The following is a 70,651-nucleotide window of genomic DNA, read 5'->3' on the forward strand; positions in this document are numbered from 1 at the left end:
GATCGCACGTCTCGTACAATCGATGTTAATTCAATTCTTGAGTTCGATAGTTCTTGAGTTCATCATGCATAATTAATTAAACAAAACACCAAGACCATGCTTGCAATCAAATAATACATGCATACATGAATTTCGCGAAATTTAAATCCAAATAATCAGAGCAAAGACTGGCTCTGATGATACAACTGAAGGGCTGGCAGCGGAAGCGTGCGTAACAAAACGGATCACGTGAATTGATCTATTTAGCAGATTATTTAGACAAAATCTATTCGCGTAATTATCACATGTATCATGCTCATAACTTGAATTAAAACATGCTTTAGCACATTAAATTCCTAAAACATGCTTACTACGGAATTAGCCAATTTACCTCGTTGATTCAATCAAGAATCGATGATGGCTTGCTCCGTCTCCACGTGAAGATCTTCAATACAAGACCTCGGATCTTCTGACTGGTGTCCCGGACTATACGCTGATATTTGTGTGGGCAAATCTCACCAACGTACTAGGACTCAAATAATGGAAGACAGAACTCAGCTCACGGAGGAGAGCACAATTTTCGAAAAAGGAGGGGGACGAAAATTTTATGAATAAATTGTTGTGTTTTCTGTCTCCTTTATTCTCCTATTTATATAAGTCACATATTGGGCCCAGTCAGGGATCTAAGGAAGAATCTGGAACAGGCCTCACCCAATTAGCTTTTACTAATTAAATTGAACCCACAATTTAATATAAGCTTATATTGGAATATTACGAGCAGCCACTACAGAAGTAATATTGCACTGCCTTCCAATCCGAAATTACAAGTATTCCGGGTTTCCTTAATTGTATTTGATTTATTTCCTGCGCTTAAGATGGAACATCCATTAATTAATTATGTCTGCTATAGACTTAATTAATTAACATATTTCGAATTCCAAGAGTGGGACTTAGCAGAAACTCTTATTTATTATTCATAGAGTAATCAAACTCCAATTAGCTAGGTTCCGAATAATAAAATCTCGTTTCGAGCTCCTCTTGTGGATGTTATCAAACGAGACTCTCCTCGCGCACGTTTCAACATAATAGCAATCCTAGCACCTCTAGATAATGATCACCACTACCCAATATACCTGGATCGTTGGGTTACGAAAAACCCGCACCTTTGGTAAGTCAAAGTAGTGGATACTCAATATCGTATGCTCAATGCTAACGTACATTGATTAAGAAATTAATTATCAAGACCTCGTCTTTCAGTAGATAGCATAAAGACTCGTCTTGCTGTTAGATCCATTCAGTGCTATACCACACCAATGTAATCTTATTTCAATAAGGTTTAGAAATAATCGGACTGACATTGCAACCTTTCGCCATAGGTAGTCTAGGCCTATCTAGGTTGTGAAATTCTTATTTTTCTTTGTTTAGAACTGACCGTGTTACCTTAAATTGGACGACGCCCACAAACCGGTCTACTAAAACAAAGACTTAGACTTTGTTACGTTTGCTCATACATTTAAATATGCAATAAACAACCATTAAATGTAAAACATAACAACATTATGACAAAAATAATCTGTTGCATTTATTGGAAAATAACCATTAGAGTTTTACAGTATCCAATCACTCGAAAGGTGATTTCTAGTATACAAACCCTAACAGCGGAAACGTTGCGGTGGCTCGCAATTGAAATTTCACGACGCAGTCGCGCCGGCAGAGGTGACGTCGACGCAAGCAGCGTCGGAGACGTTGAGTTGGGGCGAGCTCGTGAGTCGAGTGGGAGTCCTTCGTGGGCAGTTCCCAGACTCGACAGTCAACGGAAGCGAGAGAGTTGGCGACGGACAGCATGCTTCCGGCATGCAACTGTTCGTCTTCGGACAGCAGTGCCGGACAACAGTTGTGTCGTCGACGGCAGCGAACAGCAGCGAGAGTAGCGACGCAGCTGCACGATTGCAGCGGCGATCTGCAAACGCGATGGGCAAGCAGAGTTCCGAGCAGCAGCGGCTGGAGCCACGCCGACGCAGTAGCGTCGGAGACGTCAGGCCCAGCAAGCTTGTGATTCGAGTGGGAGCCCTTAGCGGGCAGTTTCCCGGACTCGAGTTCGACGACCCATATTAGGGTTTCGTCCTATGCGCGACACTCGCATCTCTCGTCCCGTGACTTCGCTTTCCAAATTTTGATTAGGGTTTCCAAATCCTTGGATTCAATTTTAATTAGTGTGCACATACCTATTGTTGAGTATGTCGTATCAAAAGAAACAATATCACCATACAAATGATAGTTTTCACTTGGCAGTAGGATCACACCTACACGAACAGAGCAAAATCGCTAGATTTTGAAACTAAATAGGCAATTTAGGAACTGGAAGCGGATGCTCAGCCGTTGGATTCATGAGGCGATCGCGGGGACCGCGAAAGCATCCGTGGTTCATCCATGGCTTCCTCTGCCACCTCCGTCCGCCTACCGCTGCTTCACCGAAGCGATGATCAAAGAAATTGAATCAATTGATTACCTAGCTAGGTTGCAGGAGAAAGGCTGCCACCCGGTACTTGAGGTAATTCCGATCTGGACGGCGGTATTGAGGCAATTGAACTGGTCGTCGATGAAGGGGCAGGAGGAGAAGTCGTAGAGCGGGGTAGGAGGCGTCGTACACCCATTTACCGCGGAAAATGTTTGCAATTGGCGGCACCGGTAAGGGCGCGGCTGGGTGGTGTTGAGCTCGGCGGCGGAGGCTGGGGATAGGAGGAAGATAGGGGAGAGGAAAATGAGTGTGAATAGAAGCCCCATTTTTTCTGAAATTGGAGTTGGAAATTTGAAGGAGACGGTTGGAGTTGAATATGGTTTCCAAGAATGCCCTTGTTAATTACTTTTTATTTAAAACATGTAAAAATAGCTAAGCCATAAGATTAATTTGGAGTATTAAGATGTGTTGACTGTGATTTGTTCTCTAGTTTATACACTTAAAATTAGTTTAAACATTGATCACTCCTATATATATATTATATATATGCTTATATATATATATATATATAGGGATGTATTCATTTCCTTTTCCTATATTTCCTCCTCTTTATTCCTTCTTAATATCAGCCATTAAATTAGAGAAATGGAACGGTCAAGATCAACATTGGGTAATTAATCCCGGTTGCATTATTTGTCCTATTTTGTGCATTATGAGGGTACAATAGTAATCTAATAATGGCTGGAAACCGCTACGAATAATGCACCACATGGTCACGAGTAATGCATATAAATTGCCTATATAATGCACAATATGTGAACTGCAATGCATACGAACAAGATGTGCTGTGTTATGATGTTTGACACACGTTTCTTGTTTCCCCTAAGGATTTAATAAGCTTAGGGGCTAGGGTATAGTACGTAGACATGTATGTAATCTTCACATGGTAACGAGTAATGGATATAATTGACTATATAAGCACAATTGTGAACTGCAATGCATACGAACAAGATGTGTTGTGTTATGATGTTTGACACACGTTTCTTGTTTCCCCTAAGGGTTTAAATAAGGCTTAGGGGCTAGGGTATAGTACGTACGCATTAATAACAATTATAAAACGATACGAATAATTCACCAAATTGTCACGAGTAATGGATGTTATTAACTATATAATGCACAATATGTGAACTGCAATGCATACGAATAAGATGTACCATGTTATGATGTTTGACACACGTTTCTTGTTTCCCCTAAGGGTTTAATAAGCTTAGGGGCTAGGGTATAGTACGTAGACATTACTAAATGCACGTATGTAATCTTCAATCCGTTGATTAACCCATATACACAATACCTCTAATTAATGCATAATATACTGAGATAATGACAATTAACAGCTACATAATGCACTACCTAAACCAAATAATGCACATACGTATATTCCAATAACAACAATTTGTTAGTAATGTCTACGTACTATACCCTAGCCCCTAAGCTTATTAAACCCTTAGGGGAAACAAGAAACGTGTGTCAAACATCATAACATGGTACATCTTATTCGTATGCATTGCAGTTCACATATTGTGCATTATATAGTTAATAACATCCATTACTCGTGACAATTTGATGAATTATTCGTATCGTTTTATAATTTGTTATTAATGCGTATGTACTATACCCTAGCCTCTAAGCTTATTAAACCCTTAGGGGAAACAAGAAACGTGTGTCAAACATCATAACACAGCACATCTTGTTCGTATGCATTGCAGTTCACAAATTGTGCATTATATAGTCAATTATAATCCATTACTCGTTACCATGTGAAGATACATACATGTCTACGTACTATACCCTAGCCCCTAAGCTTATTAAACCCTTAGGGGAAACAAGAAACGTGTGTCAAACATCATAACACAGCACATCTTGTTCGTATGCATTGCAGTTCACTATTGTGCATTATAGATGCAATTATATGCATTACTCGTGACCATGTGGTGCATTATTCGCAGATACCAAAATGTGGCAGTTACTTTTCCGTCAAATGTCAATAATAACCCTGTAATGCATACAACCACCTTCTATAATGCAACACGGAACCAGTTTTATAGAATCAATCTGATCCGTTGATGCCTTAGATCTAACGCGTAATATTAAGAAGGAAAAAGGATCTAAGATGTGAAAAGGAGAATAATGCTCCCATATATATATATATATATATATATATATATATAATGCTTTAAAAAAATTTCTGTGCAGTTGTTTACACCATCGAATTTCAAAAGCGTGGATTACCTCATGCACATATTTTGCTTTTCCTAAGCAAAGAGGATAAACAACCTGATTCTCGACGTATTGATGAGATCATTTCTGCTGAAATACCCGATGCCCAAGATGATCCATACTATTATGCGAATGTCAGAGAATTTATGGTTCATCGTCCTTGTGGTATTGTTAGAAAATCATCTCCGTGTATGGCTAACGGAAGATGTACGAAATACTTCCCTAAGAGGTATATTGCAGAAACCAATTTTGATGATGATGGTTATCCTATTTACAGGCGTAGAGATAATGGCCGTGTTATCTTGAAGGATGGTGTGCCCTTAGATAATAGATATGTTGTTCCACACAATCGTTTTCTTCTTATGAAGTATAGCGGTCATGTCAACGTTGAGTGGTGCAATCAGTCGCAATCTATTAAGTATTTGTTTAAGTATATAAACAAGGGTTATGATCGCATGACGACATCTTTTTTTGAAACTGGTTCTGATGGTGTGGAAAAAATTGTGGATGAGGTTAGTTTGTTTTATGATTGTAGATACATATCGTCCTGTGAAGCCTCTTGGAGAATATTTGGATATGACATTCAACATAAGGATCCGGCTATTGAAAGATTGAGTTTTCATCTACCAAATGAACAATATGTGGTTTTTGAAGATTCTGAGCCATTGGAACGTGTCGTGAATCGCAACACAGTGCGTGAAAGCCAATTTTTGGGTTGGATGGAAGCAAATAAAAAATTTGTGAAAGAGATCTCACTTATGCAGAATTCCCCATGAAGTTTGTATGGAACACTAATAATTGGACACTTAGAAAACAAAGATATTCTATCGGACGATTGTTTTATGTTCCTCCTGGTTCTGGTGATATGTATTACTTGAGATGTTTACTGAATGTCGTTCGTGGTGCTACATCTTATGAAGACATTAAGTGTGTTAATGGTATTCAGTATGCTACATTTCGAGATGCTTGCTATGCATTGGGGTTGTTGGACGATGATAGAGAATACATTGATGGCATTACCGAGGCTTCTTTTTGGGCTTTGGCCCATTCAATACGATTGTTGTTTGTGAGTTTGTTACTATCAGAAACCCTTGCACGGCTAGATATTGTGTGGACAAGCTGTTGGAAATATTTATGCGAAGGAGTTGTTCATAAACAACGCAAAATCGTACATCATCCAAGTATTTTATTTTTTTATAAGTGTAGCTTTTATATGCGTTCATTATAATGTTTTTGTTTTTTTACACTACATGGACTTTTAAAATTATTGTAGATTTGTTGTTGGGGGACGATGAGATTCAAAATTTAGGATTGCTTGAGATTGAGAAATTGTTAGTTAATGGTGGAAGAACTTTGCATGGAATTTCATTCTATGCCATATCCAAGGAGACAATCGTTGGAAATTTCTAATAATAGATTAATTATTGATGAACTATGTTATGATCGGGAAGCCTTGGCAAGAGAGCATTTAATCTTTGTCTCAAAGTTCACTGATGAACAACACCAAGTGTATGATACGATAATGTCTGCTGTCGATTCTAATCATGGTGGATTATTTTTTGTTTACGGGTATGGAGGCACAGGAAAAACTTTCATTTGGAAGACATTGTCAACGGTTATTCGTTCAAAAGGTGATATTGTTTTGAACGTGGCTTCCAATTGTATTGCTTAGCTATTGTTACCTGGTGGGAGAACAGCTCATTCTCTGTTTAAGATTCCTATCAATCCTAATGAAGATTCAATCTGCAATATAAAACAAGGTAGTGCATTAGCTGAGTTGATTGTGAGAGCAAAACTTATTATATGGGACGAAGCTCCTATGGTTCACAAACACTGTGTGGAAGCTGTTGATCGGAGTTTGCGTGACCTTATGTCAGTATGCAATGAGTTGAGCATGGAGATGTCATTTGGTGTGAAAACTGTTGTTTTGGGGGGTGATTTTAGACAGATTTTACCAGTTGTGCCTAAAGGTAGCCGACAAGATATTGTGAATGCTACTATTAACTCACCATATCTTTGGAGTAGTTGCAAAGTTTTGAGGTTGACTAAAAATATGCGAGTTCTTGGTATTAAATCTGGTGAGGAAGCATCGAAATTGAAGGCATTTTCTGAGTGGATTGCATCTATTAGAGATGGAGTTATTGGTGGTCCTAATGATGATGAAGTCAGTGTTGATCTTCCTACTGATATTGTATTGCCCGATAGTGGTGATCCTCTACAGAACATTGTTACATCTATTTATCCTTCGTATATGAACAATCAAGATTTGAGCTGCCATTTGAATGATCGAGCTATACTTGCTCGAACGTTAGATGTGGTTGACTAGGTTAATCAATATATGATTTCTTTGGATCAATCGGACGGCCGTGTTTATTTGAGCTCATATAGCATATCTAAGTCTGATCAAAGTTCTAATGGTTTTGCGGAGATACATTCAGTAGAATTTTTGAATAATCTTAAGTGCTCTGGTACACCAAATCATGAGTTGTTGTTGAAGATTGGTATTCCTGTTATGTTGTTAAGAAATATAGATCATGTTAACGGATTGTGCAATGGGACACGATTGATCATTACGCGTTTAGGTGATCATGTTTTAGAAGCTAAAGTCTTGAGTGTTGATAATCAAGGCCATAAAGTGTTGATTCCTCGGATGTCATTAACACCTTCTGATCCTAGGTTGCCTTTCAAGTTTCAACGTCGACAATTTCCTTTGTCGGTGTCATATGCTATGACAATTAACGAGAGCTAAGGTCAATCTCTTGCGCATGTGAGATTATTCTTAAAAAACCTATCTTTAGCCACGACCAATTGTATGTTACTGTGTCTAGAGTCACAAGTCGTGAGGGATTGAAAATATTGGTTTGTAACGATGAAGTTTCTGGGTCTATGTATTCTACCGTTAATGTTGTTTACAAAGAAGTTTTTCAAAACTTATGAATGAATGTTTCTGGGAAGATGGAATACAAGTAAGAAGCCATATCATATTTTGGTACTTACTTTTGTTTTATTGCTAAGTGTTGTTATTGATTAAGTCTTTGTTTCTTTCATCTTCAGGGTCAGGAGAAATGAGCCGGCAGTAAAAGGACCCATAACATTTGATGCAAACAACACTATCATAATTTCTCCTGTGAACTTCCAGTAAAATCCGATTCATTAGTTTATTTGATCCCTCCACTCTCTGCAACATTCCTCTTGTAGGTTACTAATCCGAAGTATGATGGATGTTGTTTCTGTATCCACATTAATATTTTAGATTGTTTTGTTATAGTGTTTCACTGTTGAACTATATGCTTTATCACATGCTGACTATGTGTGTTTGTACTTTTTCAGCTGGAAGCCAAATTGTTTTTAATTTGATTGTACTACTAGTCAGGGAAAAAATTAGAAGCACCTAAATTTAAGTATTTGGATTCAAAAAATTGCTATAAGTTGGTGTATGATAGTACATCATAGATCATACATGTACATCATTATTTTTGTGTACTTAGTTTTCAGTTTTCACAATGTTATTCGAAAAAATGTTCCATTTTATATTTATTACGTATTATCTCAGAAAAATCTCAATTCTACGTAAAATTTGATTTAGGTTGATATTAACAGTCGATGAAACAATGGGCTAGCTTGCCGACTTCTTAGGTTGATTTGCCAAAAATAAAAAATAAATGTAGCTACCTGTTAAACTATAATTTACCAAAGAATTTGATGAGTTGATTCATTGTTCCGTCACCAAATTATGGACAATAAATTTGATATGGTTTGCAGTGCTCAAAATTGGAGGTATGCAGCAAAGCAGTTCGTGAAGGCTTATCCAGATGATGTTTTAGTACATTGTGAGCTCAATTTTTTGCAGTAATTTGCTAGCTTCTTTATTCAGTGCTTGCTTAATTTGTTGCTTGCTTTGCTTTAAGCCAAGATTTATGTTACTAGGTAATTAATCAAGGCTCCTAAACTATTTGTATAATCCAATCTTATGATTTCTGTCCTTTTACTTAATCTAATGAAGTTACAGAAAGTGATTTGCTTGATTTTTGTTAATTACTGGATGATTTTTGAACAGATTATGCATATATTTTAAACCCCTATTATTCCTTAAAAATCAACCATTTTTCTTTTATCATAAGATGATACTATCTTACAACAAGAATGAAGAATCCACATTTTCTTGATCTTATGAAACTTATGAGTTGCATTGGGTGAAGTCAGAAGCTGTAATTCTTAACCTAATCTCGATGAACATGATCAATCTCGACGAAGGGGAGTTGTTGCAGGGCTCGAACCTGTGAACTTCATTACCTTTGCAATGCCTCATCTTGGTTCGAGGGGGCATAAACAGGTGATCTAGCTAGCTTTGGTAGCATACACTTTATCTTAACTGTTAGTTCTGTTTGATGTGGTAAATCTCTATAAAATGTAATGCTACTTAGATTTTTTGATATTGATGAGTGGGGTCTGTTGTTTGTGATTCTTTTCTGTTAGTAAGGGTGATTCTTTGTGCAGGTTCCTGTTTTCTGTGGTGTCTACACCATGGAGAGACTAGCAACCCGTGCTTCGTTTCTACTTGGTAGAACGGGTAGGCATTTGTTCTTGAGTGATTCGGATGATGGAAAATCTCCAATTCTGCTCAGAATGAGCAGTGATTCTGAAGACCTAAAGTTTATGAGTCTTTATCTGTCTTTTTTTAGGTCCTTCAAACTGTATGACTGAAAAACTTTGATGCTTGCTGCAGATCCGCGTTGGCGTTGCAGTCATTTAAGAGGCGTGCAGCCTATGCAAATGCACGTTTTGACAGTATCCTCCCGATGTTACTAATTTAAGTTGGGTGTCTTCTCCAGTTATAGAAATATAAAAACATCTTAGTTTGTGTAATGGCCTTGACACCGAACCTAGATATTGTGGGGTGGAGTTCATCATCACTGCGTCGTCTGAGTGAGCTCCCAAAGGTACAGATCACCACTACTGCCGATCTATGCTTTTCTGAAGGATCAAACATCTCACTGTGTGTTTTTTGTAGTGCCGGAGTCTTGAGAGAAACGCTAAATACCCCCATATCGTCAACGAGGAGAAAGCAAACTTCGTCATCAGCCCTCAAGGAGAAGTTCCACTGGAAATCAAAGCTGCTAGAGGCAGGACAAAGGATATGGAAGGTGTGTGTATTCTTGAAAATTATTGAATTTGTGCCAATACACACTCCATGATTCATTTGGCTCTACTGAATTTCTTTGTTTGCTACACACTGTTTGTTTCCTCGTGTCTCTCATCATAATATATGCGACATGGCATGGGACGACAGTCGTCTATGTCAATGAACTTAATGAATCATGCTAACTACGTTGGAAGTTGTTGACATTCACCTTCTTTTTACATTGTAGAGACGATGATCAGAGGGCTGACTAGGCTGAACTGGGAACGAGTCGATGTCAGCTTCACCGGAAGTATGCAATGGCTTCTTGCACACAGCACAATTCAGGCAAGCTTATTGAGGCCTTCTAAGATGCACAATACTAGTAAACTATTTAGGGGGGCTTTTAACTATTGAGTTGTTTTTCTACAAACTACTTTGTGTTCTCAATTCCTCTGTGATCATAATGATAGGTTAAAACTCAAGGTATCAATTCTGAGGGCGCGGATGTCATACAGCATATGATCGATAACTTTGTATTGTGAGAGATTGTATCGAGCCATGTTTGTGTGCAGATGATTGTCGGGCAACGAAGTGCAGCTTAGTTTTGTTAGATTCTGGTCTATCATATCCCAAGCTTTTTAAAAATTAAATGAAAGATTACAAAATTTTAATTTTTCTCAATTTTTCATATAGTCAAAATCGAAATCGATATTGTAAAATCAAATACTGACGATGCAATAAAACAAGTACTGTCATTTTGGTTAAACCTAAAATAAATAAATAAAATTAACAAAAAATCCAAATGATAGGCCCTCTCTTTCTCTCAACTACTTGATCTCCACCTCGTCGACCATTCTATTTAGTTCTTGACTGAGGAGCATCGATTTAAATAAAAAAAATGTTGTGTTGTTGTTACGTCGGTTCAATTTTGATCATTATGAGACAATTGCAAAAGTTTACTTATTTAGAAATCTAAATTGATTCAAAATTCCTTTTTGTGTTCTAACAATATACTATACAGATGGATCTGAGAAGCCATGTTTTTATACATTTGATAGACCAGGCTGGTCCACTGGTGCACCTCCCATTAATGCTGCAGAATTGTTACTTTTCCCACTTACAAAAGTAGTATCATTTGATCATATACATGTTAGATTAAATTTAAGATTAATAAAGTTTTTATCTTTGATAGGCTAGGATGGTCCACCTCCCCTTATTTTGGTGTACCCTTGCAAATTATTAAATTTCATTTTATACACAAAATATAAGGGAATAGTATCATTAAATACTGTGAGAAAAAATTATCGTTTTTAATTTTCTATTAGAAATATGTGGAATAAATGTATCAAATTGATATAAACCCTAGACCTCTTTGTGGCTAATTTCCGATGTGATTCATGTTACACCTCTTGATTGACTTCTATCTGGTTTAACCCTAGTGCTAGAATCGCTACATCGATTCACACCAGCAACCACCACAAGCCCCGTCTCCGTCTCCTATCCTTCATAGTCTTCATACAGACCTGAGCAATTTCAGAGTGGGCAGTTGCGTCAAAAACAAGAGTTGGAAAGAATTTGAGATTATAGGTAAAGGATCAAAAAGTGTTGATGGATTCTCTTATACTACTATTGAAGGATATGCGGGTGGCGGCGGATTTGCATACAAATGGTGGTCGTGGTGTCATTGGTGTAAAGAGAAAGAAATCATACTCCATCATTTTAATTTTCTAACAATTATATTTATATAAAAGATTTATAGTACAAGTGAAGAAAAGGCATTGCAGAAGTGAAAAAAGAGGTTGCATAATTACAAATTGTCAGGCTTGAACAAATTCTCCTTACAAAGTTGCACAAGAAGTGCAATTAGTATCCACCATAACCATTTGTCGCCCAATATGTTATCAGTACCTATTACAACCAACTACCTATCAACAAAAACGTAACAATTTAGCAGGCAAAAAAAAGAAGAGAAAAAAGAAAACAACTTCACCACTTGCCTGGAGGCGAGGCCGAGTGAAATCAAAGAGCAATTATATGTACTCGGATAGAGAGAGCCTCTTTTCGTTCCCAGAACCATCATCATGTTATGTAGTACCCATTGATATCTTCCACAAGATAATCGTATGGTGCCCCTCTTGTATATTCAAGCCCTTCACCTGGATTTGCTCCCATTGCGTTCGAACCAGAGTAAATTCTCCCACTTCCCTCCTTCAAATTGCTCTTTCCCCTTCCTTTGACGACTCGCTGCTTCTCATTTGGGAACTCAGCACTCAGCCTGCCCATCTGCTTTTGCAGATCAGCAACAGAATCATTGCCTAACTTCCCTTTAGGACTCTTCTTGCCATCAACACGCTTTACTTCAAGTCTGTATAATGCGCACACATCATACTTGTTGATCTCGTATTCATAAAGGTGCCACTCAAAATTCTCCATCGGCTGAGGATCCATGTAGTAGGATCTCTTCAACCCTCCAAATTCATTCATCACTTGTTTTCGGGACTCATGCCAACCCCTCCCATTATAATCTGGAAGTGATCGCTGCTTCCTGTTACCACTCTCAAAGGCTCTGCGCGGTTTATCAAAAAACAGCCACTCCCTGATTGTTTCGCCATCCAGAACAGTGAGATCAAAGAGCTCTGCCCAACAGAACAAGTAAAACAGTAATAAGCATAACATGAAAAGGATATACGATCAGGATTCAGGAGCCACATAAGAGAAAGAAAACAACCCACTTACCAGGTGCATTCCAAGGTGATTTTGTTGTAGCAGCACCCTCACACTCAGGAATGCCAACATCTTTTCCTTGCGCCTTTGCACCAAGTGCAGCAAAAAGTAAATTATCCTTTAAGCCAATGCCTCTCGGTCGAACAACAGGAGGCCTACCAAAATAGCCTTCACTAGGTGCAAGCCCAGCATGATAGATACTGCAATAGTCATCAGACTTTTGACACCATTCCAACCCCAATGCTGGTCTAGTGCAGTCCCAAAGGGCACATTTTGGCCCCAAGAAAGCAGACGGTGGGGGGCTGATATTTGGTTGATACCCAGAAATCTGAGGCATAACATCCTCACCGATGAACCCCGTGCCATCAAAGCCTATAAAATACGGCTGTTCAAAATCTTGATGGAAATCATATGAATGATAATCTAGCTGTGAAGGCACATTCATATTGTTCATTTCCATGTTAACTCCCATGGCAGCATTTTTGCATTGCTCCACCAACTGGAAGCCTTGTTCTTGAAGACCCTTGGTAATATTAAAATTCTGCAAGAAAAGGACGAGCAAAATGGATGAGAGGGACAGCCAGATTTAGGTGGCAAGGAAGATTTAGGAATAGACAGACATCCACATACTGAGGCCGCAAGGAAGATTTAGGAATAGACAGACATTATTTGTGAATAATAATGAGTAGAATTTTTACATATGCTCATTGAACAAATAGTAGTAAAAGGACTAGCATTTAGTTTTAAAATAATCCAAGAGCAACACTATTTGGTTTAGTAACAACTGTTTTTATCATTCAGGGCATACACAAAAACAAACTTTTTAATTTATATCATGGAGCAAGTGTGAAAAATGGCTGGCAGCCTATCTAAAGTTCCGGATTAGAAAATATCATGATAACCATTATTAGAAGACATCTAAGAACAAAAATAATAGCCATATACTAACCTCTTGAGAAGTATATCCATTAACAGCCTTCTGTGCATCAGGGTCTGGTTTTGGTGCAGCTAACGCACTAGTTGCGTCATCTTCCTCCTCACAAAGCTGCAGCAGCCGACAAATATCAGATGAAAAACCAAGGCTCCCTCCCTGTACAGTGATCATCCGTCAATTGACTCAATTCAAACCCAAAGTCTCAATAGTTGTAGGGGTGATCAATGCACGTCTTTGATCATTTGCATGATAAACTAAAACCAAGACAAAAATAGTTCTGCAAATACACCATATTTGGAAGATGAAAGGCACAAGAAAGAGTCTACTCAATACCTCCTAACGCAAACCACCGTACGCTGATCAGCGGGCTGGAAGTTAAGTGAAAATAATTACATGGTGACCAAATGCACACATAAAAGCAGAAAACTGGACAATCAGTCAATCAACAAAGGGATAATGCCATGTGCCATCCCAAGAACTAGAAATAAATAAATGCATAACTCATTGTCCTCAAGCTGGCATCATCCGGACTCAACTGTTAAAATCCAGGTTATACATCACAGAAATCAAGAAGAGAGGATCTTATGAAATGTCGATGCAGATATAAGCATAAATCTAGGCCCCCTTGCCAGGGAATACCTGCTGCAGAGAAGAAGCTGGGGACGGCTCGTTAAGCTCAGACTTCCACTCACGAAGCATCTGGTGAACTTGCTCTTCAAGCACAGCCACATCAATTGACCGGCTCTCCTTCCTAGCTGATTGGAGATCACTAAAGACCCCCTGGAGATCATCCACGCGATTCTTCGCCCTGTCCTTGAAGAGCTGGTGTGATGTGGACTTGCATGCCGCGCTCTTCGAACCCTTCCCCATCAAATTAATACCAGAGAATTTCTGCAGCAGCCACTAACGGATCAGAGCAACAACTATAAAGACCCATCCAAGTAAGTAAAAGCAAAAAATCCCCAAACCCTCTCAGCAAACCAAATCCTGCCCCTTCAAAAAAATCCCCAACATATTTCCAAAGGAAAAGGAAAAGGAAAAAACACGCAAAAGTGATGAACGATTTAAAGAGAACACAAAGCTAAATCTACAAATTAATTTCAATTCTAACAAGTAACAACGAACAATTCACAAGCAAACCAGACAATTCTACCTAAACAACAGAGACATACCAAATTACAAATCAGATCACAAAAATTAGGATATGAAGCACTTGCCTTGCCTATGTGCGATGAAAGAGAGAGAAAGTACCGGTTGGAAGTGGCGAGATAGAGAAGAGTGGGCACTGTCGTGACGACTGTGTCAATGGATGGTAAAAGTAGAGGGTGTTTTTATTTTCCTCTTTTTATCACCAATTTTCTCTTTTATATATTGGGTACAGTCGTACAGAGAATTGATGCTCTGCGCAAATGGTGAAAGCAATGCAACTTTCCGAATCTACCCCTTCATATATGTTTCTATCTACCATTACTGCCCTTCGCTCTATATTTTTATCGATAATAAAGAATTTATCCCTTTAGAAAAAGATGAATATTTAATGAGTTGTTTGTGTGTCATTAACATGATAAAGGTATTTCTCTTTAAATCATAAAATAACTCTCCTATAATTAATAAATTTGTGGTTGGATTTTCACACGAATCAAAACTATTTTTAATTGACTTGTTTAACAAGTGGACCAACCTTTTTATTTCAACTAACGTCGTTGGACCATGCATACGAGTACTACTTTGCATCCTTTTATTTCTAATAATTTATTGTTAACTATGAAATTTAGTAGTCTTCATATGGTTTTATAAATTAGTAACATTTCTCTATTTACAGAAACACTAGGGTAGTAGAGTAATAATAATTAGATGCATAAAAAAATTTAAAGCAAACTGTAAACCCCAAATTTTGACAAACAAACTCAAGACTGTAAAACCCAAATTTGAATATGACAGACAAACTCAAGACTTTTAAACAGAAAGCTACATAAAGCATGGTCCATTCATCTTTGATTAAAAAGAAAACAACTAGCCTACCTAAAAATTATTCAAATTAAGTAATTGTAGAATACGAACATATTGACAACGTGTTTGCAGTTTTACAGCCACCACATTTATATTCTAAGTTATACCCCATAACTAGAAAGGGCAAAATTACAATTATTGTTAAAGTTATAAGTCTAAAAACATTTAATACACTCATATAATTATGTAGCAGATTGCATTAAAGGAGAAGTTAGATAGAGCATCTCATCCACCAATAAAAGTTTGTAATGTGTGTGATTGAGGGAAAAAGAGGGTAGAAAGAAACGCATAAAGCTTAAATCCCCACCCACAAATATTCTCCTTCTCTTCACATACACCACCGAATTATACAATAATCTTTCAAACAACAAGCACCTTCAAAATGTTTTTCTTTGCCTGTTTTAGACATCAAATATCACTAAACAATTGGCCAAAATGGAATTACATTCCACCACCATCATTATCATCATCACTATTTATCAAAAGGAATTCTTCGAATATTTTTCATGATTCCATCAACTAACTACCCATGCCAAAAACTCCTGTGGCGCACCCAGATTTTTAACATTTCATCCAAAAATATGGCAAGAATTTGTCCTATCTTCTTATCTTTTACAGTGTTCTTGAAAAAATGGGTATAAAAGGAATAGGTGAATCAGGGAGGCTACTGATTCAAGAGTGTATCACCCAGTATTAGATGAATTATTAGTGATTATAGCAGATCAAGCTACAGGTGTGGGCTTGGCTTCAGCTTGGGCCTGTCTTAAACTAAACACTCCGGCAAGGCCTCGCGCCTTGGCCATTTGTTCGATCTCTGCTAGTTTTTGCTTCAGAAGCTCTACCTCTTGTGCTAACTCTTCATCCCGTTGCCTCATTCCCTGGAAATCATTCAGTTTTGAGTAATGTGTCAACAGCACTACTAGTGATGACTTTCATACAAACGTTGCTCGAAGCAGAGCTTTTCACTGTAACTCGTTGTTCTGGTTTTAAAGCAACCTATAGGAATACGAAATTGTTTGGACAGCTCGCTTGTAAGAAAGCAATTCAGATGCTAGAAAATGTGGACAATAATAAGAAACGCTTGACTGCTCTGTCTTGTTCATTGAACATAAGGCATAGAAGGTTTCGTCAATCAAAAGAAACTCAATGCACACATAATGAACGCAAACTCAATTAAGAAAAGAAGCACAAAACCAAAGTATAATCACCTCCATTTCATGCCTGCGAACTTCCTCCTTTTTTGCTTCAGATCGAGCACTTCTCTGTACCTCGAAGATCAGAGCAGCCACTGCCACCTGATCATGTAATTTGGAACATCATCAGAAAAGGAGAATCAGTCATGTAGTATGCATTGTGTTGAATTTTTACAGATGGATGACCTTAGCTACAAAGCTAGTCATGAGGTATAAAATGAAAATGCCTTCAATCACAATTATCAAATACTGAAACTATTACTCTGAAGTTACAATAAGAGAGTAGAAGAAGAGTCGTCTATACTGTAGTCTCTAGAGGTAGTTCTATGGCTCCTAGTCAGCATAACTCATTAACATTATAATTATTTTCAGATACTCTAAATCCACTCAAATAAGGCCGCCAACAATAATTTCATAGAAGAAGTTCAACCGGTAACTCCTTTGAATGCAGTAACAGATTTAAAAGTTTCCAAAGCACAACACAATCCATTCATAATTTAGAATGGAGAAAGGCTTTTTTCTGGCAAAGCTCAGATAACAACCAGTAAGTGCAGGTGCCCGAACAGTAATGAATTAAAAAAATGGTGTGATAAATTATGTCATGCCCATGGGCATAAATTTTGGCCAATCTCTAACCTTCTTAGGTAATTCACAAATATCAGTTCAGAAAGTGTTGACCCTGCACTATCTTTCTTCCTCATTTTTAGGACAAGTAGACCGTAGATGACCATGAAACCAGTTTTGAACGGCAGACTGCAGTTACTTAAAATGACTAACAAATCTTGAATTACTGATTTGTCATAAGTATTCTAAAGGCTTATTATTATGGTTCTCGTTGCCAATCAAAATCAGCAGAATATCAAAGATTATAAGCCTTTAAAAGGAAGATTAACTCAAAAACAATGGCAAAGGATGCTTTAAACTAAATGGATTTGTTAGTTCTCAGTGGAAACCAAAAATTCACGATATGGCCAAGTAAATAACTGCTGGAAATAAAATGAATTGGACAAGATATCTGTGCAAAATTTGTATTCTTTTGACATTTTCCTGGGCTAGTTTTAACAAGTTTGTATACTTAACCACGACTTCCCCCCTCCCCCCCCCCAAAAAAAAAAAAATACCAGCACGGTAATGTTACAGTTGAATTGCAAAATGTTCAAGTCCCAACATATTAAAGAACTAAAATAATTCAAGAAAATTCAACACAGATAAGTAGCTGAACGAAACTTGAAGCTGGAAGAAAGATACCGAGAAGACAAAAAGTTCCCCCATGAGATCAACAGCAGCTTGAACAGCCTTCTCTTCATTCAGGGGTCGGATTTCCACATCTGTTGCATGACCATATATGCGCCTTTGCATGGTTGTTGTGATCCTGTGATTAGCCTGGTTCAAGCAATAAATGAAATAAGGCACTTCAAATGCGGTGATGATCAAGCACATTGGGTGACATGACACCTGAACCAATCATTGCTAGTCCACTAAGATAGGTAAACTCCTAGAGAGCTTCAAGACTGTAAGTCAGCAGATACAATAGAGCACATACTATTATTTATGTGGTGGGCGAATCAGAGGAGAACACAAAGATGGAAATTTTAAAAGAAGGCGAAACCAAAAAGAAAACGATGAGAGTGAGACAAACGTCATAAGATTACACATCCCACAAATCACTGAACAAATACGTAAAATTAAAGCAATAAAAACCAACAACGGTCTGATGCAATGACTATGGTGACAACAGAATAATACCACTGACAAACCGAGTGAAGTCTATTAGAGAAAATCCTACATATACATGAGCTAAACTAAAGGTACAAGCCAATGGGAATATGAACATCCAAGAGCCACAGCTCTGCAGTCATAACACGTATTACTCCGATTGCAGCAAACCAGTTCCCTCATTGGAATCACATTCCATTCCTTTTCACTTCACCCAGGCACTAAATATACAGGAGAAAATGAAACATCTCCCAGCAATGCAATGACCCGAAAATTGCTAAATCATGGGGTTTCAATCATAAAATCGAATCAAGGCAGAAGCTAATCAATAGAGAGACAAAATCTCAAAATTAGACAAAAACGATTTCATTCTCGATCTCAAAATGTAGAATACCTGGGCTATGCTAACTATCGTATTTCTGAATTTGGGGTGAATCCCGGCCTGCTGCTTGAGTCTAGCGGCGATGGGTTTGCTGAGAGTTTTTAGGGCAAGCGTTCCGAGCTTCAGTAGAGGGAGCATTACTACTGACCGCTATTCTTCTTTCGCTCTTGATTGTGGTTTGGAGTCTTATTCTTCAAGAAAAGAAAGCTCTAACTTTGATTTTATACTAATAACATAAACGCTAATGCATGTGGATGGATAAACGGAGGGGGAGGGGTTGACTGATTCAGAGTTTCTTGTAAAGCAAGGCAAAATGGAGATCAAAAGGTTGTTCAAGTTTGAATTATGATTGAAGAACACTGGTAAAAAAGAAATGAGTGTGAATGGCGATGATCTGAATCACCCGGCGCCAAGTCAATTTCACCCAACAAGTCCTGATTGGTACGCGATTTCCTTTTTATTTGTTGTAAATCGATTTAATGGCATAAGGAATACCTCCTAATTCAAACAATTACAATCATCGAATTAACCGTTCCTCCAAATTTTAAGGGGGTAATGTTCCCTCAATTCATAATTCTCAACAACTCTACTTTCGAGTTTCCTTGAAAATATGAATTTAGAAATAACAATGTTAGTTAATAAGTATTGATATAGATGCTCTCTAGTTTTTATGATAAATTAGTAGTGTTGTTTGTTTTAGTATTTTATAATAAATTTTCTTCTAAGCTAATAAGCATCTTTGTTAGAGCATCCACATTGGTATGGAATTCCCAACGGAATTCCCAAAAACACCTCCTGCCACGTTATAAGGAATTCAGGGGCGGACGCAGAAATAAGCATTAATAAGGGTTATATTTTTAAAATATTATTTGAAAACAATTTTCTATGTGATTTAAATTACTAAAAAGGCTTTAGTATATTTATATGTATAAATTATGAAAAATATAAAACTTTATAAAAGAAAAAATTAAAAATATAAATTCATTAGGGGCTAAAGCCCTACCCTCTCTCCACATGTGTCCTCCCTTGAAGGAATTCTCACTGCACTGCCACGTCATAAAGAATTCCCACTGCACAGTGGCGGAATTCCCGAAGGAATTCCCACAATTAAAAAAAATTCACAAAGTCACAAATTAGACAATTTCCGGAAGTAAACAATTTACAGAATTAAAATTTCGACGCGAATATGGAGAAAATGCAACCACTTTATTTAAAAAAACATACTTCATTAAAAAAGTACATAATTACTAAAAAAAAGTACATAAAAATAAAAACCGGCTTCTCGCTCCTCGGATTCCTCGTCGCCAGTCCTCTCGCCTTCCCCGCCGCCGCCCCCTCGCTGCCGCCGCCGTCGTCGCCGCCACCCCCTCGCCGTCATCGTCCGACATCCCATCGAGCCCCAAATCGCGGCGCATACTATCGAGGAGGGACTTAAGCTTCCGCTTGTAATGGGGGTCGGTCTCTTGGTGCCATTCAACCATCGCACGTAACAAGGTTTCATGTGCGGCGGTGCGGGCGAATGAGGGGTTCTCGGGATCGTTTTGGGGGGGTGCTGCCGATTGGGCCTCGGCGGATCCGCTAGTGCTTACCCTCGACATCCGCGCCGCAGATTTTTGCCCAACCGGGCGACGGCGGCGCGCCTCCGATGTGGGTGTGGGGAACTCTGACTCGGGGGGGGGGAAGTTTCGCGGAACCAGCACTGCTACTGTACTCTCTGGAGGCGCTGATCTTCGTCTGCTTCGGCCAGCCGGATTCAACACCCGCAGTGAACTTGGGCGAAGACTGCACCACAAGAAACACTGGCCAATACTTGAATTCCCCGAAGCCCTTCTCGGCGTCGGGGAACTGCTGATGAGCCAGCAACTTCACATCCTCGGCAGACATGCCGCTGGTTGCCAAGCGGAGGTTGTTTGTGTAAATGCCGGCAAATCGGCTGAGTTGCCTCTTCAACCGCTCACACTGTTTCCGGCATTGCTCCGAGTTGTCCGCCTTCTCCCCTTGCGGTTTGAACTGGAGGTAGCTTTGGCTAATGCGCCACCACATCCGGTCGATGTGCTGGTTCGCCCCCGACGTATGGATCCTCCACTACACTGATCCACGTCTTCGCTAATGCGACGCACTCGTCCATGCTCCAGACGGTCCTCTTGCTCCCGCTGGATCCCTCCCCCACCTCACCTCCGTACACAGGGACACCCCTTCCCTTGCCCCGCCCTCGCCCGGTCTTCCCTGCCCTCCCTGACGCCAGTGGTGCGCTGGCGGGAGTATCCTGGACCGGAGAAAGCCCCAACTACTCGAACGAGAACGTGTCGACGCCAGCGAACTTAGTCTTGAGAGTAGAACTCGGCGGGTTGTCCGTCGCCAGTAAATCCATAAAGGGCCGATAGACGTTGTCGACCGGCGATTGAGGGACCCCCTGCCTACTCCCCCCGCAACGACAGGCGACCTCTGCATCTGGGGCATCATCCCCGGCATCTGGGGCATCATCCCCGTACTCGCCCCGGGCATCTAGGGCTTCATCCCGTACCACGGCGGGTACATGTTGTAGTACCCGGGCATCATTCCCGGTGTCATTTGAGACTGGGGCATCATCCCTGGCATTTGAGGCATCGCAGCAGACATCGGCGTACTCCTGCCGATGGGAATATGGGGCGCCAGCGACTCGCTCGAGGCGGGTGAATCGCTGTCGTGGTGCTCCATTGTTGATTCACAAGAAATGTATTTTTAGAGAGAGAGAAACTTGTTAATACAAGTGGTGCGAATGAAATGAAGTTCAACAGGATGTATATATAGGAACCGAAAAAAAAATATTTAATGCATTAAACGGGAATTCCGCGCGGAATTCCGCGAGCGTCAACGCAATGGCGGACGTCCGCACTGAATTCCGCAGAACGCCGCGGACTTGCGAATTCCTTCGCGGAATTCCGTATCCGTGCCTGGGACGAGCAATGGCGGACGTCGGCCACGGAATTCCCGCACGCCGGTGGGAATTCCGCGTGGACGTCCGCCATTGCGGATGCTCTTACAATGGGATTCAATCCAAAGTAGTTGACTTTGCCTAGTAACCCCCACTCGAAAAAAAATCTAAGGAGTAATCCGATTAACCCACAACCCCAGTATGATTAAAGTAGTATATGGAGTATTTTATTTTCCTTAATATTTTATTCTTTTTTGACGAATATGATTTGTAAATTAATCACAACATCGACTTTTAGTAATTTTTGTTGAAACAAAGTAGAAGAAAAACGCTACATTCATGGAGAAACGTTAATAGAATATGAATGAAGCTTATCCAATGAAATAATAATAGGATGAAATAATAATAGAAGGGAAAAAGCAACGGTGGTAGTGAGTAAAGAAGAAGGATTTCCCCTCATTTTGGTGATCCTTTGTATATTACGTCTTGAATCAATTGTTGAGCTTGAGTTTGAGTATTTTTTTTTGTGGTGTGAAAGTTGTGAGTCGATCGATCGCACGCAGATGGCCACCACCCTCGGCTGACCCATCTTAATGTCTTTGAGCAATTAGCAAAGACCGTGTGTTTAATCGATCCATTTCTTCTTCTTCTTCTTAATTAATTACAACTTCTCAATCATCTGGAATAGGAGTATATAATTAATTAATGGCGGCTGGGGTGGTATACCTGCGCACTAACCGTTTCGAGGTGAAGCTTCAAGGCATCACCTTCAAGAAGAAGATCTTCGAATCTCTCTGCAAAATCGACTTCCTCTTCCCCGACGGTAAGACGTGGGATGAGCCCCCCGTTGTCGGCCTCGATGTCATGTGCCATCCCCGCGACCCCTCCATCATCCTCCTCCTCCTCTCCTTCGGCGTCGGCTGCGTCATCCTCCGCTTTGGCGCCGGCGAATCCCTCCCCGCCCCCATCCACAGGTCCTCTTCACTCCAACATTCATGCATCATTCTATCTCATATAGAAATGAGTTGATTCATTAATATAAATTGACATAACTAAACATATCTACATCAGTATCAGTTTGCTGATTCATAAATATTATATAGTATTTCATATTTTATGATACCAACTAATATTAATAATCAGTTTTAAACCGGTGAATTCTCAAGTTCTCATTTTAAAATATATTCATAACATATTTTTCTCAAAATATCGTAGTGGCCAACTATTCTTGCCCAACAGGTTCCTGGCCGACAAGCGGATCCGGTTCGTCGGGTTCGGCATTCCCGAGAAAACCGAGCTCTTCCCCTTCCACGAATTAGGTCTGAGCAAGAGGCAAATAGACATCGGCTGCATCGCCGCTAGGGTTTACAAGGACCCTAAATACAAGCGCTACGAGCTCGGCGACCTCGCCCGCAAGGTCGTCGGGATCAAGAGGATGATCGGCCTCACCGAGTCCGCCTCCTTCGAGCGCCACGCACAGATCAAGTGCGCCATCTGCCAGCTCTTCGTCACCAGCCTCATCGCCATGGGCATGCTCCACAAAAAGAGGCTCCAATCTCCTTCCAAAAAGCCTCCCTTCGTCAAAAATCTCAATTCCCTCCAACTCCTCGCCGAGGGATGGTTCAAGCTTCCCGGCAGCAAGAAGACCCAACCGGACGGCACCGTCGCCGGCGCCGACGCCGAGATTCGCGAGCGGATGGAGGATCTCCTCGACGCGAAGCACCGAGAGGATCCGTTCTCCGACTATTTCACCGACGTCAACGAGGACGAGTCTCCGGCGTATTCGTCGGGAGGAGACAACGAGAAAGGCGGAAACTCAGGCGACGACGAGTCGTCGTCGGGCGGCGGGACGAAGAAGCTTATAAAGGGAATCCTGAAGTGTCCATCGACAACGTTGAATCGGAGCGAGTCGTGTAGGTCGCCGGCGGGGACTTTATCGCCGTCGCCGAGTCAGAAACTGAAAAGGGCGAATTCGAAAGGGTGCAACGTAAGGTTTAAGTTCCAATAGCCATAGGTGGCTAGTTGATTAATACTACTAATAATGCTAATGCATTAGTAAAATTAGGCAACAATATCACTTTCCTTAATTTGCTCTCGTCTATGTAGAGTTGCTGCATGCTTTTTTGTTTCTAACTGTTCCTTTATTTTTTCAAACGCATTACCAAAAAAATAAATGTTCTAGTTGTTATGGAACGTGCGCATGGTACGTTGATTTATATAGTTTGTTTTATTTTTGAGGAACAGATTAATGTGTTTGGCTAAGAGAAGAGTTTTGTAATTTGTATACATTTATTATTTATATTAATCATATAATTATCTTTGGTAGAAGGTCTTTTTTTTTGTTCGAAATTTTTCATTTTGAAACACAGTAAAACGTGTCACTTTATTGAATCCGGGCATGGTTTTCTTTTCTACATTCATTTTATATGTAGTATTGCAGTGTAGGGTCCTCTTCTAATGCTTATAACACCATAATCCAAAACTAAGACTAAATCTACACCTTTAAATTTAGAAATGAGTGGATGAGATTAAAGCTCACAAATTTCAATAAATAGTAGATAAAATATCAACAAAAGGATAATATCGTCGTTATGTTATCATATTACAATTTTCGTGGATGTTATTTTTTATATCAACATAGTGTATTACAAATATCAACAATATGACATGAGAATATCAACACAAGTAATATCAACATAGTTTTATTGATATTTTACCTACATTATATTGAGATTTTGCATACACTATATTGAGATTTTTTTTTGCAATTGTTCATAAAATCAGATTATCAACATGTACGAAAATTGAAATATAATTTATCAAATTTCATCACTCGAACATCGTCGGAACATATGTAATTGAGATCTCGTTGGAATCCTTATAAAATTATCTTTGATTTGATATATTTTTTGTGAAAAATAATTTAAATCGAGAGAGTTACGTAAATTTAAAGTTTTAAGATGATTTTGATGAGAGAGAATTGACATTAAGACCATTTAACTTTATTTAATAATTTTTTTAATTTAAAATATAATCCATGTGGCATTATTTCAACCACTAGATCTCCTAATCTAATGGCTAAAATTTAGTCTTAATTTGTGATGGCTAATTAGTTAGCAATTGATAAGTATATATTACTATTACCGAATTGGGGAATACCAATTTTCATTACAGCATTAAATTAAGGAAGCTTAAAAGGCCCATTTCATTAAACTGAGTAGACTGTAGATATGTTCTATTAAAGGCCCATTTTCAAGTCACTGGGTCCAAATAAGTGTAGCATAAATAGACCAACAAAGAATTGGTTAAAGAAAGTAATATGGAAATAGACGTCACCACGGTTCGGAACCGCCGGTTCCGATTCAAGAAAAGCATGAACCTGAACCGGCCCGTCCTAGGTTCGGCGGTTCCGGTTCCTGAACCGTGAACCGGCGGAACCGCGGGCTCCTATCCGGTTTCGAGCCGGTTCGTCCGGTTCGGCGGTTCAAGGTTTTTTTTACATTGTAAATTTGTAATTTAAGTAAAAATTGTAAATATACTTGCATAAATAAAATTAGAATAAAGCGATGTACAAATGCAATTTTATTGATACAAATTACAACTTTAAAATTACAAATTACAACTTAAAATTTACAAATTACAACTTAAAAATTATAAATTACAAAAGACTTAAAGTCTTGATTACAATTTACAAATTACATATTCGAAACAAAGGGCAGGAAAAAAAAATAAAGGAAAAGGACTTGAGCTCAACTTAAATCTAAAATTTAAGTTGAGATGCCTACGTATCCTCAATGTTCAATTGCATTTTGAAATCAAAGTCTGCGTAGTTCTCTTACCTTGCTTACCTATTTGGCTTGATCAGAGGAATTGGTCTATTCTTCTTCGTCGGGTTGTACTACTTGATTGTCTCAATCCGGTTCTTGGTCTCTAATTTCGGCGGAGCACCAATCATCAAGTAACATGGTGGCTTCCATGTTTTGCCCGGTGAGTCTACTTCTTCTGTCGTCCAAGACGTGGCCTCTAACACTAAAGGAGACTTGACGGCGACAGTGGAAGTCGGAACCGAAAAGATCTCCTTGGCCATTGATGCAAGGATGGAAAAATCTTTCTCGTGTGATCCCCACCAATCTAGGACGTCGATTTGTTGGGAACGGGACCTCCTTCTTCCTCATTGAATGAAAAGTGTGAGTCAAAATATAAATTTAACTCACTTACCGAATTTGCCGTCCTTCCTCTGCTGCTGAAGCCGTATAGGTCCGCCAATTGGGATTGGGCGCCGGGGTCATCAACTTGGAAGAAGCCAAAGTTATGTGTTTGACGGGGGAGAGGGGTGTAGGTCTCACTTGGTGGGTACTGTTGTACTTGGCTTCGTAATCGTGAAAGAGAGCCCGCAAGTCGAACTCAAAACTTCTTTGCAGGGTTGGGAGGTGGGGGAGGTTTATTTGGAATGTTTGGGCTAGGTTTATGTAGTTGTCGTCGTCCTCGTCCTCGTCATTCGATTGCAAAGCTCGGAGTAGTTCAAGATCAATATAAGCCAAATTGTTGTAATAAAATTCTAAAATTTTTAAAGTACCAACTAGTTTCCATTTTGGATCCAAAACTTTTCCATTTTGGTTCCATTTTGAACCGCCGGTTACGGTTCGTCAAAATAGGAAACCTGAACCGGGCGGAACCGGCGGTTCCGGTTCCGGTTCGAACCGCCGCCGACGGTTCCGGTTTCGGTTCGGAACCGCCGGTGACAGTTCCGGGCCGGTTCGTCTGGTTCGGTTCGGTTTGGGGACCTTTATGTGGAAATGAAGATTCACAAAAGTAAGTCATTAAGAGAGTAATCTTAATGATTTATCACAAGAAACTTATTAAGGTCCGTACCAATTAAATAAATTTGATGCCTCAATTTCAAAATTTATATTTAAAAATTTATTTTTTATTTTTAAGGGTTGAATGTTAGTTGTTTATGTCTTCTTAATGAAATATAATTATGGAAAAAAAACTAAAAATCGTAAAGACAAAAATCATTGTGTGACAAAAATCATTCCCTAATACTACAATATATATACAGTTACAACATCACAATCTTATCTAACTCAGTGACAATTATCTACCCACCTAATAAAAGTGAAGTAGTAATCCAACTACATGACTACATTCCATTCGCTGATATGGTTGAAATTTTGAAATAATAACCTAAGCGTATAATATATATATATATATATATATAGGGAGATGATCAAAATAAGTATGTGTTTAAATCCAAAAATGCAGCCCAAATCTTAGCCCTAGGATTAGATGATCTAATGGTCAATAATTAACCAAAAACACGGAAGGTCATAATTAAGCAATTTTAGGTCATATTATAAGATTTGAGTTTAATGTCATGTTAAGATCATTTTAGGTCATACTTCGTTAGTATGACCTAAAAATAAACTAACTATGACCTAAAAATGTGCTTGGCATGACACTGTTTTGCGTTTCTGTATTTAAATTTGGTTTTGCATAGATCAAAACCCTATATATATATATATATATATATATATAGGGGTGTGATAAACTACAAACCCCCTAAGATACAAACTATGCAAACTCTAATCCTACACATTTATTAAAAATAATCAACGGTTAGTATAGATTGTATACATAATGTCAACATTACCTATATAATTGTTCACTAAGGGTAATTTAGTGATGTAACTAAGCAGCTCACATAATTAGGCGTTAAGTTGTGATTGAGAATCCAGTCAGTTACTCCTTTTCAACACCCACCCCTTAATCACGTTTCTTCTCTCCCCTTTCCTCCATTCGAACCCTTCGATAATCTACTGCAGTCAATCGCGTTTCTTCAAGGAACCAAGCCTCCAACAATCGTTCGAATAATCGGTGTTGACACGACCTCTGCTCCGGTGACATAAGTGCTAATAATCGGTGTTGACGCGACCTATGCTCCGGTGACATGAGTTCTCCGGTGACCTTTGCACCAATTTTAATCTTCGTGATTTCAATTCAATTTTGAAAGTTAGGTAGAGCAATAAAAATTATCATGTCAGTATCATATTTGTAAATTATGCGTGCAAAGTTCAACAGCAACATACCTGAAATGCACCAATTCTCTATACATAATCTCATTAGCCATCATAAAAAAAAAGTTCAATGTTAGCAGTGGATAATGTCAACAGAATATTTGGGTAGTGTGTTTACTTTGCAATGTTAACGCCTAATTATGTGGGAATGTCAACAGAATATCAGTAGAACCACAATGTCAACAGAATATATATATCATGGGCAGTGGATAAAGTCAACAGAATATTTGGGTAATGTCAACGGAATATCAGTAGAACTACAAAGGCACCACACAAATGGCAACACGAAATTGGGAACATATCTGGAACAGATCAGTGAAATGTTATTGACAAAGTTAAGGAATGGTTGGAGTGAAATGAGGGCTTTTTGTAACCGATGCATGAATCACATTCCATAAACACCCCCAGTGACATAATTTGTGTTAAGCGTTGACATCCCCATATGCATCCCAAACGTGAACCGTTGATCAATTACAAGGAGTGTGTAGAATTAAAGTTTGTAGTTTGTATTATAGATATGAGTTTGTATTTGATCACACCTATATATATATATATAGGGTAGTGATCAAGATATAACTAATCTTAAGTGTATAACTAGAGAACAAATCTCAGCCACACATCTTAATGGAACAAATATTATTTATTTTAATTATATAAAATAGGCCAAGGGTATTTTGGAAATTACAATATGAAATTTAAATCTGCGTAGGTTTCCTTTCTTTCTTCTTCAAATCTGCGATCAAATATCCATTGATTTCCTTCCAAATCTGCGTAGGTGCAGCTGCTGGCGTAGCCGCAATGCTCGCCTTGCTTCCGCGATCGCGGGGGTGGAATTCGTGCGTGGAGAGCATGACGGCGGGGTGGCGATCGCGGCGTGGCCTATGCATTCCGACCAGCCGAGCAACGCCGCGCTGGTTGCAGATGTTTTGAAGACGGAGATTGTGGTGAGGGAGTGGAAGGATAGGGCGGGAGTAGTGAAGGCGTCGTTGATTGAGAGTGTCGTGAGGAGATTCATGGCGTCGGAAGAAGGGTGTCGGATTAAGGAGACGGCGGAGAAGCTGGGCGTCGCCGTGAGGGAGGCGACGGAGGCGGGCGGCGTTTCGAGGATTGAGTTGGATTCGTTCATTGCTCATGTCATTAGATAGGATGCATGCCCCATTACATGTCTAAGTAAAATCAGAACAAGAGTGATGTGTTTTGTAAACAAGAGTGAAGTAAAATCATAATAAGAGTGATGTGTTCTGTGAACAAGAGTGAAGTGTTTTGTGAACAAGAGTGAAGTAAAATCATATAAGAGTGATGCGTTTTGTAAACAAGAGTGAAGTAAAATCATGGTAAGAGTGATGTGTTTTGTAAACAAGAGTGAAGTAAAATCATGCTAAGAGTGATGCGTTTTGTAAACAAGAGTGATGTGTTTTGTAAACAAGAGTGAAGTAAAATCATAATAAGAGTAATGTGTTCTGTGAACAAGAGTGAAGTGTTTTGTGAACAAGAGTGAAGTAAAATCATAATAAGAGTGATGCGTTTTGTAAACAAGAGTGAAGTAAAATCATGGTAAGAGTGATGCGTTTTGTGAACAAGAGTGAAGCGTTTTCTGAACAAGAGTGAAGTAAAATCAGAATAAGAGTGATGTGTTTTGTGAACAAGAGTGAAGTAAAATCAGAATAAGAGTGATGTGTTTTGTGAACAAGAGTGAAGTGTTTTGTGAACAAGAGTGAAGTAAATCAGAATAAGAGTGATGTGTTTTGTGAACAAGAGTGAAGTGTTTTCTGAACAAGAGTGAAGTAAAATCAGAATAAGAGTGATGTGTTTTGTGAACAAGAGTGAAGTAAAATCAGAATAAGAGTGATGTGTTTTGTGAATAAGAGTGAAGTAAAATCAGAATAAGAGTGATGTGTTTTGTGAACAAGAGTGAAGCGTTTTCTAAACAAGAGTGAAGTAAAATCAGATTGATCAAACACCTTCTAGCATCAGCATTTACAAATTTCTCTCTGATCAAATAAATAATTAAGAATGAAAATTTAGCCGAATTAGAAGAGGATGAACTTCAATTACTATTATTACAAGAATTTCCGTAGCTCAATTCGCCGTATTTATAGCTGAAACCGATCGCCGCCTTTGCTCGGGCAAATTCTAGCTTTGATGAACAGAGCTCCGAATTCTTCAATAATTCTTGAATTCACATACAACATTCAGCAACCTAAGAGTAATTAAACTCAATTTTGAGCCGGAATTCCCATACCGGATGATGATTCCGGCGAGCAGCGACTTGTCGATCACCGTCTTCAGCTTCACATTCTTCGGCCCGGTCAGCTTCTGCGCGCGCTTCGCGATCTCCGCCAGATGCTGCGGCTCCAGCTCCACCACCGACGCCACTGTCGCCACCTCCGTCTCCGACAGCCGGTTCGCGATCAGCTCGAACTCCGCCGCGATCTCCTTGATCAGATCCACTCGCTTCATGTCCGTGAAGTTAACCTTCAAATGAAGTAAAAATTTTCATAATCTAATTTTTTTGTGCAATGACAATAATACCCCTGACTTGTTATTATGGAGTAAATTTGTGATTGAGGGAGCTAATATCTCATTAAATTCGAAAATTAATATTAGCCCTTGATTTTTTTGATCTTGTGGCTATTATTTGTTCTCTAGTTATATGGTTAAGAGGTGTTTGCCATAGATCACTACTATATATATATATATATATATATAGGTTAGTGATCAAGATATAACTAATTTTAAGTGTATAACTAGAGAACAAATCTCAGCCACTCATTATCTTAATCCAATGACCAAAATAAGTAAGCAATTTTAGTTAATAAAAACTGCGTAGGGGTATTTTAGGAATCAACTTTATTCTCATATTTTCACATACACACTATTCACACTCACACACAAACACACACTCTCTCCTTCTTTCACGAAAGAGGTGGCGGAGCAGCTTGCACCTCCTCTCCGGCGGCACCCTTCTCCGGCGCCGGAGGGAGAGTCCACAAGTGCGCCATCTGCCACAAGCGCTTCCCCACGGGGCAAGCCTTGGGAGGGCACAAGCGCTGCCACTACTACGATGGCGCCGCCGCCGCCTCCAGTTCGTCGGAAGAGGTGGGGTCCACTGTTAATCACCGGGATTTCGACCTCAACCTGCCGGCGTTCTCTGATCAGTTCTGGCAGAGATATATGTTGTTAAGGCAGCGAAGCAATGGCAGAGAAAAATGTGAATAAAAATATATAAATGAATCAAATTATGATGCCAATTATATCATTGAATGATTTGTACGTAGTCGACTATATTAGCTTCGATTTCACCGATATAAGAATAGAAAGGTTCATAATTTGTCATTCAAAATTTGAAAAAAGTACGAATATATATGAATATAATTTGAATTAGATTGAATAATTTTAGCTACGATTATCTCATTTCATAATCATTTTCATACATCTAAATTTTGTTTGCCAACTCCACAAGGACCTCAATTCGTTGTTTATATCTTAATAATACGATTTTATCTGCTAATCACAGTTACGGTTTATTAAAATTTTTACAATGTTGTTTCTTTACTTCAATCTTATTATGATTTTACTTCACTCTTGTTTGCAAAACACATCACTCTTAGCATGATTTTACTTCACTCTTGTTTACAAAACACATCACTCTTAGCATGATTTTACTTTACTCTTGTTTACAAAACACATCACTCTTAGCATGATTTTACTTCACTCTTGTTTGCAAAACACATCACTCTTAGCATGATTTTACTTCACTCTTGTTTGCAAAACACATCACTCTTAGCATGATTTTACTTCACTCTTGTTTGCAAAACACATCACTCTTAGCATGATTTTACTTCACTCTTGTTTACAAAACACGTCACTCTTAGTATGATTTTACTTCACTCTTGTTTACAAAACACATCACTCTTAGCATGATTTTACTTCACTCTTGTTTACAAAACACATCACTCTTATTATGATTTCACTTCACTTTTGTTTACAAACACATCACTCTTAGCATGATTTTATGAATCACATCACTCTTAGCATTAGTTCTATTGTTTACGAATCTTTGACCTTATTTCGGCTGCAGCAGCTTCATGGATATGAGAAAATAAAATCACTCTTAGCATTAGTTCACTACACTGTTGTTCACAAATCACATCACTCTTAGCATTAGTTCACTTCACTGTTGTTCACAAACCACATCACTCTTAGCATTAGTTCACTTCACTGTTGTTCACAAACTACATCACTCTTAGCATTAGTTCACTTCACTGTTGTTCTCAAATCACATCACTCTTAGCATTAGTTCACTTCACTCTTGTTCACAAAACACATCACTCTTAGCATTAGTTCACTTCACTCTCGTTCACAAATCACATCACTCTTAGCATTAGTTCACTTCACTCTTGTTCACAAAACACATCACTCTTAGCATTAGTTCACTTCACTCTTGTTCACAAAACACATCACTCTTAGCATTAGTTCACTTCACTGTTGTTCACAAATCACATCACTCTTAGCATTAGTTCACTTCACTCTTGTTCACAAAACACATCACTCTTAGCATTAGTTCTCTTCACTCTTGTTTACAAATCACATCACTCTTAGCATTAGTTCACTTCAAGCCACAAAGCATGGATAATTATCAAAATGAACATAATAATTTCTCTTGTAATAGAAAAGTAATCTTTGACCTAATTAATACTAATATTATCACTGTATAAACCAATCATACAACAAAGTTTAACTATTTTTATTTCATCATCAACACTTTCAGCTATCTTGAATTCAGTACCAGATTTTTATCTTATGCCTTGGAATCATTCACATTACTATCATCAATCATCTTCATCTCTACTTGCAAACTCCCTTCCACACAACCTCTTTCTCCAATTTCTACTGCTTCAAATCCACCATCAACACGACCCTCAACGCCTTCCCCAACCTCAGTCCTATCATGTTCATCGCCAGTATTCGGAGCTAACCAATGACTGCTGCTCCATCCTCTCCTCTGTTTACTTACCCGTTTGTCTTTCCAATTGCTCCTACGACCTACCGAATTCCAGTCTACACGCGAAAGTTTCATGGCGTTACCTCAAATTAGGGATTTCAAATTGTTGTTGCGCTCCGATGTAGTGGAGCCATTTAAATTCGAAAATCAATCAAATCAGCTTGGCAATCGTTGAATTTTGCAGACCTAACCTGATGTGGCGTAAATTCAATTGGATATGCAATGACCATAATACCCCTGCCTTGTTATTATGGAGTAAATTTGTGATTGATGGAACTAATCTATCCTTAAATTCGAAAATTAACCCTAGCCCTTGATTTTGTTGATCTTGTGGCTGTGATTTGTTCTCTAGTTATAGGTTTAAGGGGCTCTTGCTCTAGATCACTACTCTATATATATATATATAACCCATATTTATGGTGATAACCTAATAACCTATCATTCTATGGACGAAATATATCATTTTATAAAATAGAATATCATTTTATGGATTAAAAGTATCATTCTATGCATGCTGAAAAAATATTATTTTATAGTGTATAAATATCATTTTTAGTAAAAATAATATTTTTGACCCATAAAATGATAAGTTATTAGGTTATCACCATAAATATGGTTATCATTTTAACACACCTCTATATATATATAATGAACTCAAGCATTAGGAGTACTATCACTTGTTTCCAAATCAAACCCAATAAAATAACAATTACAAAAACATACCTAATCCGATTGAATTTTTTTCAAATCTAACTAGTAACTAAAGTCAACAAAATTGAGGTGCCAAATTACTGGCCTAGGTTAGATTTGAATTTTTTATAATTAGTAGATACGTTTTAAAAATAGTGATTGACAAGCACAGATTTAGCATGTTTTTATGACCTAGATTTGGTTCGTTTTAAATGTCAATCATGCAAATTATGTTCTTAAATTGCATATTTGTAAATTTTGGTATTTTAATGTGTTTGTTGAGAAATGATAGAAAAAGAAAGAAAAAAATGTGCAAAAAGGCCAAGGTGCAGCAGCCTTAGTTCAAGCCGATTTTTCCAGCATTTTTGAAGTCCAATCAGTGATAATCGCATACTATTCTCTTCGTCTTCGAAAGAGCTTAGCGAGATACCTTGCACGTCTCAATCAGAGTTTTGTGAAGAAAGTTATGACCTTTCTACTAACATTGTACAGTGCAGTCAAGCTGACGGAAATTTATACGAAAATTAAAGAAGAAAATAAATTGTTGCCCAAATCTCTCCTATCTCTTGTAGGTCACGAAAATTATCAAAACTAAACTATTTTCCAGCCTATATATACCTCTTAACCTAATTCATAATCTTCATCTCAATGCCTCTGATCCTTCTCCCTCTCTACACATTCTTCCATCCCATATATATATATATATATATATATATAATGAACTCAAGCATTAGGAGTACTATCACTTGTTTCCAAATCAAACCCAATAAAATAACAATTACAAAAACATACCTAATCCGATTGAATTTTTTTCAAATCTAACTAGTAACTAAAGTCAACAAAATTGAGGTGCCAAATTACTGGCCTAGGTTAGATTTGAATTTTTTATAATTAGTAGATACGTTTTAAAAATTGTGATTGACAAGCACGAATTTGCATGTTTTTATGACCTAGATTTGTTCGTTTTAAATGTCAATCATGCAAATTATATTCTTAAATTGCATATTTGTAAATTTTGGTATTTTGATGTGTTTGTTGAGAAATCATAGAAAAAGAAAGAAAAAAATGTGCAAAAAGGCCAAGGTGCAGCAGCCTTAGTTCAAGCCGATTTTCCAGCATTTTTGAAGTCCAATCAGTGATAATTGCATACTATTCTCTTCGTCTTCGAAAGAGCTTAGCGGGATACCTTGCACGTCTCAATCAGAGTTTTGTGAAGAAAGTTATGACCTTTCTACAACATTGTACAGTGCAGTCAAGCTGACGGAAATTTATACGAAAATTAAAGAAGAAAATAAATTATTGCCCAAATCTCTCCTATCTCTTGTAGGGCACGAAAATTATCAAAACTAAACTATTTTCCAGCCGATAAATACCTCTTAACCTAATTCATAATCTTCATCTCAATGCCTCCGATCCTTCTCCCTCTCTACACATTCTTCCATCCCATATTCCACACATAATTCATCCATCTCTCATTGGAGCAGAGCTATGCAGATCCAGACAAGAGAAGATTGAAGATTAAACCTTGGTTTTATCAATTTCTTTCATGTCTAGTACTTTTATTTTTTACTACTTGTCTTTGAGTAGTTAAACATCATTTGTAATTTTTTTGGTGAAACTATTATGAACATATTTTGATTTATTAAATTGAACATTTTCCTAATTCTTGTGATTGGTTTGCTTGTTCTTGTACTTTTATTGTTCTTTTGTCTGGGCAACTTTAGAACTATGTCAGCTTAAGTAGATTAATCGAGAGATAGCTAGCTTTACGTGGTAAAAGGAACGAGTACAACACATAGGTTTATCTGCACTCGAGAGAGGGGACCCTTTATGAGGGGTTTGAGTCTTAGGAACTTAAGGTGTTAGAATCTAATCTATTGGAAGAACACTTTGATAGTTAGAGTCTAATATACTTGATAGGTGCACTAGAGAGAGGGTTTATCCTAGAATTGCGACTTTCCTAATAATCCTAGAGATGCATAAAGGTAAAGGTTCTATGAGATTAATTATCACTAGGTCGTAGTAGTTGAATCCTAAAACTCTACATTCTTTAGCCTGCTTTGTAGTATTATTTTATTTTCATACTTTCTATTATTTGTTTATTTATTTATGTTTAGTTTATAAATTCAAAATCAAAAACTTTGTGTCTCTAGATAACATTTGACGCTTAGTATATGGTAGTCAGTTGCAATCTTATTCCATGTGTTCGATATCCCGATACTGACCTTTAGCTATATTAAATCTACACTGTATGCTTGCAGGTATTTTTAGTGCTAATAAATAGTGCATCAAGTGATTCATCGGATTATATATTATTAAAAAACTAACAATTATTTATAAAATATTTATTCTAACAAAAATTTATTAGTATAAAATTCGAAACTAACAAATTGTTAATTCAATTTGTGAATTTATCATATCTATCTATAAATTGATAAATATCATACAATTTATCGTATTACAATCAACATTAATTGATAAATGTTTTAAGATATCAATTTATTGGATAATATCTAAAAATAAGTGATAGCACTACTAAAATTTGGTGATAAATAGTGGACATTGCAATAAATAAAGGAATGTACGAAAATGTGTGATGATTAAATAATGAGGCCAATCTGGAAAATAAAAGTACAAAAATAGCATCAGCTACGCTATATTTATAGCTAGTAAATAAGCTTCTAGAGAAGGGGCAGACACAGTCAATGCCTATCTGTTTCAAAGCAGTGTTTTCATTTTTCGGCTTCTAGAGAAGGGGCAGACACAGTCAATGCCTATCTGTTTCAAAGCAGTGTTTTCATTTTTCGTGACAAATCTGACATTACATTTACTAGAAGAATAATGCTATGCGGCCACATTATGACCAGTCATAAATTAAGTAAATAACAAAAAAAATTAATTTTTTTTCAAATTTTTGGTTTAATACTATTTAATTTTACTTTTATATCATCTTCATTATATGTTGCTCAACATGTTAGTGTTGTTCTTTCGTAGTTTTTGCTCAACTTATTATTACTGTCATTTCTTGATTGTCGCTCAACGTATACATTAATTCGTGATATTAATGTGTTTTACGTAATGGAATTCAAAGATAAGTATCAACTCACAAGTCCATTCACACACATATAAGTTTATATCGGTAATTCTAATTTTTTTATACATGTAAATGGACTAAATTAACTTTTTATGGCCGGCCACATTATGGCCATTTAGCATCACTCTTACTAGAATCCCATTCTCATTTCATTTTATTTTGTTTTTCAGCCAACGGAAAAAAAGAAAAGAGGAAGAATGAGATGATTTTCCATTTTTCATTTTGGATAATTACACAATTCCGACAGTTTCACCATTTTATCCTCTTCACGGATTAGTTGGGAAAAATTCAACATAAAAGTCTGCGCAATTATCAAAATTGCCCGTTTAAGCAGTTTGGTGAGGTTCAGATTGTCCTACTTTTACGACTTTCAAAAGTTGTATAAACAGCAATGCTGAAATTCAAATTATGTTATTGTAATGACGAAAAAGTTTTTAAGAACAAAATAAACTATTTTTAACGGGCAAATCAAAAATGATAAAAATGGATTATATTTGGAGATGGAGGAATTATTATTTTGAAATGGAGATTGGAAATGTATTCTGAATAATAATTTTTTTACTGTGAATTTGTTTTTGAAAGACACGATATAGAAATATGAAGTAATATTTTAATGAAAGTAGCAAGAAAGTTACGTATACAAAGTTGATAAATGAAAAATTAAAGGTTTGATTGTTTGTAGATATAAGTGATGGGCCTACCGCCTACTCTCGGCTGCCAACTCTGGCCCCCACAAAAAAAGTGATTTTTCAGAAAAAAATTATATACTCCTATCCGATTTTATTTTAATTTTTGGGGATTTCTGAAGTTATGTTGAAGACTTATCGAAATTCATAATTAAATAAGTGATAATAACAGTAACCAATCTAATGCTTTTTTCTTGGCTACTAAAATTATTTCTATTTATTTAGATAAAAAAAATTCCATTGAATAAAGTGGATTTTATTTTTTATTAATACTAGTAATATTTTATTATTTTTTTCTTCAATTTTCTTTTATATATCAATGTTTTATTAAAATACTTACGGTTCACTACCAAAAATATTTGTCATGGACAGAATGAGTATTTGAGTTCAATTAGAAGGTCAATTCTTAAAAGTATGGATGTTAATGTAGCCTAAAGCCTGCAAACTAATCCGAATAACTTACATGGTTATAAATTTTTAACTGATAAATTTTTTTTATCAAATTACCCCTCACCAAATTTACCCGCAACCCTAATAGCTGACCCAGAACCATATGGTCGACATTGGGTACAACTTTTGTTTATTCTTCTGCGTTGTTTCATAACAAATTAACACCTCGATTATGATTTTAATAAAATAAATAACTTCACAAAATAAAATAAAATTAACACTCTAATTTATATTAATTATATGCGTACTATAGTTTTTATTAATAAAATTGAAAATAATAATAGATATAGAATTGAAAATTTCAATTTGATAGTAGTATTTAAGTGTTTTTGAGTTTAATATTTATTCTAAAATTCTTCCAATCAAATATTCTACCACCTATATCTATAATATACTAATATGAGTGTTTTTTCATAATGTATTGAAGAAATAATATATTTCTTTTGGACTTTTCTAGACTTGCAATGAATTTTATATTATTATTATAACAATTTATATCTTCAATTTTATACTATATTCTTATATAGTATTAATTATTAATATATGATTCTTAAGAATGAAAAAAACACATGTTAATTTTTATATGTTTGTTTAGAAAATCAAATTCCAAATTACAAGGAATACATGTTCAAACCATACTATATAATTAACTAGTAAATTACATTTTCCATTAAACCTTTTTATTATTTCAAATCTTCATAGCATGGACAATATATAATTTATAAATCCGGGGAGGTTTATAGAAGGTTGGGTCTATTTTAGCGACAGAGCATTATTATATCAACAGGCAAAAGCCTTCGTGTATTTTAGTCTCTTTTTCTTCTACATATTGTTTTATTAATATTTTTTGTCAAAAAGGGACAATAGTGAGTGTTTCAAAAGTAGAGTTCTGATAAATTTCGAAATAAAAGGAATGTACTGCATTGTATTTATAATGTCCTTTGGTGGTTGATCGAAACTCATGACATGGTATTTCCAGAGCATTATTATCATAAATTCTAATAACTTTGTATTTTCCATTTCTCGTACATTCTTCAATAAATCTTCCACTTTAATTTGTTATATTAAAAGATTGTTAATATGTTATTGACAAAATAGCTTTTGTTATACTCTTAAAAGAATAGTTGATGATCTACACTCCCTTCGTCCCCCCATTAAGTGTTCTACTTTTCCAAACGTGCATGACCCGTCAACGGAGAGCTTAAATAGTTACTAGTATAATGTTAGAAACTGAAGTGCAGTCGGAATTCAAATTTTTTTTTCTAAGTATGAAAATGCCACAAAATCCATATAACCAAAATTGTGTAAACATGAGACGAAAGAGTAAATTGACAGAGGATGATAATATGTTACACTTAGTGCCCGTTCGGATGGACAGATCATATCCCAGATATAATTAAGCCCATGTTCGGATGGCAATATTAGATCCCCAACTTCATCCAAGACTTAATCAGAGATGGATTGTCCCGCGACTCTCAGTCTCCGCCTCCCCCCTCCGACAAAACAATCTGTGGCCGCGGCTAACATTTATTCCTTTTTTAGCCTTTTCCTTTTTTTTGTCAAATCAATCCTGTTATTGTCCAATTTTGCAAGAAACCAGGCTACACAACCAATTTTCTATCATTTGAGTATTTCAAGATTGTGAAAGAGACGATAAGAAAACAGAATTCCAAGTAGGGGTGTGCATTCGGGTTTCGTTTCGGTTTTTTGCCAAAACCGAACCAAAACCGAAAAACCGAAAAAACCGAAAACCGAACTTAAAAAACAGAAAACCTGAAAAAAAATAAATATAATATAAATATATATTTATAAATGCGTATTTTATTTTATTTTATATATATACTAATAGAATATTTATATTTAATATAAAATTAATAATACATATAATATATATTATATAGTAGAGTATATTAAAAGAATATATATATTATATATAATATAATATATTAAATTAATAGAATATATATATAATTCGGTTTTTTTCTTCGCCCGAACCGAACCGAACCGAAAAACTGAAATTTTTTTATTTTTAAAACCGAACCGAACCGAAAAACTGAAAAACCGAAAAACCGAAAACCGAAAAAACCGAACCGAATTTCAAAATTTCGGTTTGGTTCGGTTCGGATATTCGGTTTCCGGTTTTTTTGCTCACCCCAAATTCCAAGATAGGTAATTTATCTCCTCGTATTCTGCCGTTGTATGGTTTATGAAAGAAGAAAATGAAGTAATTTTTCATGGTTAGAAATTTGGATAAATGTTCTGGTTTGCTAATCGCTTATTATTTTGAGAAATTAGGGTTTTAGTTGGTTGGAAAGTGGCATGATTTTGTCTTGGAAGTTCCGATGAAAAATAATTAAATTTTAAAAATTTTATGGTAATAAACTATAGCATATTAGACATATTTATCGGAGAGGTGTTTTTGAGGGCATAGTAGTAAATATGCAGTAATTTGTTATTAATTAATATTTCAAATCAAAATGGTGCATATTTATATCAAAATTGTCCTATTAACCGAACAGCTTTGTATCAAGCAATATTCAATCTCATACTATATCTTAGTACTATTTAATCTATGCAACCGAACATCACCTTACTCCACTATTATGATATGACACGATATGAATTATATACCCCTATAACACATTTTAACATGCATCAAACATGGTAATGAACCCAAGAGATTGTGGTAGTATTTATATCACATTTAGTATTTATGGTAGTATTAATTTTTAGTAATGAATACTAGTGTGGCCCTTTTGGTAGTACAAATACGTCGCTTTCTTATTCATAACTAATAGTAACAATTAATTATTTGAAGTGCTATCACTACAAAAACGATTGGTTATAAAGAAGAGAACGGCTAGTGTATATTTATAGCGCAGTTCCATCTCTTTGTTTTACAGCCGTGTCGGCATAGTATTAGTAATCTCCCATTTAATTAAATTTACGGAAATTTTCATCAAACCTAATATATATTGACTATAAGCAGTACCCAACATTTAATTGTACCTATCACTCTCCTATTCTTTTGTGGGTGTATTTTTTTATCTAATACTACTAATAATGATGGGAGTCTCGAGTGGGAGATTTCGAAGAGCTAGCTTTTATTAATTCTTAGTTGCAGATTTTATTCACGAATAAATAAAAAGTCGAACAAGACGATTTCAGGAACTGAAATTTGTCGGTGTCAATCGTGGTTGTTTTGATATGTGAAGCATTCTTTTTATTACTTCACAATTCCCAATTCTATCTCTGTTTCGTGCAAAAGCTCCATACTCGAATGATGGGGTAATATGCAATACTATCATTTTATAAACGATATGCAGAAAATTGAAAATGAAGAAGTTGGTACATGCATACCAAACAGGAGAACTCATCCCAAAAGACTAGCATGTTAGAAGAGAGAGCTCATTTAGTCTATATACCCCACATTAGTTGTTCTCACAACCGATGTGAGAATTGAGTCCGTAACATTCGACCTTCCTTTAAGGGCCAACGTCCTCGTTGGTCACGGCCACGTTGGTCACGGCTGGTTCTTTGCCAGGCCACCACTCCGTGGGCCACCACTCCGAGTTCTCGTTGGTCACGGCCACGTTGGTCACGGCGGATTCTTTGCCCGGCCACCACTCCGTGGGTCACCACTCCGAGCGGCCCCAAACGCACTCGTTGGTCACGGCGAGTTCGTTGCCCGGCCACCACTCCGAGCCGTTTGGGCTCTCAATGAAAGCACCAATTGTTACAGACCAAACGGGAGAACTCATCCCAAAAGACTAGACTATTAGGAGAGAGAGTCCATTTAGTCTATACACCCCACATCAGTTGTTCTCGCAACCGATGTGAGAATTGAGTCCGTAACATTCGACCCTCCTTTAAGGGCCAACGTCCTCGTTGGTCACGGCCACGTTGGTCACGGCTGGTTCTTTGCCAGGCCACCACTCCGAGTTCTCGTTGGTCACGGCGGATTCTTTGCCCGGCCACCACTCCGTGGGTCACCACTCCGAGCGGTCCCAAACGCACTCGTTGGTCACGGCGAGTTCGTTGCCCGGCCACCACTCCGAGCCGTTTGGGCTCTCAATGAAAGCACCAATTGATACAGACCAAACAGGAGAACTCATCCAAAAAGACTAGTCTGTTAGGAGAGAGAGCTCATTTAGTCTATATACCCCACATTTGTTGTTCTCACAACCGATGTGGGAATTGAGTCCGTAACAGTACAAAAATATCGAAATAATTTAAAAATTCCAGTGTCAGCGTGTGTGCATATCAGAGAGAAAGAAATGCTTAAATAACTAAAATGAATATCTTTTTCAGTTTCACGAAAAATCTACGTACTATTTTGATATTCAAAATTAACAAACTTTAATAAAGCTTAAAAATATATAAGTATGTGAATAAGTATCTTTCAAGTTTTAAGGTTAAACTTGGAGAATTGTATGTCATTAGTTATAATTTGTTGAAATTTCTTTTGTAAACCAATGCTCAAAACGAAACGCATGTAGTACTATATTGGGACGAAGAGAATATAAATAGTACTCCCTCCGCCCTCCAAAATTCGTCACCATTTGACCCGGCACGGGTTTTAAGAAATATAATAGAAAGTGAGCTGAAAAAGTTGGTGGCATGTGGGTCCTACTTTTATATATTAGTTTTATAATAAAATGTGAGTGTGAATGAGTTAGTGGAATGTAGGGTCCACTACCAAAAATGGTAAAAATGAAAGGTGACAAATTTTTAGGGACGGACGAAAAAGGAAATATGTGACAAATTTTCAGGGACGGATATATAAATACATTATTATTAATGAGATAATTAGACAGTAGGTTAGAAAACGCAGCTAGAATGTGACAATTACTCAAAATTTCATTTTGATGTTTTCTACGTGCATATACGGGTCGTTTGATATTAATCATTACGGTGTAAATAAATATTTTATGATCTTTAATAGTAGTACTTATTTGGTTATCATATGTTTTTCATTTTATTTTATCATAATATTTATTATGGCATTTCTATTATTTTCTCCAAAACTCCTCTTTTAGTATATAAATATAAATGTATGAAAATTTTGATCACAAGTACAATTGAAGAAATATACTACTATATATTATCAATAATCACATACGATTATTTGAAATAATAAAAAAACAATTTCATTAAGATATGTATTCCATTCTAACTCAATTCTTAAAACTATAAATTTAGATAACGTAGCTTCATATCTTAAACAACTATACATTGATTTAGCATCACTTGATTACGAACACACTAATTCGAGATATCAGTTTAACTTACAATTAAAATATGTAAAATTTTGTTTTGACAAATTCATAACGTTTCAACTACTAGGGCTTATGTAGACATGGCGAGGAGTTATGTCAGACTAGCTTATTAGGAGAGAAGGTCTATTTAGTATATGTATCCTACATCAATTGTTCTCATAACCAATGTGAGACATTGAGTTTGTAAGAGCATTAGCAATGGGGCGCCCTATAGGACGCCCTATAGGGTGCCCTATGCACCGCCACATCATCATTTTATCCTCCTACCTTTTCACCTGCAGTGGGGCGCCCTATAAGTCGCCCTAAGCATTTTCTTTTATTTAAATATTTAAATAACTATAAAAATTGGAAAAAACCTTCATTTTCATTTAAAATTAATACATTACAATACGAATTAAAAAAATACGCATTCTTAACGACGGCGGTTACGGGCCCAAACTTCTTCAACTATGTCGTCCATGAGCTGAGCATGGTCTTGTTGGTTGCGCATTGAGGCCTGTTTAGACAGAACCTCATTGAAGCCCGTCAGTAATCCTCGAGCGTGGGGCGCGGTCGCCGTGCTGGAGCTAGATCCACCTTCATCATCGGCTCAATCGGTGACGCTTCCACCTTCGTGTTCGACTATCATGTTACACAAGATTATGCACACATACATGACATCGGCGATGACTTCCTTGAACCAGAGACGCGCCGACCCTTTCACTATTGCCCACCGTGATTGGAGCACACCAAATGCCCGCTCCACATCCTTCCGCGCCGCCTCCTGCTCCGCCGCCGCCTTCTCCTCGCGCCGCATTTCGGCTAAGCAATCCGCCATTGCGTCATTAACGACATCGAATAAGGCTCGCGTCAAGGTCCGACTAACGCCCTCCGAGGTACTCCAGTCGTCGTCGTGGTTCATTTTTGTTTGTGAGAAATAATCGAAATATTCGTATGGAAAATAGAATGAGAAACGAGGTTTAAATAGACAAAAATTTCGAAGAAAGAAACGAAAACGCGTTGCATCGTCCGTGCCATCGTCCGCGTCACCCACAGTGGGCGGACGATGTCTTATCGTCCGCGTATCGTCCGCGGACGATCTATAGGGCGCGGACGATGCATCGGGCATCATCCGCACACCCACAGTGGCGGACGATGGCGCGCCCGAGGCATCGGGCGGCCTATCGTCCGCCCCATTGCGGATGCTCTAACATTCGACTCTTCTCTAAGGGCCAACGTCCTCGTTGGTCACGGCTGATTTTTTGCCAGATCATCACTTTGTGGGCCACCACTCCGAGTTCTCACTGATTATTTGTCCGGCCACCACTCGTGGTTCACCACCCGAATCAGCCCTAAACGTACTCGTTTGTCACGACGAGTTCATTGCGCCGATCACGGGGTTGGGGTCGGATACTCTAAAATCAAAATGGTGAGATAATTAGTGGAGTATTAATATAGGTGAGCGTGGGAATGCGATGAGATAGTGAGAGTGGGCGTGGGAAGAGAGAGAGAGAGAGGCCCACCGGCGGCAGAGAAGGCAGAAATGGGTTTCGGGAATGCCCGCGAAAAAGTCGAGGGGTCTGAGCTCTCTGCTAAAAAGCTAAAAAAGCCAAACCCTTTCTCATCTGTCCTTGTCTATATGCCATTCTTTTCCAACTTTCTCTCTCCACCCTTCCTACTATTTATTCCACCATTATTTACCATTCTCTATTTTGTTTTGTAATGTGTCTTTCACGTGCAGCAAAGGAATTTGTGAAATTAAATTTATCTACTGTATTTCACTAAGGCCATCCACAACGCTGTTCCTATACCGTTCCTAAACCGTTCCTTAAACCACTATTTGAGGGCCCCACTGTACTTTTTTACTCCATTCCTTAACTAAGGAACGGAACCTGCAACCCTCGTTCCTTAACCGTTCCTTAACCGTTCCTTAAATTACTATTCATTCAATTTCATTTTTTTTAATTTCAACTCAATTCAATTAAAAAAACAAACACATTTTATTAAAAAACACACAACATTAAAACAAAGTTACAACTTAAACTTAAAAAAATAAAAAGCACACAATTAAAATCATAAAAAAATAAAAGTACACAATTTTAATAATTTCATCCGCCAAAGTTTGCCCAAATGTGCTCAATTAGATCATGTTGGAGTTGGGTGTGGGCGCTAGAGTCGCGTGTCCTTGCACGAATAGATAATCGTTCTTGTATAGACGGATGCGCTCCACTTCGAGGCGGACTACTTGTGGTTGAGCTTCCGGGGATTCGGGGTTAAACCAATTTCCCGCCTCGGGTCCTTCGTCTTGGACAATCATGTTGTGCAAGATTATGCACGTATACATGATGTCGACCATGTTCTCCATGAACCACGTACGAGCCGGGGCTTTGATGATGTTGAAGCGCGCTTGGAGAACCCCGAACGCCCTCTCCACATCCTTGCGAGCAGCCTCCTGCTTCTGCGCAAAAAGAGCCTGCTTTGGGTTCGCAGACCCACTGCACGTCTTCACGAAGGTAGGCCACTTCGGGTAGATGCCATCGGCGAGATAGTACCCCATTTTATAAAGCCGATTGTTGGCGACGAAGTTGATGGCCGGCGCTTTACCATCCAAAACTTCGGTCAAGAGGTCGGACTGGTTGAGCACGTTTACGTCGTTGTTCGACCCGGGGACCCCGAAGTACGCGTGCCAGATCCAAAGGCGGTAGTCGGCAACAGCCTCGAGTATAACGGTTGGGTGGGTACCTTTGTGGCCGCTCGTGTAGGACCCCTTCCACGCCACCGGGCAATTCTTCCATTGCCAGTGCATGCAATCGACGCTGCCGAGCATCCCTGGGAATCCGTGCACTGTTTCGTGAAGGTCGAGAAGGAACTGACAATCGGCCGTGCTTGGCCTCCGGAGAAATTCGTCGGTGAAGGCTGCCCGGACGCCTTTGCAGAATTTGAGCAAGCACATTCGCCCAGTGCTATCTCCGATGTGGAGGTATTCGTCGAACATGTCGGCCGTTTGTCCAGTCGCAAGCTGGCGGATTGCTGCAGTACATTTCTGCAGCGTCGTGTGGCTGGGACGTCCGACCGCGTCGAACCCTTCCTGGAAGAACTCTTCCCGGGCTGCCAAAGTATTCGCGATGTGGAGAAATAACGGTTTCCCCATGCGGAAACGGCGACGGAAGTACGTATCTCCCCAAACCGGGTTATCGCAGAAGTAGTCGCGTACTAACCTTGCGGCGGCTTCCTCCCGGTTACGATGGATGTACGTACGGGAGCGACGTTGGGGCGGAGCGGCTTCTTCCGCCTCCCGTCGTCGATCTTCTTCAAGTGATTGTTCCAATATTTGACGCATTTGTTCATAAGGATCCATTAGTTTGATTAAATTTGGGAAAGGAAAATAGAGTTGATTTGAGATGAAAATTGGGGTGGAAATAGAGAGAAATAGATGTGTGTTTGTGATTGAAATGAGTATGAAATAGGAGTATTTATAGAGTAAATAAAAAAAAAAAAAAAAAACAAACGGCTATAAAATTAACGGTCTCATTACCGTTAATAAAAAAAAAATTTATTTTTTTTTTATTAAATTCGAATTTTTTTTAAAAAAATGAATTATTGCGTCATCGGGACGAAGCCCACTCGCGGGGCAGCGAGTGGGCTTCACGCGTCGAATGGGAGTCCGCCACGTCGCCTCGGCGCGTGGCGGAACGTTTCGTTCCGCGTTCCGGAGGAACGAAACGCGGCACGGCATGGGAACGGTGGCGGCACGGAATGGCGACGGAACGCACGCTGCAACGCGTGCCGCCGCGAAACCGTTCCTCCGGAACGGCATAGGAACGGCGACGGCACCGCGTTGCGGATGCTCTAATCATTACTCCCTATTTATTTAAGATAATAAGGAAATCATATTTTTTCAATAATATTTTCGAAACACATTCTATTTTTTGATGTGCTGAATAATTAGTAAATTATTAGGGCCTGTTTGATAAGTGACGTGGGATATGTATAGGTTAGTTAGTGATCAATATTTAGATCAAGTTAGGGAAAGATATGGTTTTAATAACACGCGTTTGATATCCTAGTTAATTTTTTTTCTAATAAGCTCACTTTGTTTGATATGAAAGTTATGAAATCAGAAATAAATATGCAATGACAAATTTATCCTAATTAAATTCAATTATTTCCAAAATTGTCCTTATTGCATTGACATAATTAAATCTTATTTCCAATATAATCTAGGTGGGAACAAAAAAAAATATCACATTTGTCTTTCTTTTTTCCCTCCTTATTTCTCACGGCGGCTCGCTCTATAACACTGTCATGTAAAACGTCAATAATTCGCCTATATATTGGACCGTAATTCACTTATAAATGATTTAATTTCTCAAGCATATAAGGCAGACCTATACAAAATTACAAAAATTTACTATGATAAGTTTTTAAATGCCAATCATTATATTCCTGAATTAGGCACAATAGATTGTTGGGTATATGAATACAAAAACAAACAAGATAAACCAAATTATTGAATAAGTAATGCTTTAATATTTGCACAAAGAAATACTAGAACAATGCACAACTGTGGGAGGAAGATAATGAGTTCACCTCAATTATGAGAAAGCCTTAAACAAATCCTAGAGAAGAAGTGTACGTAATCACACATGTTGGGTTTATAAGCCACAAACAGAACTCTTCAAAAACCTTATGAGAAAAAAATTGTTCCAAAAATCAAAAAATTTATCGATTATATTGAATTGAAGGAAACAAATAAAAATAATATCATCACAAGAAGGCAACAAATTGAATAGCTCACAAAGAATTTCATTATTATAAAAAAAGAGAGAAAATTTGGTGATGAATGAGCACTGAATGGAAATTTTGGCAATGGACTTTGAATTTGCTTGTTCATTTTAACGTATATTTACTTGGAGGAAGAGTTGATACATATTTACTTGGAGGAACGCAAATTTTTTTGGAGTATATGGCTGAAGATTGACGCTAGGGTACGAAGGAGAAATTTTTTCTTTTCTAGGTAAACAAATTGAGGGAGATATGCTATCCGACCAAATTTGTGAGATACATATCACTGTATTTTGGGGGGCAAATCTGCGGGCTCGGATGGGCCATGGAGATAAACAAGGGCAGAGATGTTAACTTAAATATGATATCAAACACTTGGAAATGACCATATAATTATCTATATCTAGGTATTACTAGCTTATCAAACGGGTCCTTAATAGTAAAACTATGTTTATGCAAGACTATTAGTACCATTTTTTTCCTATTCTTCTACCCCTCCGTCCGTGAAATGTTGTCCAATTTTGTCATTTCGGTCCGTCCGCAAAATATTGTACACTTTACTTTTTTCCATTTTTGGTAAATGGTCTCCACTTTCCACTAACTAAGTATACTCACATTCTATTTTAAAACCAATATATAAATGTGGGACATGCATTCCACTAACTCTTTCCACTCACTTTTCTTCACATTTCTTAAAACTCGTGTCGAGTCAAATGTGGACAATATTTTGCGGATGGAGAGAGTATTTGACATTTTCTTCTTCTTTTCTAAAACTAATTTATTTGTAGCAATATTTCTTTGATTGGTACTCAAATTTCAGTTTCTACTAGGCATCCAATCTTTGACATTTTACTAGGTATCAAACTTTGACATTATGTTTGTATTTACGTCAGTTAATTAGTAAGAGCTGGAAATAATTTTGGATAATTTTTACAAAAATAACAACAGAAAAATGAATAAAAAATGATAGGGGCTTAGTACCCCATATTAAGGCGTGTCTGTATGATCAGAAAAACGTTGCTAATAATGGATGATGGAGAAACACCGAACCATGTTAGAAATATTGGGATAAAAATTTTAAGATCTGTACAGACGGTATTATAACTATTACAATCGAAAAGAAAATAACAAAAATAAGTGGAATGAAAACTATAACAAAAATAATAAAACAAACCAAACTATAAGTCGAATCGAGTAAAATCCTCTTTGCGGAAGACAAATTATGTCCTGGCTAGTGCTCACGGATTAACGTATTTTTCCCAAGATAATACAATTTCCTCCTAGCGTGTAGAAGTACCTCAAATCCGTCAATGGCGAACTTGATGGAGTTCCAAAAAGCCCTCGATTAGTGGACGTTTCCTACAAACCCAACCCTTATAGATTGGACAAATCAAAAGCCGAATTTAATCAAGTTTTGAGGGTGATGGTTTGGCGAATTTTTGATGGTGATGAATGCAGGAAGATGCAGATCACGACACAGAGATTTACGTGGTTCGATTTACTGAGGTAAATCTACGTCCACGGGAAGAAAAGAGGGCAGAGTTGTATTGCTTGATCTGTTTTCTACAGCTTACAATACAGACTTGCTATTTGATCTTTTATCTCTAGAGAGCTTAACCCTTCTTTATCTGATCTGAGTTCTATTTATACATTGAACTAAGATCGTGGCTTGCATCACCACTAATGATGGTTGTGAATGTCGTGGAGGTCATGGAGATCCTGCATGGGTCCACTACCTCTTTGTTTGGTCCGCTTATCCCGCATGAGATCCTGCATGATTTGACACCACTAAATAGATCGTGTAGTGGTCATGAGATCCTGCATGGGTCCACTATCTCCCAGTTCGGTCGAATACTGAGACCGAACTGCTGAACTATTGCCGAGCAGCTTTTGCCGATCTGAGAGTAGAGCTTGATTGGTCGGCTTTTACCGAGCCGTAGGCTGGGGCCGAACTCTTTGGTAATGCCGAACTGATTGGTCGGCTTTTACCGAGCTGTAGGCTAGGGCCGAACTCTTTGGTAATGCCGAACTGATACTCTTCCTTGGGCTTTGGGCTGAAGGGCCGTCACTGCTATTGGGCTTGTTTAGTACGTACCCCATCACTACCCTACTAAACAAGCCCAATAGCAGTGACGGCCCTTCAGCCCAAAGCCCAAGGAAGAGTATCAGTTCGGCATTACCAAAGAGTTCGGCCCTAGCCTACAGCTCGGTAAAAGCCGACCAATCAGTTCGGCATTACCAAAGAGTTCGGCCCCAGCCTACGGCTCGGTAAAAGCCGACCAATCAAGCTCTACTCTCAGATCGGCAAAAGCTGCTCGGCAATAGTTCAGCAGTTCGGTCTCAGTATTCGACCGAACTGGGAGATAGTGGACCCATGCAGGATCTCCATGACCACTACACGATCTATTTAGTGGTGTCAAATCATGCAGGATCTCATGCGGGATAAGCGGACCAAACAAAGAGGTAGTGGACCCATGCAGGATCTCCATGACCTCCACGACATTCACAACCATCATTAGTGGTGATGCAAGCCACGATCTTAGTTCAATGTATAAATAGAACTCAGATCAGATAAAGAAGGGTTAAGTTCTCTAGAGATAAAAGATCAAATAGCAAGTCTGTATTGTAAGCTGTAGAAAACAGATCAAGCAATACAACTCTGCCCTCTTTTCTTCCCGTGGACGTAGATTTACCTCAGTAAATCGAACCACGTAAATCTCTGTGTCGTGATCTGCATCTTCCTGCATTCATCACCATCAAAAATTCGCCAAACCATCACTGGCGCCGTCTGTGGGAAACAGAGAACCAAATTTGTGATAAAGCGAATTTTTGACCCTTTTTCCACCCCAAAAAAATGCATACCAGATCACATACTACCCGTAATACCGTTCGTGAAAACCATGAGGAAGCTAGTCCAGCCCGCAGGTCCAGAAAACAGCCTCGGGAGACATCTACTTCCAGTTTTCACGATGAAGGAACAAGCCACTCAAAAGGTCCACACACCGAGTCTTCCCAGCAGCCTGATTTGAATGAGGCTGTCGAGCTGTTCTTGGCTGAGAAGCAGGATGAGTACTTAGCCTTCCTGCAAAAGAGCCAAGAGCCGAAGACGAAAACGGTGGATTCTCCTTCCTCATCCAGACATGAAAGTCACTACCGCAGTAGTGCCGTGTCTTCCAGGAAGAAGAATCCTCAACCCCGACATGTTCCTGTTCCTCCTCGGTACCGGAATCACAGGAGATCTCCATCTCCTCCATACCGAAGAGATGTCGGGTTCGCCATGTACGGAGCATTGAAGACTCCGTTCTCGGACGATATCACCCGAACTCCCCTTCCACAGAACTACCGAACTCCGTCGATGACTTATGACGGGTTGGTGGATCCTCATGACTTCCTGGGACGCTATCAGTATAATATGGCGAACCAGGGTCTCAATGAGGTCCATATGTGCAAGCTGTTCCCCGAGCTGCTTATCGGGAACGCGAGAAGGTGGTTCGATAGCCTCCCCCAAGGCAGCATTAGATCTTACCGAGATCTAATGGATGCTTTCCATAGGAGGTTCTTTCAGAAAGCGGAAGCCCGAATCACTTCGGCTCAGCTGCTTTCTACACGTCAAGGTCGCGACGAAAAGATCAGCGACTTTATGACAAGGTTCCACAAGGAATGCCTACAAGTAGATTATCTCAATGATCTACTTGTCATTTCGGCATTCCAAAATGGAATCCTGCCCGGAGCTCTCTACAGAAAGCTCGTGGAATGCAGTCCGCAAACAGCTCAAGAGATGTGGGACATTGCGGACCAGTTTTCTCGTGCCGATGAGGCAGACCGTCGAAAACGGTCTTTAGACAGCTCATCCAGAGAAGACAAAAAGAAGCCCGGTCATAGCGATCAGAGGCATCCTCGCCGAACACCTTCCCCACTAAAGGAGGGATAGCGGTCATCCGAGGTGATCAAAAAAGAGCAAGTGTTTGCAGATTGCGCTTAAAAGTGCCGAGCAATCAGTTCGGCACCATCAAGCATAGCAATCACAGCAGCCGGAGTCAGAGGCAGGCGAAATGACCGAAGTCACACCGGAGCCGAACTCGATGGTGTACGGCACTGAAGCCGTGATTTCGGTTGAGATCGGCATACCCAGTCCCCGAACTGAATGAGGACGGACTGAGAGCCGAACTAGATCTGGCCGAAGAAAGAAGAGAATTGGCCTGCATAAAAGCAGCCAAGTACAAGGAGCAAGTAGCCCGGTATTATAACCAAAGGGTGAAAAAGCTGCAATTTCAAGTGGGAGATCTCGTCTTGAGAAACAACGAAGTAAGCCGAGCAGAAAAGCTGGGCGAACTCGAACCCACATGGGAAGGTCCATATCGGGTGTCAGAAGTCCTCGGCAAAGGGTCTTACAAATTGACTCACGTGTCAGGAGCACAAGTACCCCGAATATGGTACGTTTCCAACCTCAAAAAGTTCCATTTGTAAGAGACAGTCCGGTCAGTCAGTCTTGTGTCTAGTTCGGTCCTAAGGCTATGTGCGTTTTTGTCTCTATGTGCTTTTTATTTGTCTAGGTGTGTTTTGTCTGTCTATGTGCTTGTCGTCTCTTACAAATGTTGCTGAGGTATCTTGTTCTTCGAAGGCTGATCCCCTTTTTAGAACATAAATAAGCCAACGATTGTGAGTCCAAGCTTCTGAAGAAGATACAAGACCATAATTCGGCTTAAAAAACAAGCAGTTCGTCTGAAACGAACTGCAACAATAAGCCAACGATTGTGAGTCCAAGCTTCTGAAGAAGATACAAGACCACAATTCGGCTTAAAAAACAAGCAGTTCGTCTGAAACGAACTGCAACAAATGGATAGTCCGATCCACGCGATAAAACTCGCCGAATTAGGACAAGGGAAAGTCCGATCCAAGCGATAAAACTCGCCAAATTAAGACACAAGCTTAGTCCGGTCAAAGAAATTTATTTCATCAGACCAAAGACGAGTCCGGTCAAAGATGTTTATTTCATCAGACCAAAGACGAGTCCGGTCAAAGATGTTTATTTCATCAGACCAAAGACGAGTCCGGTCAAAGATGTTTATTTCATCAGACCAAAGACGAGTCCGGTCAAAGATGTTTATTTCATCAGACCAAGGACCAAGTCCGGTCAAAGAAGTTTATTTCATAAGACCAAGGACCAAGTCCGGTCAAAGAAGTTTACTTCATAAGACCGAGAACAAGTACGATGAAATTATTTCGCTGAGCTGTTAATACGCAGTGTTAGAAGCGAAATGAAAATTTCATTTATTAAATCTTGTTCGGCATACAACTCCGCTACTCTACAAAATGGCGTTACGCTATTACAAAGGACTATTCTACTGTCCAGGGTTGCTGAAGTTGAGCCACCTATTCACAAAATCCTCGTGAAGCCGAGTTCGGGCGTTCTCCCAGCTGAAGAATAAGCAGGTCGACGAGATGCTCTAATCGACCTACCGCCTCTTCCCTGAGCCCGGGAAGCTCTAGCACCTCGGCGGCGAAGAGTCTCTTCACGAAGCATTTGTTGATCTTGTTCACTCATAACCACAGCTCCTCTGCGAACTTCAGTCCGTCCTCGTCTTGACGTCTCTGGTTGTCCCTGAGTTCGTTGCTGACTTGGAGTAGGGTTTTGAGCAAGTGAATCAGAGGTTTGAGCTGGAGTACTAGCATCTGTTGGCGGGAAATGCCTGAGGAATCTCTCAATTGAGGGACGCCGGGAAAGAACTATGTCGTACCGAGAAGCCCAGCGCCGCAATGATTTCACGACTTGTTGGCAAGCCGAGCTCTCCAGCGCATTGTTCCTCCGGAGTACATTATATTCCTCCCACAGTTCGTCAACTCGTTCCTGAACTTCAGAGATGGTCATTCCCCCGCGCCTGCAGATGAAATCCTCATACGCAGTCCTCTCAGCGACGGCGGTATTCAGCTCGGCCTCCAGATCTTTCTTTTCGGACTCTAAGTCCTTATTGTCGGTCTCCAGCTTCACTGAACGAGCCAAGAGTTCGTCATTCTTCACCTGGTCAGCTATGGCTCTTTTCTCAGCTTCGTCTAAAGCCGAAGAGTACAGCCGCTTCCAGTGAAGTACCTCCAGCTCCTTAAGAGTTCAGAATATAGAGCACCTATGTCAGTTCGGCATTTCAGATTACTGAGCAGGTAGTAAACCACAACAGGAGTAAAAGAGAGTACGAAAAGCTATACGAAGACACAAGAGCAGAAAGAAGAATTTTTTCATTCATAAGAAAAAATTTTTTCTACACAAGGGCTTCAAGGCCGTTTTACAAGAAGGAAGAAACTAAACTAAGAGAAGGGAGACGAAATCATACTCCGCCAGCTTCGTCTCCGCCTTCTCGGTGAGGTTCAGCTTCCTTCTCCTTGTCTGCTTCAGCTTCAGCCTCGGCCTCCCTGCTCTCCCCAGCCTGTTCGGCGCCACCGTAGCCGATCTGCTGCGCCTCCTGCTCGGCCTGCTCATCGCCGGTCTGCCGCTCATGCTGCTCGGTCTCACCCTCTCCATGGAAAATTGGAGCGGGTGAAACTGACCCTATGGAGGCAAAGATAGCCTCCATGTTCTCATCACGGTCAGCTCGGCAACTACGAACTTGGTCTGCAGAAAGCAGGACCGAGGACGAAGCAAGCTCCTCAAGCACCGGCAGACTCTGAAGCCGAGCTGCTATCTCTCGGCCGTACAGCGGCAGGATGACTTCGGGACCCTGCTCGGCTTTATCGGTCATCAGTTTCAGCAGATCACCGACAAAGGCTGAAAATTGGTTGCTCAGAAAGAGTTTCTCCGCGAAAGCACGGAGAACCTCCCCTTGGGCAACCACGGCGGCAGCATCCCTCCGTTTTGTCTGCTCTCGCTGAATGACGAGCTGGTTTTTTGGCAAACTGAGCTTCATCCTGGGCCGAAATCCTAGCAGCTCTGGCTTTCTCAAAGTTTGCCTCAGCCTGCTCGGCCCGGTGACAAGCAGCCGCCAACTTCCTCTGCATCTCAGCATAGTCGTTGGACGCTTTGGAGAGTTCGACGGCGACGAGCTTGGACAGCATATCGTTCCTCTGAAAATGGAAAAAACAAAAAGTCAACAGAGGGGCCACAAAAAATACAGGAAAAAAGCAAGGCCAGAAAATCAAGAAGAGAATTCACCTCGGCGAAGTCCGTGGGCCATAAAAAGGGCTCACAGATATGTTCCGAAGGAGGCGCCAAGACCACGTCTTTCTCTGGCGCTCTCGGGGGCTTCTGGGTCTTCCCCTTCCTACTTGCCGAAGTCGACTCCGGCTTCTTTGGATCCGAAGAGGTCTTTTGCCTCTTCGGATTCTTCTCGGCATCATGCGCCGAGCTGGTAGCCTTCTCTTTCTCCGGCGCCTTAAGCTCGGAGGATTTGCGGCTCATCTTATTCAGCATGTACACTGCCAAAAAGCAAGAAAGCAAGGTTAGTTTTCGCCGCTAAAGCAGTAAAGCATAAAAAAGAAATCCTCACCCTCAGTTTCTTCGTCCGAAGACGAGATATTGAACACGAGGTCGCCCTTGACGAGCTCAGTTTCCGAGTACTGTTTCCTAATCATAGGAATCTTATTGAGCTCGCCCTCGAGCTCGGCCAACGGTTCTAACCGAGGATGGGGAATCACGGACTTCGGCCCTCTCCAAGGAAAGCCCGGAGCCGAAGTCCTATTATAAAAAAAGAAACGGTTTTGCCATTTCGGCCACTTGGTTTTGCAGAAGGCCCTAAAAGGCTGTAAGGGGATCAAGTAAAGCCAAGATCCCTTCCTTTTAAACTGGAAAAAATTAAGGATTGCCCGCAGAGACAGATCCTTATCTAGCCTACGGAGTTCGGCAGCAAAAGCCGACAAGTGCCTCCAAGAATTCGGAGTCACCTGACCTAAAGGGAGTTGAAAAAAATCAAGAAGCTCTACAAAAGGTGGGGGAAGAGGGAAACGAAGCCCGCATTCTAAGCAGGCTTCGTAAACGGTGGCATAACCCTCCGGCGGGTCGTTAGCCCTATGATCATCGTCAGGAACCACCGTCTTCCCCCCGGGAAGAAGATATTTTTCGTGTAGAGATATCACGGTGTCCTTACTCAAGACGCTGTGAAAGTATTCTACAGTCTTCTCCCCGGATTCTTTCCGGCTAGAAGACCCCTTATCCCCTTTCCTACCGCTACCTGACTCAGAAGAAGAAGAAGACATGGTTCTTACTCTTTGAAAGTCTGAAGAAATTCTTGAAAGCGGAAGGAAATTTCTTACGCAAAAGAGAGAGATTGCAGAAGAAGCAATAGCAAAAGTGTTCAACTGATGAAGAAAGGACGTATTTATCAGATTCGGAGAAGATTTCAAAATCATCGCACCGTTTTCGAATCCCACCTTTTCAGGATTCAACGGCCGGATTTTACTGTCGCATTTAATGCAGTCACGCGCAAGGCACGTCCCCTGACGTCAGCCTTCCCCGTACCTTTATCCAGAATGCCGAAGTGACTCGCTTCGCCGAAGTGATTCACTTCGCTTTTCGGGGGGGGTAGTGATGGGGTACGTACTAAACAAGCCCAATAGCAGTGACGGCCCTTCAGCCCAAAGCCCAAGGAAGAGTATCAGTTCGGCATTACCAAAGAGTTCGGCCCTAGCCTACAGCTCGGTAAAAGCCGACCAATCAGTTCGGCATTACCAAAGAGTTCGGCCCCAGCCTACGGCTCGGTAAAAGCCGACCAATCAAGCTCTACTCTCAGATCGGCAAAAGCTGCTCGGCAATAGTTCAGCAGTTCGGTCTCAGTATTCGACCGAACTGGGAGATAGTGGACCCATGCAGGATCTCATGACCACTACACGATCTATTTAGTGGTGTCAAATCATGCAGGATCTCATGCGGGATAAGCGGACCAAACAAAGAGGTAGTGGACCCATGCAGGATCTCCATGACCTCCACGACATTCACAACCATCATTAGTGGTGATGCAAGCCACGATCTTAGTTCAATGTATAAATAGAACTCAGATCAGATAAAGAAGGGTTAAGCTCTCTAGAGATAAAAGATCAAATAGCAAGTCTGTATTGTAAGCTGTAGAAAACAGATCAAGCAATACAACTCTGCCCTCTTTTCTTCCCGTGGACGTAGATTTACCTCAGTAAATCGAACCACGTAAATCTCTGTGTCGTGATCTGCATCTTCCTGCATTCATCACCATCAAAAATTCGCCAAACCATCAGAGGGCCCCATGAGTCTAAGGCTGGGTCGTTCGACCGTCGACCAGCCTGATCCAGACTAAGTAGCTGCCCTATGAGTCTAAGGCTGGGTCGGTAAACCACCCTGATCCAGACTAAAGTTGCTCGTCAATAGTAGTGGCAAAGTTTTAATAATTGTGAATATAAGTTGTTGAATGAAATTGCAATGATGGAATATCATGCGTGATGAGTTTTGAAAACAGCTTTTTGTGAAAGATTTACATTTATGGATTTAACAACTTCCAAATATTTATATTACTGTTTAATACTTTAATTTCGGTCAATAAGTTTCTAGTAAGTATTATTTACCACATGGTACATTTGTACACACGTTTTTAAACTATTCCACCTATTAATACTTGGAGACAAAATTTATGATTGCAAATTTCTAATTCAAGGTTTCAGCGCTTCATTCTGTTAAATAAAGACAAATGTAATTCAAGTTTTAACTGAATCAAATATTTCTAGTAAACAAAGATAAATGTCATTTTCACTATGCCGCTAAGTTGAGACATTTAGATATCTGTCCCATTGCATACGTAGACTCATTTATTAACAATTACTAAATCGAAGTGTCGTGTATTAAAAAATAAATAAAATTCTGGAACCTCGTGATAACATAAAAAGCATATGCTTTCGCTAGAAACTTTTCTATCTTCATTTTGGACCACTTTAAACAACTGAATCATCACTTCTATTTGTGTCTAGTGATGTTGCTGTAAGCATTTATATAGCTACAGGTACACTTCAAATGAAATTTCTTGATTTTTTAATTTAAGCATTTCCCAAAATGATTGATATGCATATATATAAGAATTTCATAAAATATAAACTTTTTATTTCTATAGAAAAATAAATAAAATTGTAAAGAAAAATAAGGGTTATTGGTTTCAATATTGGATTACTTAGTCGTCAATATATATAAATATTCCTTAAAAAAAACTTCGTGTGGAAGTGGATCAGTCGAACGTTTCGAAAAAAAACAAAAATAGGTTTGAGTGGAAAAGTAATTTAATAAGTATTCATTTGATAACAACATGCATGCTGAAATTTGGTCAAAGCCATGATTATGTAAGTGGTTAAGGTAAAGTTAATGTGAAATTATGACAACTAATATATAGAATAGAATGTTTCTTAAGCATAATTAGATTTCCATAAAATTTGCTTTAAACGAGACTGCACGTAAGATTAATTTTATTTTTTATTTTTTTTTTAAAAGGAGGATCGACGGTGGTTCCCCACCAACCCCCGAAGTGACTCGGACCCCAGCCTAACGGTCAGAGGTGAAGCGTCTTACCAAGACGTGCTTCGTTGTCAAGGTGGGATCCAATGGGTCCACCAGCCCCGCAGGAACGGGTCCAGGATTTTTCATCTCCCCCAGCTCCTGGGTCCATGCACGAGTATAGGCGTAATCACCTCCCTAAGCTCTGGAGTCAGGCCAGTGAATCTACTAGGCCCCAGGGAAATTAATCCCCGAGATGCGCCTCCCAAAGGTCAAACACGTGACCTCTAGGATGAGGTGGTATCCTTGTATCCCTTCTCAACCAGTTGAGCTAGGAGGCTTGGATCTGCATGTAAGTTTAATTTGCGGCTAATACTTTCATCATTACATATGCCGATCTGTCAACCCCTAAATTGCTTTCTCGTATGTATCACTACTATTATTTTGATTGTTTCCTTAAAATTTGGCCAATACTTAATAATTTGTCATCATGAAATTTTGTTTCTTTCGTTTTTAAGTAAGCTCCTGTTTAGGAATAATGTCCAAATATGCAGCCGCGTTATAGTCTTAGCCAAATTTATAAATAAGGATGAATGATTTTTAGAATATAAACTACCCATACTATTCAAACAATTTAATGTATAAACTACTAGTACCAAGGGCGGAGTCAGGATTTGACGAGAGGAGGGGCAAAAATATATTTATAATCAAATTTTGTTGCAATGAGAAGGGGCATTTAAAAGAAAATTTAAAATAAATTTTTAAATTTGAAGAAAAATATCATGGGTATAAATTTTTGAGGAGGGGCAAATGCCCCACCAATCCTCCAAGTAGATCCGCCCATGACTAGTACTAACAAAGTAACCCCGCCATTCATTCAGTTATTTAAATATGCAAAAAGGTTTTCGATCAAACTCTTCTCATGGATTTTTCAATTATATTACTTTATGAATTAGCAGATTAATTGTCACATTACTCGTGCGATTGAAATTCAGTTGTGCCGCACAAATTAAAATATCTGTTCAAAACTTCATAATAAAATTCTCGGTAGTTCGTGTGGAATCATTATGCAATAACTCATGTCATCATATATGGTGAATTGATGAAATATACAAATATTCATTCACTTAAAATTTAGAATATATAGATCCCGACCCTCCTCTACCAAAATAAATTTCTACTAGTCTGTGTTAGGATCGTCGACTATATTAGTTTACAATTTCCATTATTTCCTAACGTGGGATGAATTTGTAATCCAACAGCCTGCTCCAACGTCCAATACTTAATCCAAAAATATAGGATACCAGTACTAAAGTCCCTTAGCATTAACTGATTATACTGAAGAAGTTATAGCTGAATTAGTGACATGATTTTATTCTACTTCAAATGAATAACTTAGTACATTGATATAGTTATGGTTCAGAAGCGCTACAATGCTACACGGCTGATTGAATATAGAGTTTCTCAAACAACTAAAATTATTCATAAATATCCACATAGGATGTATGAAAATGTAGAATAAATTATATACTACTCATAGCTAGACATGATAAAAGAAATACTTTAATCTCAACTAGTTGTCTTCTTAATAAGGTTAATATATGATTCCTCTCAAATCTACTATGTTACCGTCTCCTACGGGTAGATGTATTTTTAATAAATAATTGAACGACCATTCTAATAATTTTAATGACAGGAATCTCCAATCTTGTCGTTGCCCTATATTTCAATTATTTTTCTCAGAAATCGTGAAATTGAGATCAGTGAAAAATTGTTGGTTGATCCAAGCGAATTGTCGAGCTCCGAGTTTTTCCATATGAGTAATTTTTTATGAATTACGTTATTTAGTATTCTGGTGTAATGACGTATGTGCCCTTATCGTAATGTATTGCTTGGGTATATATAGAAATATGTAGGCCAATTTCGGTAAACTTCCCCTATTTGAAAATAAAGAATATTCTTCCGTTCATTTACCCCTAACCATATAAAAATTACTAGATCCGGGCGGTGATGCAAATAGAAGCTTATAAAATGTTGAATTGTGTCACTATAATTAGTGTTTCCTTTTCCACTTTTTTTTAACACAGTTTTACAGATTAAAGCAAGGGGCATATGATATCTAAAAAATGGCTAGTGTAAAAGAAAGCTTTTGGAAGGCGAGGGGCAGTCTTGACTTTTCCCATCAGGAACGACATGGGGCATCCTAAATTGTCAATTTATTGTAAGGCTTTATTATTTGCAAGTTAAAGAGCGCTTTTTCCTCAGTGTGTGCAGTGAATTAAAAGCATGAATGCGCTGATGCGATTTCAGAGCGCGTGTAAAGCGTGCTTTGCTTTCACGTGATCCGTGAGCAGGATCATTTTTGCTAGTATTTCCTTTTCAGACCACCAGCCTTTTGACTATCTAAAGAAAATTGCTTGTAATAGTAGTACAATTTCTTAAGTTCATTTTTTTAAACTACCGCTAATAAGATATAAATAGAATATGTGGTACAAACTGCAAACTCCTTATCAACATAGTGTAAATTTTCAATATTTTAATGTCAATACAAGGTCTACACAGCATCAACCGTTGACACTGTGTTGATATTTTTTGTTGCTATTATTTTATTATCTGTTGATATTTTCTAATGGTCTAGATCATGGTTTGTAGTTTGTATAATATTTAAGTTTGCATTTAATTATATTCATCGTATATATCTATCATTATTATGATGAACGAGTTTATTTTACAAATTTTGATTATTTTTGGAATATAGTTTAGTAAGGAGTAGTATTTTAATAATTTGATACTCTATAAATCCAGAATGTAAGAATAGAAGGTTTGGAAGGCGCGTGGTGAAGAAAGCTATCCGAAAAAGGATAAAAGAAGTATGTATGTCTATGTTGGGTCATTATCAGTTGGGCCTTGTGTAGTAACCCGTTTTGTCCGGGTTGCTATCCTAACAATTCATTGCCCCCCTCTGACAACCACCTCCCTCTTTTCTCCTCCCTCTTTCTCTGTAATTACCACCATATCCTTTGCATTTCCTTTTCCCTGATTAATTTTGAAGCCGGGGGTATTTCTGTCCTTTAACCGTTACTAATAAATCTAATCCCAACAATATTATGTAGCGATTAATGATTAATGCACTAGGTGGGGCCGCTCATTTTTTCTACTTTTAAGAATTCCTTTGCCTCCCTCCTTTTGCATTGCTTTGTCTGTATCAACTCTATATTGATATTTAAGATGATAAAGTATTATATTGGGTTGAAAGCATATAATAGCTATTTGTTAGGACCTGCCCTATTGTCGGCTTGCGGGCATCTCTCTAGAGGGCTTTTATGGACCTTAATCTCATTATAGCTCTGCTCGACCAAATTTATAATAATACAAATTTATAAATAAGTAAATAAATAAAACACGTGATTCTTATTAATTGCGTAAAATTAGAGAATTGGACATCAATGTTATTAATATTTGGTATTTGGTTATTCGATAATTGTTGACATATTTTGATATTTTTTTTAAAAATATTCGAATTTTAATAATTACTCTTTTTTTTAACAAAATTAATAGTTTTGCCTAGACCCCTACTCATATTTGGAATATTGCCCAGTTCAATTTTAGAAGTTTTTTAAATTGAAAAAAATTGCGTGATCCAAACTCTCTTTTTTTGATCATATGATGATTTATAACCTTTTCGGTAATTTTTTATAAATTTCAAGATCAAGAATATTAACGTTATTGACTTGGTGAGAAACTTCAGCAATTGTTTTAAATTTTATTTTATTTTATTTTTCATACAATAAAAAGTCTAGATATTTTATATCACGACATCTCATGTGCACAATTTGATTGCAACAAAATACAAGGAGGTAAAGGAACCAAAAAATTGGGACCATCTTTTCCTACTAAAAATAGGGCCTAATTGCCATCCTTATTGCTGTAACAAAAAAAGATAATTTCAAGTGCGGTTACCTTAAATGAATATCCCCTGAGAATTTACAAAAAAGAAAAGCCCTAAACCATTATAATTGTGAGGCCAAACTTATTAGATTTGTGGAAACAAAGTATAGTAGTTAGGAGGAATTAGAAGAAAATGGAATAAGCAATTAAACATTTTCGGTAACGTAACTTTCGTACCTAGACAAATTTGACAGCTAAATGAAACTTTACCAAACTCTCAATTTAAATAACATACTTAGGAGTATTAAATTGGTGCGCTTGTTTCTTGTTGCTCCTTTCAATATTTTTTGCATTTTATTAGATTATTTAAGAATAAACTTGAAGACAATTAAAAGGAGATGTGAATTAAATCTTGAACTAGTTTTCTTGGTCTATTATGGTCCATCATTGGTCCCTTACTTATGATGTGTTCAAATCAATAATTAAGACATCTAGGCATCTAGTCTCCACTCTAATTAAGTTAAGCAACAATCAAACAAATGTGAGTTCTTTTTTTATTTGGTTGATGTGAGTAAATAATTAGTTATCGAAAATTAAAAAAAATTGAAAGTGAATTAAATAAGGCAAAGGGACAGGAGGGAGATTTGTTGAAGTGGAAGGGGACAGAATAGACATCCCCCGAAAATAAAGGGGGCTTTTGTACACAGACTGCTCCCAAATTATCACAATACATACAGTTGGGTATATCTAATTATAATTATTTAGTTTCTCACACATTCACTCTCTGCCACACACATACATCTTCGCCCAGCAGTTGCAGCGCTGCTCTTTGCAGGCCTCTCATATTTATATCGAAGATCAAAGTAGTGTTATCCAATTTGAATATAAATTGTGCGTAGGGGTAGGGAGTAGCGTCCTTTAAAATATTTCCAGTTTTGTATTAATGCAGCTTAAATACACGAGTTAATAATAAAGTCTGATTTGATGTACAGAGCGGAGAAAGGCTGCCCCATTTTAGTGAGAGAGAGAAAGCTAATGCTGCGCTGCTAAGTTAAATAAAGGTATCTCTTCTCTCTCATCCTCAGCTCACATTTTGTATGCTTGTGTATGGAAAGTAGAAGCAACACGCATCCACTTCATAATTCCCTATTAATCCTCGGAATTCGCTTCGATTAGGTTTCGAATATGGTTTGTGGTATGATCGATTTGAACACTGTCAACAATGATGATGAAACGGCGTCGCCCTGTGGCTCGCCGTCGTCGTCGGCGGCCTCCGGGAGCTTGGAATTGGCTGCGCCGTCGGTGTCTATGGAGCTGTGGCACGCATGTGCGGGGCCGTTGATTTCGCTGCCGAGGAAAGGGAGCGCCGTCGTCTATTTCCCCCAGGGACATGTGGAGCACCTCCCTGAGCATCCTGCTGTAACTTATGATCTCTCCCCCCACGTATTTTGCCGCGTTGTTGATGTTAAACTCCATGTATGTTCGTTTTTTTACCTCTTTTTTGGCGTTGAATTGCTGAATTTGGTCTTCGGTTGTGTTGAAATGTTGGAGGTTCTGTTGGTAGGCGGATGCGGCAAGTGATGAGGTGTATGCACAAGTTTCACTCATTTCGGATCAACAGGTACGGCAAGATAATTTTCATGCCGTTGAATAGCATTCTCTTTATATGACTGCAACTGCGGTTCTGTTTGCTATTAATGTTGAATTTTTGAAAAATAATTGTAGAATGTTTAAGTTCTACTTCTGATTAGTTATTGCTACTTTCTGTTTTGTCATTGTAAATCAATTTTTGTAATGAGATGCTGAGGTTTAATCCTCTTGCCAGTTTACAATTATTTGGAAGATTGCTTAGGTTCCGCTCTAATTCTGTATTTTGATTTGGTAATCGACAAATTTAGGAGTTTTATCTTTCTTGGGAATGAGTTTGATGTTAATCTTGGACATGTGGTTTTCTTTTTTCTTTTCAAGGGAATTGATCTTTCTTCCTCCGAATTAGAAAGGAGTGGTATCATTTTCCTTCTTGCCCAGATTTCTATTTTTGGGTAATTTAGTTATTAGTAATAGTCTGCCTTCTTTTGTGGAGTATCATTATCAAGATACTCCTGTGATCTGAAGAGAATTTTTATCAAGTAAATTTATTTGAGCAGATAGAGCAAAAATGGAGGGAAGGCATAATGGAATCTGAGGCAGAAGACGAAGATCTTGAAAGTGTGGGGAAGACTATGACACCCCACATGTTCTGTAAAACTCTTACCGCATCAGATACCAGCACACATGGTGGATTTTCTGTTCCTCGTCGCGCTGCTGAGGACTGCTTTCCTGCACTGGTAGCTAAAGCCACACTACCCCCCCCCCCCAAAAAAATGGATTTATCTTTGAGCTTACAATGGTGTTAAATTGATTAGATCACAATGTATGTCCAAATGCTGACCTGTTGTGTTCTGTTTATAGGATTATAAACAACAGAGACCTTCACAAGAGCTTGTCGCTAAGGATTTACATGGAATTGAGTGGAAGTTTCGGCATATCTACAGAGGTGAGTGATAATGCTTACTTAGGTGGTCACAATGCATGTGAGCGCTATTCAAACACTTTGTATTCAAAAAAGAATCTCAATAGTTTTTGTTGTACAGGTCAGCCTCGAAGGCATTTACTGACTACTGGTTGGAGTGCATTTGTCAATAAGAAGAAGCTGGTGTCTGGAGATGCTGTCCTATTTCTAAGGTTGGAAGATTATGCACTTACTTGGGCTATAGTTAAATTGATGAACTCTTAAGAAGGAATATTGTTGCAGAGGTGGTGATGGGGAACTGAGGCTTGGAATTCGTAGAGCTACGCAAATCAAAAGTGGTGCTACTACCCTCCCCCCAACTAGCAATGCTAGTAGCATTGCTGCAGTAGTGAATGCGATAACCACTCAGAGCACATTTGATATTTGTTATAATCCAAGGTATATTAGTTACTATGTGACTTTTGCCGATATAGTTTTTAAATCACTTGATTTTCTATTATGTTCCCTAAGCTTGCTGGACGAAGTATATTTGGGTTCAATGCCATAGAGAAAGAGCCTACTGAATGTTTTTCTTTTTTTTAATCAGGGCTGAATCAGTTTTGGATGCCATTACTTTTACATTGTTTATTCTTTTAATGTTATCTGAATTCAGACAACAGAGGCGTCTGCGAACACAGCCCATCTTTATTGCTGTTAATCTTCATTTGGTTGTGGGTGAACTATTTCTGTTATCAAAATTATACATTTCTTAAACAATTTGTTATCTTACTAAGCTAATATGCTTGTCTTCTCATACTTATTTTTTGACTTCTTGTGTCTGAATCTATAGTCATGTTATGCAGAGTGCGGTCTTCAGATATTATTGTGCCTCATCACAAGTTCTGCAAGAGCCTTACACAAAGTTTTTCGTGTGGAATGAGGTTCAAAATTCGCTTTGAAGCAGAAGATTCTTCTGAGAGAAGGTTGGTTTCTTTTAGTTTAAACTTTTCGTTCTTATCTGATACTATTAGGAGACTAATTTCACTTTGGCAGGTGCAGTGGCCTCATTGTTGGTGTCAGTGATGTGGATCCTGCAAGTTGGCCTTGTTCAAAGTGGAAATGCTTACTGGTTAGTTTCTGGTTGATTTAGGCTTTTATATCATACTCCGTATCATATTTGTATTATCTTTGTTTATTCTTTATCTGGAGCTAACTTGACTAGAGGCATCTTGCGACATACATCGTGGTCTGAGTCAGTTAACCTATTTGAGAGATGGATATAAATAAGTTTTTTTTTGTTTCTGATTGTGTCGAAAATACCATGTTATATCCTGGGCTGTATTAGTATAATAGAAACTCCAAATGATTGGTGCAGGTTAGATGGGATGATATGGAGGTCAATCGTCTTAATAGGGTATCTCCTTGGGAGATTGAGCTGGCTGGTCCTATGTCTGGACCCAACGGCCTTGCGTTGCTTGGAACCAAAAGAAATAGGACAGGCTTCCCAGCAGCGAAGCCCGATGCTCCCATTCACAGAGGTTCACACCTTATTTATCCAGGCCGGAGCTTGGTTTTTCTCCCCATTTGTTACCATTCCACCGGAATGGGAAATGCTTATTTGAGACTAATTGCTAGTATCTATATGCTTCTTACAGATGGGAACGATGTTTCAGACTTTGGAGAGCCTCTAAGGTTCCAAAAGGTCTTGCAAGGTCAAGAAGTATTTCCTTTCGGTTCTCCATATGGCGGAGGTGAGGGTTCCCGGAATCACCTATCAGACATTAGGGGATATACGAGCCTCAGCGGCTTTCATGCTGGCGGAAACAGCATCAGGCAACATCATGCAGATACTCGGAATTCATTGGAGAGAACTGTTGCAGGTGAATCCTTTCAATTCCGTAAGGTCTTGCAAGGTCAAGAAACAACACCAATCCTGTCTTATGGAAGAGGCCCACTGGAAAAGAATGCTAGTAATGTGTTTAATGGGATTCAGTTGCCCAGGAATGGGAGTTGCTGGTCCACCGCACCCCAGTACAATGTTAGTCCCCACCTTTCACCATCAATGATTCGAGGGTTATCACCTTCTTCAATACCGTTGTTGCAGCAGCCAAATCCTCAAAGCTCTCAAATTACGTCCCTGCTTTACGGCCATCAGAATAAACATGATACTAGCAATCCGGATTCATTCCGTGTTTCTCCAAGAATTCCAAAGAAGTTTGCACCATATGAAATCAGCCCAAAGGACAATCTGCAGCATGGATACAGATCCCCCGAAGCCCCTAGCCCAACAGTGTCAACTCATCGTCCTCTCCTTACTCAACCGCTATTCAGGGACAGCAATAATTTTGTGTCCATGTGTAAAGACAGTTGTAGGCTCTTCGGATTCTCTCTGACTGAGGGGATAAATGCAATCGGAAAGGCAGATAATCAGGTTGCTCCGCCTGCTTCTGCTTATGGTCATGGGAGCAATGAAGAACTGTATCAGCCCCCATTAGTGACAAAGGTTATGGCTAGCAGTTGTACTAAGCCTAGCGACATGCACGCTGTGAGAGACAGGCTTCTCGATATCGCTCTCTAAACATATTCGGAGGCTGAGAAGTGAGCAGGCAGCAGCTCTTTCCACCGCAGGTACCCTTGCTTTTGCTGCTTTTACTTTTGAGTTGAAGATACATGCAAGGATGAGAAGAGTGGGATGTTTTTGTTTGGGGTGGAACTGAAGAAGTGCGCCTCTGGGCAAATAGTTGGCTGATAACAATGCTTTTCTATGTTTGTATTATTATTTCTAGATCCTAATATCTCAGTGCTGAAATCACACCACTGACTGCTGAATCCTATTTAAAGTGTAAATCATCACTTAATTATCTGAATGGATAATATTTCTGTACACTATGGTTGCAACTAAAGTGGTTCGATTACTGAGAAACTACTGTATGAAGTATGAACAAAGAAAATGTTGGTTTGTAGTATGAACAAAGGACTGATTAGCTTGTGTTACTATTCATGTGTAATGATGCAAGAATCCTTAGTTATTGATTAATTATATCCTGATCAACTATCATGCATAAGGTTAGAAAATTATCATGTTTTCCCAATACTTCTTAGTAGCATATTTTTCAGTACATTAAATTAAAAAAATTTTCTTCCTGAAACTAGAAACAGTAAATAACCTACTCATTGGTTTTTAGCAGAAAATAAAATTCGGTGCTACGGCTGCCCTATATGAAAATGGAAAAACGTTACGTTGAATTTCCTAATCGGGAATAAAGTGCAATTCGATTTCCTTATACGAATAGTAATCAGCCGCCAGTGATGATAATAATAATGATAGTACGGCTAAGTTTGGAAAACGATAAGACCACCTAACAAACATACAGAAATTATTCAAAGTGTTCTCATTTGTATGATTGGAGTTTATTTTTGCAAGAGCTCGGAGCCCGAATCAGAGTGTCTTCATTTATTTTTTAAAGATTTAAAATTTGAAATTACAATTAATGAATATGGGAACACTTCAAATTTAATTAGGGTGCCGGTATCTGGAATTTGTTAATAAAAAATAATAAATCCTTGAAAGCTTCTAGTTAGGATTGAAATTCCGCGTTATACAGTGTGGCACGTGATTTTGGAAAGTTTGGTGTGTTCACAACTTGATACGACGACGAATCGAATGAGTTCCCTCCCTTTTTCCAAATATGTGCATGGTTTCTATAGGTGGGCGTGTCTTCTTTTACTTTGAACTTTGATCCTCTCCGTCACGGCTACCGTGTACTCCGCTGGACCCCACTCCACTCCTTTTGATAAATTACATACTCCATCTTTCAAAGGAGCTTCTCTAAATTATTAGTGTAGTTTTAAAAAATATCTGCGTCGGAGAAATGGCTGGTGAAAGTGACGGAGGAGAAGAAAGTGCGAGTCTTGAGACGACGCCGACATGGGCGGTCGCTACGGTTTGCTTCGTTCTTATTTCGATTTCCCTTCTTTTGGAGCACGGCCTTCATTTGCTTGCCAAGGTTACATTTTGCAATCCCCCCCTTTTTTAACTCCAATTTCATCATGTTTATAAATGTTTATTGATTATTACTTCATATTTTGCTTGAAGTATTTGGGGAGGAAGAGGAGAAAATCACTCCTTGGAGCACTCAACAAGATCAAATCAGGTTCTTGTCTTTTCCTTTTCATGAATCCAGATACTTGTGGATATAGATGCATATGATTCAATTGGAGAAAGATTTTATCGGAACATAAGAGTCATTTTCAATTAGTGTTCGATTGAATGGTCTGTGCCTCTATCGACAATAAAAGATTTCTTTTTGTCGAACTCACTTCCTTTTTTCTGTGTGAGTTTCGGGAATATCCTCATCCGAGATCTACATCTATGAATTGAAAGGTCCGAATGATCAACTCTGCAATCAGTTGTTAGAATCAATAGGTCTTCAAATTGTTCATTTGAAAAAATGGAAACCCTTCTTATTGGATGATCATGATACTTTTCAAAACGAAAATTCTTGATCAATGGAGAAACGCTCCTTTTGTTCGATAAGATACCAAAGTGCATGAAAGTTCTAGGCACGATATCCTTTGACAAATGATAGTATTACACAAAGACAATTGGCTGAATCCCGTGAAACCATTGAAAAAGATATGCATATATCGTCGAGTAATCAGGCATGATGGTGATAATGCAGACTTGCTGCTTTTGGGGTTTATCTCGTTCTCGCTGGTGATGCTGGAGAAGCCAATTGCAACCATTTGCATACCTAGAAGCGCCGCAGAAACCTTTCTTCCTTGCAAGAGCCTCACAACTGACGAAGACGAGGAACCTAAATGTGAAGAAAATGTATTAACCTCCTCTCCATCTTTATTGAGTTTGATTAGTGGGATCATGTTTGATGATGGTTGTCGAATGCAGGGGAAGATGTCGTTGATGTCGAGGGGTGGTGTCCAGGAGCTTCAGGTCTTGATCTTTTTCTTGGCTTTCTTCCACGTTTTGTCCACTTTACTCACCTTCACTCTTGGTGCTGCAAAGGTACAATTATTTTCTTTCTTCACAATTATTATTATTCTTCTTCTCTACAACAATGGGACCTTTTCAACACTGTTTTTCAATTTGAGTTTCATGCCTTTTTGGCTCATTTAATTTGAGTATTGCAGATGAAGAGATGGGAACATTGGGAGGCAGAAACTAGAACCTTGGAATATCAATTTTCAAATGGTATGTTTATTTTTTCCATCTTTGAGATTTGCCTTATTTGACATATAGAATTTACAAGAGTCTGTATTTTGTATGATATAGATCCAAGGAGGTTCCAATTCATTCACCAAACCTCATTTGGGAGGAGACATCTTAGATATTGGAGTCAATACAGATTGTTGCGACTGCCGGTATAACATACTCCTCTTAAAAATTTTATGATTATGGTTGGATCAGTGTTTGATGTTTCCAAAATTTTGGCAGGTTAATTTTCTTCGACAGTTCTTTCGATCAGTCTACCAAGTAGACTATCTCACTCTTCGACATGGCTTCATCACAGTACGTACTTTCTCGGTTTCTCTTGTACAATATTTCAGAATGTTACTACTGAATTAGCTTGTCACCTTCTTTTGCTGTTATTGTTTTTCAGGCTCATTTCGCTGAAGGAAATAGCTTCGATTTCCAGAAGTATATCAAGAGAGCACTTGAGAAAGATTTTGAGGTGGCGGTTGGTATGCGGTAATTCCTCCCCTTCCACTACAGTCATTGCTAATCGAACGACCAAATACGAATTTCATGACTGATAATGCCAGCTTCTGTTTTTTCAGCCTCTGGATTTGGGTGTTCTCTGTGCTCTTCATATTCTTCAATGCATATGGTAAGGCTCAAACTAATAACAATTGTACATTGCAAATTCCAATAGCTAAAGCTAACATAATTCCCTTCTCTAAGTGCAGTATTCAATAACTATGTTTGGCTTCCCTTCATCCCATTAGTGGTAAGATATGAACATAGATCAAAATTTGATGCTATAGTAACACGCCTATTAAAAAACTCTGTGTCGCAGATGCTGCTCATTGCTGGCACTAAGCTGCAAGGCATCATCACGAAAATGTGCTTA

The 70,651-nt window shown here is 38.6% G+C and overlaps 7 protein-coding genes across 13 annotated transcripts in view; 5 read left to right on the forward strand and 2 right to left on the reverse strand.

The window, feature by feature from the left end:
* The first annotated feature begins 7,651 nt into the window (after positions 1-7,651).
* LOC121790618 lies at positions 7,652-10,428 on the forward strand. Its single transcript, XM_042188803.1, has 10 exons — positions 7,652-7,680; positions 7,769-7,852; positions 8,477-8,544; positions 8,935-9,047; positions 9,212-9,384; positions 9,441-9,502; positions 9,602-9,654; positions 9,726-9,858; positions 10,084-10,181; positions 10,307-10,428. The coding sequence occupies exons 1-10, from the start codon at positions 7,652-7,654 to the stop codon at positions 10,376-10,378; spliced, it is 885 nt and encodes a 294-aa protein (XP_042044737.1). The 3' UTR covers positions 10,379-10,428.
* A 673-nt stretch (positions 10,429-11,101) lies between these two features.
* Positions 11,102-14,845, reverse strand: LOC121790612 (transcription factor VOZ1-like). Of its 5 annotated transcripts, none has more exons than XR_006048339.1 (6): positions 14,712-14,845; positions 14,134-14,385; positions 13,510-13,650; positions 12,573-13,101; positions 11,834-12,472; positions 11,102-11,359 (listed from the first exon to the last, which is right to left on the reverse strand). XR_006048339.1 is itself a non-coding variant. In XM_042188794.1 (5 exons), the coding sequence occupies exons 2-5, from the start codon at positions 14,362-14,364 to the stop codon at positions 11,916-11,918; spliced, it is 1,458 nt and encodes a 485-aa protein (XP_042044728.1). In that variant the 5' UTR covers positions 14,365-14,385; positions 14,712-14,845; the 3' UTR covers positions 11,589-11,915. The 5 variants fall into 5 exon arrangements, 2 of the variants coding, with proteins under 2 accessions (XP_042044728.1, XP_042044729.1); XR_006048338.1 differs by lacking the exon at positions 11,102-11,359 and adding an exon at positions 11,589-11,744; XR_006048337.1 differs by lacking the exon at positions 11,102-11,359 and adding an exon at positions 11,589-11,761.
* Positions 14,846-15,799: 954 nt separating this feature from the next.
* Positions 15,800-19,169, reverse strand: LOC121790616 (OPA3-like protein). Its single transcript, XM_042188801.1, has 4 exons — positions 18,808-19,169; positions 17,946-18,080; positions 16,713-16,799; positions 15,800-16,382 (listed from the first exon to the last, which is right to left on the reverse strand). The coding sequence occupies exons 1-4, from the start codon at positions 18,931-18,933 to the stop codon at positions 16,227-16,229; spliced, it is 504 nt and encodes a 167-aa protein (XP_042044735.1). The 5' UTR covers positions 18,934-19,169; the 3' UTR covers positions 15,800-16,226.
* Positions 19,170-22,414: 3,245 nt separating this feature from the next.
* On the forward strand, positions 22,415-23,984 carry LOC121790619. The gene is made up of 2 exons (XM_042188804.1): positions 22,415-22,683; positions 22,949-23,984. Exons 1-2 carry the CDS (start codon positions 22,415-22,417, stop codon positions 23,715-23,717), a joined length of 1,038 nt encoding a protein of 345 aa, XP_042044738.1. The 3' UTR covers positions 23,718-23,984.
* Positions 23,985-27,962: 3,978 nt separating this feature from the next.
* LOC121790620 (zeatin O-xylosyltransferase-like) lies at positions 27,963-28,931 on the forward strand. The gene is made up of 2 exons (XM_042188805.1): positions 27,963-28,108; positions 28,562-28,931. The coding sequence occupies exons 1-2, from the start codon at positions 27,963-27,965 to the stop codon at positions 28,929-28,931; spliced, it is 516 nt and encodes a 171-aa protein (XP_042044739.1).
* Positions 28,932-62,829: 33,898 nt separating this feature from the next.
* On the forward strand, positions 62,830-67,446 carry LOC121790615 (auxin response factor 3-like). 3 transcript variants are annotated; one of them, XM_042188798.1, is made up of 12 exons: positions 62,830-62,972; positions 63,064-63,132; positions 63,248-63,547; positions 63,636-63,692; positions 64,219-64,398; positions 64,523-64,607; positions 64,705-64,795; positions 64,866-65,021; positions 65,426-65,545; positions 65,616-65,691; positions 65,938-66,100; positions 66,218-67,446. In XM_042188798.1, exons 3-12 carry the CDS (start codon positions 63,257-63,259, stop codon positions 67,138-67,140), a joined length of 2,142 nt encoding a protein of 713 aa, XP_042044732.1. In that variant the 5' UTR covers positions 62,830-62,972; positions 63,064-63,132; positions 63,248-63,256; the 3' UTR covers positions 67,141-67,446. The 3 variants fall into 3 exon arrangements, with proteins under 3 accessions (XP_042044732.1, XP_042044734.1, XP_042044733.1); XM_042188800.1 differs by having other exon boundaries at positions 65,622-65,691; XM_042188799.1 differs by having other exon boundaries at positions 62,872-62,962.
* Positions 67,447-68,379: 933 nt separating this feature from the next.
* Positions 68,380-70,651, forward strand: part of LOC121790614 (MLO-like protein 12) — a 3,282-nt gene continuing 1,010 nt past the window's right edge. Inside the window, exons 1-11 of the mRNA XM_042188796.1 lie at positions 68,380-68,569; positions 68,659-68,716; positions 69,245-69,396; positions 69,469-69,585; positions 69,711-69,771; positions 69,853-69,941; positions 70,015-70,089; positions 70,181-70,269; positions 70,359-70,408; positions 70,488-70,528; positions 70,598-70,651. The exon at positions 70,598-70,651 is cut by the window's right edge and continues 120 nt beyond it. Of these exons, the coding sequence (XP_042044730.1) occupies positions 68,435-68,569; positions 68,659-68,716; positions 69,245-69,396; positions 69,469-69,585; positions 69,711-69,771; positions 69,853-69,941; positions 70,015-70,089; positions 70,181-70,269; positions 70,359-70,408; positions 70,488-70,528; positions 70,598-70,651 (921 nt within the window). The 5' untranslated portion in view covers positions 68,380-68,434. The remainder of the gene's footprint in view (positions 68,570-68,658; positions 68,717-69,244; positions 69,397-69,468; positions 69,586-69,710; positions 69,772-69,852; positions 69,942-70,014; positions 70,090-70,180; positions 70,270-70,358; positions 70,409-70,487; positions 70,529-70,597) is intronic.

Source organism: Salvia splendens, unplaced genomic scaffold (assembly GCF_004379255.2).
Source record: "Salvia splendens isolate huo1 unplaced genomic scaffold, SspV2 ctg567, whole genome shotgun sequence".
NCBI lineage: Eukaryota > Viridiplantae > Streptophyta > Magnoliopsida > Lamiales > Lamiaceae > Salvia > Salvia splendens.

Coding starts and splice junctions, on each gene's coding strand:
- LOC121790612 (XM_042188794.1), bottom strand. CDS start 14,364: ATGGGGAAGGGTTCGAAGAGCGCGGCATGCAAGTCCACATCACACCAG. Junction 13,651..14,133: donor CAGCTTCTTCTCTGCAGCAG/GTATTCCCTGGC, acceptor ATCACTGTACAG/GGAGGGAGCCTTGGTTTTTC. Junction 13,102..13,509: donor ATGGATATACTTCTCAAGAG/GTTAGTATATGG, acceptor CTTTTCTTGCAG/AATTTTAATATTACCAAGGG.
- LOC121790620 (XM_042188805.1), top strand. CDS start 27,963: ATGTCAACAGAATATATATATCATGGGCAGTGGATAAAGTCAACAGAA. Junction 28,109..28,561: donor CTGGAACAGATCAGTGAAAT/GTTATTGACAAA, acceptor AAATCTGCGTAG/GTGCAGCTGCTGGCGTAGCC.
- LOC121790618 (XM_042188803.1), top strand. CDS start 7,652: ATGAATGTTTCTGGGAAGATGGAATACAA. Junction 9,048..9,211: donor GTTCGAGGGGGCATAAACAG/GTGATCTAGCTA, acceptor TTCTTTGTGCAG/GTTCCTGTTTTCTGTGGTGT. Junction 9,385..9,440: donor AAGTTTATGAGTCTTTATCT/GTCTTTTTTTAG, acceptor TGCTTGCTGCAG/ATCCGCGTTGGCGTTGCAGT.
- LOC121790619 (XM_042188804.1), top strand. CDS start 22,415: ATGGCGGCTGGGGTGGTATACCTGCGCACTAACCGTTTCGAGGTGAAG. Junction 22,684..22,948: donor CTCCCCGCCCCCATCCACAG/GTCCTCTTCACT, acceptor CTTGCCCAACAG/GTTCCTGGCCGACAAGCGGA.
- LOC121790616 (XM_042188801.1), bottom strand. CDS start 18,933: ATGCTCCCTCTACTGAAGCTCGGAACGCTTGCCCTAAAAACTCTCAGC. Junction 18,081..18,807: donor CGATAGTTAGCATAGCCCAG/GTATTCTACATT, acceptor TGCTTGAACCAG/GCTAATCACAGGATCACAAC. Junction 16,800..17,945: donor GGGAACTTTTTGTCTTCTCG/GTATCTTTCTTC, acceptor TTACATGATCAG/GTGGCAGTGGCTGCTCTGAT.
- LOC121790615 (XM_042188798.1), top strand. CDS start 63,257: ATGGTTTGTGGTATGATCGATTTGAACACTGTCAACAATGATGATGAA. Junction 65,546..65,615: donor GAAGATTCTTCTGAGAGAAG/GTTGGTTTCTTT, acceptor TCACTTTGGCAG/GTGCAGTGGCCTCATTGTTG. Junction 66,101..66,217: donor CGATGCTCCCATTCACAGAG/GTTCACACCTTA, acceptor TGCTTCTTACAG/ATGGGAACGATGTTTCAGAC.